The sequence below is a fragment of the Aquarana catesbeiana genome, linkage group LG07 (assembly GCF_042186555.1).
Source record: "Aquarana catesbeiana isolate 2022-GZ linkage group LG07, ASM4218655v1, whole genome shotgun sequence".
Classification (NCBI taxonomy): Eukaryota; Metazoa; Chordata; class Amphibia; order Anura; family Ranidae; genus Aquarana; species Aquarana catesbeiana.
Window position 1 is genome coordinate 10,178,464 of NC_133330.1, and position 72,089 is coordinate 10,250,552.

The 72,089-nt window shown below is 45.0% G+C and overlaps 2 protein-coding genes across 2 annotated transcripts; both read left to right on the forward strand.

The window, feature by feature from the left end:
- The first annotated feature begins 5,887 nt into the window (after window positions 1–5,887).
- On the forward strand, window positions 5,888–10,351 carry LOC141102503 (galectin-1-like). The gene is made up of 4 exons (XM_073591439.1): window positions 5,888–5,899; window positions 6,926–7,005; window positions 7,934–8,105; window positions 10,157–10,351. Exons 1-4 carry the CDS (start codon window positions 5,888–5,890, stop codon window positions 10,298–10,300), a joined length of 408 nt encoding a protein of 135 aa, XP_073447540.1. The 3' UTR covers window positions 10,301–10,351.
- Window positions 10,352–36,292: 25,941 nt separating this feature from the next.
- Window positions 36,293–45,101, forward strand: LOC141102504 (galectin-1-like). Its single transcript, XM_073591440.1, has 4 exons — window positions 36,293–36,373; window positions 41,228–41,307; window positions 42,363–42,534; window positions 44,958–45,101. Exons 1-4 carry the CDS (start codon window positions 36,293–36,295, stop codon window positions 45,099–45,101), a joined length of 477 nt encoding a protein of 158 aa, XP_073447541.1.
- The last annotated feature ends 26,988 nt before the right edge of the window (window positions 45,102–72,089 follow it).

The following is a 72,089-nucleotide window of genomic DNA, read 5'->3' on the forward strand; positions in this document are numbered from 1 at the left end:
GCTTTGGGGTAGCCCCCCAAAACACCTTGTCCCCATGTTGATGAGGACAAGGGCCTCATCCTCACAACCGTGGCCGGTGGTTGTGGGGGTCTGCGGGCGGGGGGCTTATCGGAATCTGGAAGCCCCCTTTAACAAGCCCCCTTTAACAAGACGGGACTTCCCTGTGACGTCACCGGGAATGCCACAGGGAAGTCCCGTCATGTCACCGTGCGTCAGAGGGGGGCGGGGTCACCGGGTGGCCCCGCCCCCCGTTATTTAAGAACCGTCAGACGAAGAGACGCCGTCACACAGCGGGAGCCTCCCTCCATGCCACAGCATGGCTGCGGAGCGGCCCGGAGAAGACATGAAGAAGAGAAGAAGAAGAAGAAGATGAAGAAGAAGATGAAGAAGAAGATGAAGAAGAGAAGAAGATGAAGAGAAGAGCGGGAGCCTCCCCTCATGCCATGGGTGCGGAGCGGCCTGAGGAGAAGAAGATAGAAGACGCCGCGGAGAAGATGCTGGACGAGAACGCCGGAGGAAGAACCAGAAGAGCCAGAAGAACCAGAAGAAGAAGAAGATGAAGGAAGAAAGAAGAAGCATTTAAATAAAGGAATTGTCAAAAACTGTCTCTTGTCATTTTTAACATTTTTGACAGTTTTTTAGTGAAATGGTAGGGGTAAGTACCCCCTTACCATTTCACACAGGGGGGGGGGCCGGGATCTGGGGGTCCCCTTGTTAAAGGGGGCTTCCAGATTCCGATAAGCCCCCCGCCCGCAGACCCCCACAACCACCGGCCACGGTTGTGAGGATGAGGCCCTTGTCCTCATCAACATGGGGACAAGGTGTTTTGGGGGGCTACCCCAAAGCACCCTCCCAATGTTGAGGGCATGTGGCCTGGTACGGTTCAGGAGGGGGGGGGGCCGCACTCTCGTCCCCCCCTCTTTTCCTGCGGCCTGCCAGGTTGCGTGCTCGGATAAGGGTCTGGTATGGATTTTTAGGGGGACCCCACGCCGTTTTTTTTTTTTTTTTTGGCGCGGGGTTCCCCTTAAAATCCATACCAGACCTGAAGGGTCTGGTATGGAATTTAGGGGGAACCCCACGTCAATTTTTTTTTTAAATTTTGGCTGGGGTTCCCCTTAATATCCATACCAGACCTGAAGGGCCTTGTATGGAATTTAGGGGGACCCCCACATCATTTTTTTTTTTTTTATTTTGGTTCGGGGTTCCCCTGTGGGGAATTCCCATGCCGTTTTTATCAATGAACTTCTATGTGTATTGTCGGCAATGCAATAGCCGCGGGTAGTTTTAAATGAGTTTTTTCCTTCCAAATGTCATTTTGCTGTCAGACTGTTCTAAACACGGGAAACATGCGCCCCTTTACAGGCATACTATAGACACCCCCCAGGTACGAAATTTAAAGGGATATTACACTTTTATTGTTTGACTTTAAGCATTAATAAAATCACTGCTCCTGAAAAAACGTCCGTTTTTAAAACTTTTTTTTGCATTGATCCATGTCCCCTGGGGCAGGACCCAGGTCCCCAAACACTTTTTATGACAATAACTTGCATATAAGCCTTTAAAATTAGCACTTTTGATTTCTCCCATAGACTTTTAAAGGGTGTTCCGCGGCATTCGAATTTGCCGCGAACACCCCAAATTGTTCGCTGTTCGGTGAACTTGCGAACAGCCAATGTTCGAGTAGAACATGAGTTCGACTCGAACTCGAAGCTCATCCCTAATGGTGACACCTTATGGAAGTGATGGGAACAAAATGTCCAGTGCCAAAATCAGAAGAATTATTAACATCTGTACACCTGGCTATGAGAGGTGTGGGACAAATTATTCTCTTTGCCTGTCAGTGGTCAGAATGTTATGGCTGATTGGTGTGTATATAGATAACTATATAACTGACCTCCCTCTATGTACCATGACTACCCATGTACTTCTATGTACAATTTCCAGCCTCCATCTACTGTATTTATAAGGGGGACTATGATTGGTCAAGTGTTGGCGCCAAACTGTGCAAGTCCCCACCCTGCTTCTTCTTGGATAGGACAGCCACCGACCACCAGAATAGAAAATAAAAGAATAGAATAGAACAAAATAGAATAGAAAAGAATAGAATAGAATAAGATAGAAAAAATATAACCATCTTCTGATATAACCATCTTCTAAAATTAGAATTTTGCATAGTATACATTTGAATTTGAATAGAATGGATTAGAATAAAATAGAAAAGGAAAGAATGGAATATATGAGGATAAAAAAAGAATAGAATGTAAACAAAACAGTAAAATAGAATAAAATAGAAAGAATGATTTGTCAGGTGTTGGCGCCAAAAGTCCCCACCCTGCTTCTTCTTGGATAGGACAGCCTGTAGTTGGATTACCACCATCAGAATAGAAAATAAATAGACCAAAAGAAAGCTCCATTTGTGGAAAAAAAGGGCATCAATTTTTTTTGGGTACAGCGTCGCACGACCGCGCAATTGTCAGCTAAAGCGATGCAGTGCCGTATCGCAAAAAATGCTCTGGTCAGGAAGGGGGGTAAATCCTTTCCGGAGCTGAAGTGGTTAAGATGCACATCCAAGAGTCTTTTAAAAAAATATCCATCCTCCCCGCAGCCACCACCAATTGTGGAAGAGAGCTCCACATCCTTATTGCCCTGACAGTGAAGAACCCCCTGCGCAGTTCAAGGTTAAACCGCTTCTCCTCCAATCTCATTGTGTGTCCTCATACACTCCCTGGGACTAAATCGTTTTTTCCTATGCCGGAATCCCCATTGAGATATTTGTAGATCCCTATCATATCTCCTCTCAAGCGTCCCTTCTCCAGAAAGAATACATTTAGTGCTTGTAGTCCAGTGGCGGCTGGTGGTTTTTTATGGGGGGGCAGCAAACAATTCCCCCCGTTGGTCAGTCGGTCAGAGGCACCCCCCCTACCCTGGCACTTATCCTGTTGGTTGCAGGCGGGCGGGCCCCTTTGGGTGGCAGGCAGCGTCTGGGTTGCGGGCTCCTACGTGCGGCGGAGATTGGGCTTATCTATTCCGTCCTCTATATCATTTATGAATAAATTGAATAGAATTGTTTCCAAGACAGAACCCTGGAGGACCCCACTCACCACTCCAGACCAGTCTGAGTCCACGTTGTTCATCACCACCCTTTGGACACATCCCAGTAACCAGTTTTTTTACCCAAACCCAGACCTTCTGGTCCACGCCTGCGGATCTCAGTTTGGAACATTTGCCTTTAGGCTGGGTTCACACTAGCCCCCCCGGCACCCGCATCATTGGATTTGATTGACAGCAGCGGGAGCTAATGGCTGCGCTGCTATCAATCTATCCAATCAAGAGCCGATAACCCCGGGCAGAGATACAGCGCATCCCTGCCGGGTCACGTTCCAGGGCTCAGGTAAGTAAAATGGGAGGGGGGGTCACTGCCAGGTGTTTTTTCACTTTAATGCATAGGATGCATTAAGGTGAAAAAACACAAAGGTTTACAACCCCTTTAAGTTGATATGTCTAAAAAAAGAGCATAATAATAGTGAACTTAAAGTTACATAAATCAAACATCAGCATATGTAAGAACCTTGTGCCCAGTGGCGACTGGTGTTTATTTGGGGGGAACAATCAACCCCCCCATGAGTGGCACCCACCCCCTGCTGTTTGCCGGTCGGTCCGGCACTTACCCCATTGGCGGTGGCGGGTGGCAGGCAGCGTGGTTCAGCGGCTCCATGTCCTCTCCTCCATGGCAGCTTCCAGCTCCTCCCCTCCTCCTCCTAGGCATCCAATAAGATCGCCTGTCCTTTCGGCCAATCGGGTGACCGATTTCAAAACCGGCTTCCTGATTGGCGGGGAGGAGAACCAGTGTTACAACAGCGAATATTCATTCGCTGTTGTAACACACCTGGGTTAGACCCAAAACAGCATTGTGTATAGTGATAGCATCCTAGGGGGACGGCATCATACCATGGATTATATGGAGCGGCCAGTTCTGATGGCGGGACGGAGTTCAGGGAGTGTGTAAGACTACACTAACTAGCACTAAACAGGAGGGGAGAACACAGGGAGATAGCAAATCACATAGGTAAGTATGTTGTAGTGGCCCTAAACTACCACTAGATGTCAGCATACAACAGAACAGTAACCTGATACAGTTTAGTACAAGAGAAAAAATACATAGAGGTGAGACAGAAGAAAAAACACAACACTACATGATATCAGCAAATATCATTTATTTCAATCGGCCCACATAATGCATGTAAATGTGCAAAAATCCAGCATGTCCCGTGTTCTACGCTGCAGCACATAAACATGAAGAAGTCACATGGGGATGAAGGGGGATTCATGTTCATGTAGTGGAATGTATCTTCCTGCAGGACGAGTGTGACCGGCCATGAGGAGAGTTCTGGTGGTGAAGGAGTTAAGGGATAAAACATATCAGGAGAGACTGCAGGGACTTCATATGTACAGTCTGGAGGAAAGAAGGGAAAGGATGGACATGACCAGAACCTTTAGGCCGGGTTCACACTAGTGAGAATTGGATGAGGGATCCCCCCTCCAACTCGTTCCGCATCCAACTCGCAATAGCAGGAGATTTCTCTCTATGGAGAAGTTTCACATATCTCCGCAGCGGATCTGGTGCGTTTTGCAGAAAAATTATGTGCGTCTTTTGGTCAGTTTCATCCCAAAATTCAGGCTGAAATCGGTGAACGGGGACACACCGGACCACCCATGAGCCTCAAATACATCAAGAGGGTGAATAAGGATCTGGAGGGCGGGTTTTTCAATATGAAGCCAAGATGAAGAACACGGGACATGACCTCCAACTAACTGGAGGAAAGTTCCAAACTCATCTTAGAAAGGAATATTTTACTGAAATTTAAAAAATGGAGCACTTGGTCTTTATTCTGCTGTCACTTATTTTTGTTTTTATGTTTCTTTTGTGTCTCATGTGATGTCATGTGTCTCATGTGATGTCATGCGTATCATGTGATGTCATGTGTCTCATATGATGTCATGCGTATCATGTGATGTCATGTGTCTCATATGATGTCATGTGTCTCATATGATGTCATGTGTCTCATATGATGTCATGTGTCTCATGTGAGGTCATGAGTCTCATGTGATGTCATGTGTCTCATGTGATGTCATGTGTCTCATATGATGTCATGTGTCTCATATGATGTCATGTGTCTCCTATGATATCATGTGTCTCATATGATGTCATGCGTCTCATGTGATGTCATGCGTCTCATGTGATGTCATGAGTATCATATGATGTCATGTGTCTCATGTGATGTCATGTGTCTCATGTCATGAGTATCATATGATGTCATGTGTCTCATGTGATGTCATGTGTATCAGTATAGTGTTGCTGGTGGGGATGTAGTGGTTGGTATCGGGGTGTGAGGTGGGGGGCAGGGAATGGAAATTGTTACTTTGGGGTCGGATTACTAATACTGGAGAGTAGAGAATGTGGTGCAGCTCTGCATAGAAACCAATCAGCTTCCAGGATTTTTTTTGGCAAAGCTTAATTGAAGAAGCTGAAGTGAGAAGCTGATTGGCTCCCATGCACAGCTGCACCAGATTTTGCACTCTCCAGTTTTAGTAAATCTCCCCCTTTGTGTTGTAGAAATGACTTTGAGGATAGTCATCTTTTGCCCCCTTGCTGTTTGTGGTGAGTGGTGACATCCCAGCAGAGTGACGATGGACGCCCCATGCTCAGTCACACCGGATCCACATTTCATTCATTCTCTGTAATGAGCGCTTCTGGAACAATTCTCAGTCCAGGGAGCACTGGGCGGGGTGACTCCTCCCTCCTGACTGGCTCCGCCCTCAGCAGACCTCCTATATATGAAGAGGTAGAAGTGCAGCTGATCACAAGTTTGTCTGATAAGGAAGCAGAATGGCAGATAATGTGAGTATGAGCACCGATGGAAGCTGCAAATGGGTTGTGTGGGCTGGAGACAGTGGTGGGTGTAGTGCTGCATGGTGTGGGAAGGTTGGGTTGCAAAGTATATATAGTGGTGGGTGTAGGGTTGATGGGTAAGGACATGGGTTGATGTGGGGTTGTTGGGTGTGGTGCTGTTGGTTGATGCATTTGGGCTGTCATGTAAATAGTGCTGTTGGGGATGGTAGGTGGAAGGAATAGTGTTTGAGTGTGATGTGAGTATGAGCACCGATGGAAGCTGCAAAAACCTGAGAAAATGGGTTATGTGGGAAGTGGTGGATGTAAGATTCCTGGTGGTGGTGTGGTCATAGGTTGATGGGTGTAGGTCAGGATTTTAGTTCTTTTCCTTCCACTTATTTGCATTATTTAGGGTGTGATGAATGTATTTTGATATACTGGGATGGCTCAGACACTCCTGTGACTAATTATTTCCATGGCCCCCCCCATCTTTTTATATGTGATTATATTAAACATTTGCTGTGTGGGGTTTTTTTTATTTTTTATTTTTTTATTTAAATCTAATGGTCCTAGTCTGAGATGTGACATGTCCAGTCCCTCTGGGTTACTCCATTGTGGCAGATCATTACCTCTCTCCATGCAGGATGGAAGGTGGGGGTGGGGAAGGGGGGATACTCCAGACTAACATGCTGACCAGAATTCAATTCATACTGTACACACCAAGTACGTAATGATTACTAAACATGAATGCTGGGCAGGCCTTGTGCTGGTCAGTAATTGGCACCGTCTGGCTGTCTGTAGATAGGACTATAACTTGTATAAAGGTCTCACCAGCCGGCATACATGACATGAACATTATAAGAGAAAATGTATATATTGTCAGTCATTGATCTGTCATTAGAAGACATTTGTTATCTGCTGTCGTCTCAGCTCCCTCCCCCACACAAAGGGTCTGACTGTGACCCACAAATCCCAAATTGATCCTAAGTACAGTAACTGTAAAATGTATAATTATCCCCCTTGTCTATTATACAGGGTGTTGTCTTGTGTAACTTCAGCCTCAAACCCGGTCACTCCATAGAGGTGAAGGGCTTCATTCCGGAGGACTGTAAACAGTAAGTCCCGGGTGTTTCCTTGGATACTTATTGTATTATACAGAGAGCAGATGTATTGTATAATATTTTGCCAAAAGTAGAAGTGTGCTCTGTATACAATACATCCTACTGACCCCTCACTGGTAATTTGTGGTCCCTCAAATGCTGTACCTGACATCAGATTGTTTTGCTCAGCGCAATTTTCAGCTTTTTTTTTTTTTTTTTTTTTTTTTTGTCTTTTTTTCCTTCTACATTGTGACAAAATGTCATCTTGGATAAAATTTTTGTTTGACTTATTAGCTGTCTTCTGAATTCTGACAAACATTCTGTCTTTCTCTCCTCTTGGACACAAACCTGTATAGCTGCAGGCACTGTGGAGAAATGAAGCCTCAAATTTATGGTAGAAATCACTACATCACTATCACATACCTAGTTAGAGGTCAAAATGGCAGCAGGGAGTGAAAGGGCACAAAGTAGTAGTGACTTCTCAGCTCCTCCATCTCCCAGCAGTGACTGACCAGCTCAACCCGGCTTTAACTTTTAGTTCAGCTCCCCCTCCTAGTAGTGACTCCTTAGCCAGGATTAGTTTTTCCACAGTGGCTGCAACTACAAATCTCCATTGAAGGATTGTATTAAGCTTTATCTTACCACTTGTTTAGAATATGTAAATAACTGTCCATATGGCTACAGGTTCACTTTGGGTATCTTTTTTAGTATGGAGACATGGTTTTTCCAGGACCCCGTTTTTGTTTAGAAGTGTTTTTTCAAGCAACCTGTTAGTGTTAAGTCTCATAATTAGCTAATCCAATTTATATTTAACTTGCTATTCTGAATTGTCATTAAAAGTTGCAGACGTGCCTCTGTAACCCATGGGAGGACCACTGGTGAAGGACTCGGTACTATATCCAACAAGGTCAGCTGAGCAGAACAATGTGTTTGTCTTTTCTAGGTTTGCCATAAACTTGGGAACAGGTGATAAGAATTATGTGCTACACTTTAACCCTCGCTTTGATGCCCCTGATGTTAAGAAGACCATAATCTTGAACTCGATGGTGGACAATGTCTGGGGAGCCGAGGAGAAGGAAAGCTTCTTCCCCTTCCAGGAGGGGTCAGACACCACGGTAAGTCTATGCTGGGAGGGGCAGGACAAATGTTGGATGGGGCAATGTGGTATCGCTGTTCATATTGGACACAGAATATCCATCTCAGACTAATGCAGTAGGCGACCAATGATGGCTTGGGTCAGGGGTATTTACACTTTGCTATGATTGTCCATTTAACCACTGGGCACTTAAACCCCCTTCCTAACCAGACCAGTTTTCAGCTTTCAGTGCTCTCTCACATTTTGAATGACAATTACTCATAAAACACTGTACCCATATGAACTTTTTTTTTTCACAAAGTTGTCCCTCTTATACAAGATTTCTAACACATAACATGTACATACCAAAAATGACACCCCAAAATAGATTCTCCTACTCCTGAGTACGACAATACCACATGTGTAAGACTTCAACAGCCTGGCCACATACAGAGGCCAAGCATGGCCGGATATTGCGGGGTATGGATGTGACTGCAATTGTCACAGAGCAGTGCTGTGGGCACTACAGATCCAGCCCACAGTGCTGCTGCCATCCAATCCCTCTCCTCTCACACTGTACTGATCGGTAGAGGGGAACCGACGACATGACGCCGGTTTGTTTACATGTGATCGCTCTGTCATTTGACAGAGATCACATGGTCAGCGGCCATTTACCGTGATGCGCTGGGGGTCACAGATGTTATCAGTTGCGCGTCCCAGGGGGCGAGAGCAGAATTCTGGGAGGACGTCACTGTACGCCCTCCTAGAGTTATCCAACCGCCCTGCAGCCGTCATTCGGCCAGTTGGTAACTGGTTAAGCTCATCTTCTGAAGGATAAGAGCCTCCCACATAGAGGGGTGTGTGTGTGTGTGTGTGTGTGTGTCCTCCTAGCAAATGGTTGCTGTTGGTCAGATCACTTCTTCTCAGAAGTCTCGGTGTGTTGGGTATGTTTGGGATAATTATAGGAAGAAGAGGGAATGGGGATCAGGAAATGGAGCATGGCACTATAAAGTCCCCTGTTAAGGCTCCATCTTGGGAGTATTAGAAAGCTGGCTGGCAACTGAAGCTCATCAGCATCATGCTACAACTGTTATGAAGGGACCAATGTGTGTGCTGGAGAGGAATACAGGGGAATACATGGGGTGGGGGGGGTAAAGGCAATGGATATTACTGATGGTGATTACTCTCATCTCTGGTGCAGAATTCTTTAGAAGTAACCAGGCTTGATTCTATATGTGGTCGCATCTGAAATGACTGACCCAGAATCTTTTTTTTTTTTTTTTTTTTTTTACCCCAAGTCATTCATAGTAGATGGGACACCTGTCAAGGACTCGTATAAATTGGAGCTGTGGCAGATGAGGCTCTTATCAGGACAGACATCTACTGGGGGGGGCCCTGGAAGGGGGAGATGGGTTTAAGTGTAGAAGAATGATATGCTTTGCAGAGATGGTTAGTTCATGGTGGTCTGCAGATAATTTAAACTCCTGAGAATAACAACCGAGAAGCATAATATTCCCATTATTATGCACACATCAAATTCTAAGCTCAGCCCCCCTTAACATTAAGCCCTGCCCCCTAGGATTCACTGAAATGCCAGCATCTCAGTGCTCAGCTGTGGCACTGTTCTCTCCTTCAGCATGTTTAGCTGGCATGGCATCCAGTAGCCTTTCTCAACCTTTTTGCTACAGAGAAACCCTTTACATCTTCAGGTAAAACCATTCATGTGTTGGGGGGGCGGGTATAAGCAGGCACTGTCAAATAGTGAGGGTAACCGGCCACAACTCAATGAAACCCTGGGTGATGATGGCTGGCATACCTGGACTCCAGCTATTGACCTCTTGAGGGCCCCAGTCATTATTCTGACAGATACACCGTCCTCTGAGACCCTGTCACTAGTACATTGAAGTGGTTTTTTGTTTCCTTCTGCCACACAAATGCTTAAGATGAGCTATGTGCATTTATTGTCTTGTGGAAAGATATTTGTTGAAATGAACAGTATGGTGGTAAAGTCCTTGTGTCTCTGGCCATCACTCATTGACCTTTTATAGTCCAGCAAGCTGACCCTGTGCCATCTCCTCCCTTTTCTTACAGATTTGCTTCCAGTTTGAGGAAGACAAGATCATCATACAATTACCTACCGGAAATCCTCTCTCCTTTCCAGTCCGCTTTCCCATAGAGGAGATCTCATACATGGCCATGAAAGACTTCCAGCTCAAGTCCATCATTCTAAAATGAAGAATCTCTCATGTCCATATCCAGGATCTGTGAAATGGTCATAGTGAACAATGAAGTGAATTATTTAATTCTTGTAGATCTACATTGTGCTTTGCTTACAGTGGTTCATGTATTAGAAATTTCATCCACATTTCAAATAAAATTCAATGAGCTCTATTGTGTCTAAATTTTTAGCACAAAAAAAAAAAAAAAAAAAAAAAACTGACTTTGGATTGGTTTATGTATTTGATAGCGAGTCACTGCTGGGTGAATAGCACACATCCTTAACCCTAAGGGGGGGAAAAGAAAGGCGGGGGGTGGAAATGCATCAAAAATATGCAGGCTGGAAAGTCTGAACTGGCCCTGAATTCTTGGATTTTTAGTAAAGTGGTAAACTTTCTGCTCTTCAACCTTTTTTTTTTTTTTTTTTTTTTTTTTTTTTTTTTTTTTTTTTTTTCCCCTCCAGATTGTATGGTGTATGCAGCTTTAATCCTAAACTTTTCAACAGTAACCATTACATGCTGGAAAAAATACAATTTAACAAGGGCCAATTGTGTAAATTTGCATACAAAAAAAGAGCAGCTGCAGTGGTAGGTAGGGATGAGCTTCGAGTTCGACTTGAACATCAGCTGTTCGCAAGTTTGCCGAACAGCGAACAATTTGGGGTGTTCGTGGCAAATTCGAATGCCGCGGAACACCCTTTAAAAGTCTATGGGAGAAATCAAAAGTGCTCATTTTAAAGGCTTACATGCATGGTATTGTCATACAAAGTGTTTGGGGACCTGGGTCCTGCCCCAGGGGACAAGGATCAATGCAAAAAAAAGTTTTAAAAATGGCCGTTTTTTTTCAGGAGCAATGATTTTAATAATGCTTAAAGTGAAACAATAGTGTAATATCCCTTTAAATTTCATAGCTGGGGGTGTCTATAGAATGCCTGTAAAGGGGCGCATGTTTCCTGTGTTTAGAACAGTCTGACAGCAAAATGACATTTCAAAGGGAAAAAAGTTATTTAAAACTACTTGCGGCTATTGCATTGCCGGTCCGACAATACACATAAGTTCATTGATAAAAATGGCATGGGAATTCCCCACAGGGGAACCCCGAACCAAAATTAAAAAAAAAAAAAAAAAGACGTGGGGTCCCCCTAAATTCCATACCAGGCCCTTCAGGTCTGGATTTTAAGGGGAACCCCATGCCAAAAAAAACAAAGGCGTGGGGTCCCCTCAAAAATCCATACCAGACCCTTATCTGAGCACGCAACCTGGCAGGCCGCAGGAAAAGAGGGGGGGACGAGAGAGCACCCCCCCCCCTCCTGAACCGTACCAGGCCACATGCCCTCAACATTGGGAGGGTGCTTTGGGGTAGCCCCCCAAAACACCTTGTCCCCATGTTGATGAGGACAAGGGCCTCATCCCCGCAACCCTGGCCGGTGATTGTGGGGGTCTGCGGGGGGCTTATCGGAATCTGGAAGCTCCCTTTAACAAGGGGATCCCGGCCCCCCATGTGAAATGGTAAGGGTTTTGTACCCCTACTATGTCACTAAAAAACTGTTAAAAATGACAGACAGTTTTTGACAATTACTTAAATGCTGCTTTCTTCTGGTTCTTCCTCCGGTGTCCTCGTCCAGCATCTCTTCTCCTCGGGCCGCTCTGCATCCATGATGGCATGGAGGGAGGCTCTGTCTTCTTCGTCCCCCCCCCCGTTATTTAAGAACCCTCAGAAGATGAGACGCGTCACACAGCGGGAGCCTCTCACCATGGATGCAGAGTGGCCTGGAGAAGAAGATGCTGGACGAGAACACCGGTGGAAGAAGATAGAAGAAGCATTTAAATAAAGGAATTGTCAAAAACTGTCTCTTGTCATTTTTAAAATTTTTGACAGTTTTTTAGTGAAATGGTAGGGGTACCCCCTTACCATTTCACACAGGGGGGGCGGGATCTGGGGGTCCCCTTGTTAAAGGGGGCTTCCAGATTCCGATAAGCCCCCCGCCCGCAGACCCCCACAACCACCGGCCAGGGTTGTGGGGATGAGGCCCTTGTTCTCATCAACATGGGGGACAAGGTGTTTTGGGGGGCTACCCCAAAGCACCCTCCCAATGTTGAGGGCATGTGGCCTGGTATGGTTCAGGAGGGGGGGGCGCTCTCTCTCGTGTCCCCCCTCTTTTCCTGCGGCCTGCCAGGTTGCATGCTCAGATAAGGGTCTGGTATGGAATTTAGGGGGACCCCCACGTTTTTTTTTTTTTTTTTAATTTTGGTTCGGGGTTCCCCTGTGGGGAATTCCCATGCCATTTTTATCAATGAACTTTTATGTGTATTGTCGGACCGGCAATGCATTAATAGCGGCGAGTAGTTTTAAATGACTTTTTTTCCTTTGAAATGTCATTTTGCTGTCAGACTGTTCTAAACACGGGAAACATGCGCCCCCTTTTACAGGCATACTATAGACACCCCCCAGCTACGAAATTTAAAGGGATATTACACTTTTATTGTTTCACTTTAAGCATTATTAAAATCACTGCTCCTGAAAAAACGGCCGTTTTTAAAACTTTTTTTGCATTGATCCATGTCCCCTGGGGCAGGACCCAGGTCCCCAAACACTTTTTATGACAATAACTTGCATATAAGCCTTTAAAATTAGCACTTTTGATTATTCATGTTCGTGTCCCGTAGATTTAACGGTGTTCACACAAACTTTTTTCCTGTTCGCATGTTCTGGTGCGAACCGAACAGGGGGTGTTCGACTCATCCCTAGTGGTAGGGTATGGGCAGTGAATTGTACCCCAGCAGGGGCAGTGCAAGGGGTGGAAGCACCCTGGAGTTTAGGCAGGGTTGCTCCTCAAAAATGTACTTGCCAGGAGTAGTTATCCTGGTTGATAAAGATCTGATTTCTCCCTAAGTTTGGCCTTGTTGCACTTTTCTCTTCTACCACTAGGTGGCCAGATACTGGATAAGTGAAGGGCAACACAAGGTCAGGTTAGGGGTATATTGGGTATCCCAGCCAATGGGCAGGGGTTTTCTTGAATTCCTTGGCCTGCTGGGAGGGTATGTTAGTTAGGCGTGGGTGAAGCTTAAGAGGTATCGAGTGCCAAGCTAGGGACCCAGCAGAGAAGCGGGGGTTACACTTGAAGATACCACCGTGAAGATTGAAGGAGCTCAAGGGATTCAGTGATAGTAAGTCAGTGGGTCTAGTGAGAGACCAGGAGCAAAGTGGGCTGAAGAATTCTTCTGGCCTGCTCTAGAAGATCTTGTAATCCTGGGTACCAGTTTAAGAAATGCTGTGCCACCAAATTGAGGACATGTGCCAGGTATGGCACATATGTCAACTTTCCCTGTCAAAGGGCGGACAATAGGTTAGTGCCATTTTCTCACACCGCCATTCCTGGCTCAAGCTTCCATGTCATGAACCACCACTGGGCCTGCGCCTGCAGAGCTGAAAGAATCTCTTCTCTGGTGGGGCTCTTGTCCCCTAGACAAACCAGCTGAAGCACTGCATGGCCTCTTTTAGCCTGACTCATTGAATGGCCCCTTGAACGCTTAGGGGGTACTGGTGGTTCATGGGACAATCCAGCAGAGGAGGTGGAGCTGACATATCTTGCATAATCACCACCAGCTGTATGGAGACGTGGTGGCAAAGCAAGCTCCAGCACTGAGCCCTGTCCTGCATCCTTTCTAGTTGCAAGCGGAATTACCCAGTATGCTGCAAATGAAATGCATCATCCCTAACTATGCTTGCTGGACCACATGTGAGCAGTGAGATGGACCTTGTGGCTAACTGCCTTGCCCAATAATGCCAAAACATTGCCTTCCACCTGATGGTATAGAGCTGGAATGGCCTTACGTGAAAAAAAAATTGTGACTGGGAATCTGCCATTGTGGTACAGCACCTTCTGCAAATTTACAGAAGAGGGCAGAATCCACTAGACAAAGGCAGGAGTTATAAAGCTGGATTTTTGAAACTGGGCATGTGGGTGGCAGAGGTGCATTTTTTTTTTTTCACTGCAGCAGCTGGAGCACAGAAATTTGCCTGCTATTCTCTACAGCTGGTGCTGTGCTGAGTAATGGGAGGTTGAATGCCTTATGCATGTGGTACCCAAATGGCTGGTGTTTTTGCCACGCTTGATCTGCTTGTACCAGAGATTGCAACAGTGCAATCGGCTGCACATGTGCTAAAAAAGCTGAGCTATGGGAAGTGGGCCGAGAGATAACAATCTGATGGAATACAGTGGCTGCACTCTACACTTTCATGAATCCTGCCTCTGGAGGACATCCTGTCTCGTTGGGGTTGTGCCTTCATCTCACTTTCCTCCTCTGCTCTATCTGGTACCCAAGTTGCATCAGTGAGCTCATCATGATCCCCTCCATCCTCATCACTGGAGCCAACTTGGCAATATGCTGTGGCTGGGGGGAACACGATTGCCAATTTGGGGACTTACTGAAGCACTGTCAGCTTGAGATCCACTCAGAGCGGCGGCTCTCCTCGCTCCTCTTCCTAAGCGCCAGGCATCCAATAGGGTGGCCTGGCGCTTTGGCCAATCAGGAAGCAGGTCTGATGTCCTGCCTCCTGATTGGCAGGAAGGAAGGTTAGTGTGAAAATAGCGAATATTAATTTGCTATGGTCACACAATTGGGTGGGATCAGGGCGCACTCTCTACGCCCCGAGCCCATCCTATTTTGAAGCCTATTTGAGCCTCTGAATCTAATTAGGTGCTTCAAAAAAATACCACCCCCTCCCACCCCCGCCATAGGAATCCATGCGTCTGGCGTCCTGAAAGGGGCCAGGCGCATGGATGGGGGGCGGTGCCCGTGCGCCCACAGTGCACGGGCCGCCACCAGTGGCAGATAAGGTTCAGTATTGAGAAATATTGAAAAAAATATTAAGAAGTTGTGCAAAGAATACTCATTAGGAGAATCAGTGATAGAAAAGGATGTGAGGGTGCTTGCAAATCGCAGACTTAGAAATAGCATGCAATGTCAAGCTGCAACTAACAAAGGTAGCAAATTACTGTAATGCTTTAAGAAAGGGCCCACATTCCAGAGATAAATCGATCGCTCTACCTCTTTACAAAGCATTGGTTCATCCTCATGTTGAATATGCAGTTCAGTTTAAGTCACCAATCCTCAGTTAGGATGTTGAATTGTTAAGAGTTCAGCAAAGGGCAATTGAAGTAATAAAGGGGGATGGAGGACTTCAGCTATGAAGATTGAGGGGCTCAGCTTAGCTATAAGGATCAATGGCATCGATCGGTTATTCACTCTGGACAAGAAGGGCTCAAGAGGAACACAGATCTCTGTCTTCCACTAGTACAAGCGCCTCCCACACAGGGAGAAAGCACTCCCTAGGAACACATTTAACCCTTTCATCACCCCTGACGTTAACCCCTTCCCTGCCAGTGTCAGTACAGTGACAGTGCATGTATTTTTTTAGCACTGATCACTGTATTAGTGTCAGTGAGTGTCTGATTTGTCTGCTGCAATGTCGCAGCCCCGCTTTAAATCCCTGATTGCCGCCATTACTAGTAAAAAAATAAAATAAATAAAAATATCCCATAGTTTGTAGACGCAATAACTTTTCCGCAAACCAATCAATATACGCTTATTGGGATTTTTATTTTATTACCAAAAACATGCAGCAGAATACATATTGGCCTAAATTGATGAAGAAATTAGATTTTTGTATTTCTTCTTATTGGATACGCTTTATAGCCGAAAGTAAAAAAATATTGTTATTTTTTTTCCAAAATTATCGCTCTTTTTTAGTTATAGAGTAAACCGCAAATACCACCAAAAGAAAGCTCTATTTGTGGGCTATTTGGGTACAGCATCGCACGCCCGCGCAATTGTCAGTTAAAGTAAAGCCGTATCCGTAGCCTTATCGCAAACAATGGCCTGGTCATGCAGGGGGTAAATCTTCCGGAGCCAAAGTGATTAAAGGAATTGAATATTTTTATTGTTTCACTTTACCGCTTGACCTCCGAAAGATTTACCCCCCCCCCCCTCATCACCTGGCCATTTTTCTGCTTTAATTTAACTGACAATTGCACATAGCCCACAAATAGAGCTTTCTTTTGGTGGTATTTGATCTGCGGTTTTTATTTTTTGCGCTATAAACAAAAAAAGAGAGACAATTTTGAAAAAAAAAAAAAAAAATTTTTTTTTACTTTCTGCTATAAAGCATATCCAATAAAAAAAAAAATCTAATTTCAATTTCTTCATCAATTTAGGCCAAATATGTATTTTGCTACATGTTTTTTGGTAAAAAAAAAAACAAAAAAACCCCCCAAAAAAAACAATAAGTGTATATTTGTATATGATTGGTTTGCGCAAAAGTTATAGCATCTACAAACTATGAGACATTTTTATTTATTAGAATTAATGTTAATGGCAGCGATCAGCGACTTTAGCGGTACTGCGTTCGAACACTGACACTTTTTTGGGGGACCAGTGACACTAATACAGCGATCAGTGCTAAAAAATATGCACTGTCACTGTACTGGCAGGGAAGGGGTTAACATCAGGGGCGATCACAGGTCACGGCGATTTCAGGTTAACTGAAATGCCGGCAACACGATTGACGTTTCTCGCAAATCTTTATTTGGCGCTAACAGCAGTGCTACACCTATCGTGCTAACGCGTTTCGGCCAGAGCCTTTCTCATAGCATGGGTGCCTATGGAGTGCTTTACTACTGTGTGGAAGGAGCTTGTACTAGCGGAAGACGTGGATCCATGTTCCTACTTAGCAGAGACCCAGGATCCATGTCTTCTGTAGTGACAGAACAGCAATCTGCCTTGTTGAAATAGGCAGACCGCCGTTCTGCCCGTGTACAGTATTGGCTGGTGCCGGCGGACATCAAGTCTGCTGTACCCACCAATCAGCTCCCGCTGTGTCTAACCATAGCAGGAGCGGGCTGCCGGCGGTGCGTGCGCATGCCCCAGACCCAGAAGCGCAAGATCATGTACTAGGTATGTGATCCTGCGCAGCAGAGCCACCTTGCCACGGTATATATACAGTATATAGACAGTATTAAGAAAAATCACTTCTGGCCGAATATAATTAAAAATATATATATATTTTGCATTGGTACATGTTCCCCAGGGCAGTGCCCACCTCCTCCTCCCCATGCCATTTTTTTTCATACCCCCTTGCCTATTAGAACAGAAAATGTGAATTCGACCTATTTGGCCTCGACTGATTTTAGCGGGGTTCAGGTTCGGCATCCAAACTTCGAAGTTCCCCAAACCCTGCTCAATCCCAACCAAGGGCGGTTCAGCCGATCACTTAGTAATAGGAATTTTGATTTGAGATCACCTTAAAATGTAACTACAAATTTTAGGCTGCATTCACACCTCAGCGTTTTGAGTCGCGGAGGGCAGATTTGCCGCCACCCTGCCCCGCGTTTTCACAACGCCCAGGTGTGAACGACAAATCGCAGAACGCACATTTGAGATGCCATTCATTTGAAATCCCACCTAGACATGTGCGGTTTGTTTCGTTCCGTATTGAAAATTCAGATGAATTTTCGTTTTTCAGAAATTCGGATGTATCCGAATTCTCCAAATTACAATAGTACCGAATTTAAATGAATCGAATTTAAACGAGTCTAATCCGAATCGATTCAAATACATATAAACAAAATGAATTTAACTAGACTAATTAACCACTTAAGGACCAGCCTCGTTTTGGATTTTAGGTGTTTACATGTTTAAAACAGGTTTTTTTGCTAGAAAATTACTTAGAACCCCCAAACATTATATATTGTTTTTTTTCTAACACTCTAGAGAATAAAATGGCGGTCATTGCAATACTTTTTTTCACACAGTACTTGCGGTCTTACAAGCGTGCTTTTTTTGGAAAAAATTCACTTTTTTTAATAAAAAAATAAAACAACAGTAAAGTTAGCCCAATTTTTTTTTATATTGTGAAAGATAATGTTATGCTGAGTAAATTGATACCCAACATGTCACGCTTCAAAATTGCGTCCGCTCGTGGAATGGCGTCAAACTTTTACCCTCAAAAATCTCCATAGGCGACGTTTAAAAAATTCTACAGGTTGCATGTTTTTGCGTTACAGAGGAGTTCTAGGGCTAGAATTATTGCTCTCGCTCTAACGATTGCAGCGATACCTCACGTGTGGTTTGACCACTGTTTTCATAAGCGGGCGCTACTCACGTATGCGTTCACTTCTGCGCGCGACCTCGATGGGACGGGGGGGTTTTTTAAATTTTTTTTTTAATTTTTATTATTTATTTTACATTATTTTATTTATTTTTACACTGTTTAAAAAAAGTGTCACTTTTATTCCTATTACAAGGAATGTAAACATCCCTTGTAATAGAAAAAAGCATGACAGGTCCTCTTAAATATGAGATCTGGGGGGGCAAAAAGACCTCACATCTCATATTTACACTAAAATGCAATAAAAAAAAAAGTAATTTAAAAAAATGACAGCGAATCCGCCGCAGAGACCACTTTTATCTGAAAGCCGACCGCCGCACGAAAACGGGGATACCGGGGTTATGGCAGCTAGCTGCTGCCATAACAATGATATCCGCCGCCAAAATTTGGACGTACATCGGCGTGCGGCGGTCCAGAAGTGGTTAAACAAATTTATCTAAACAAATTTATGTAAATAACGACACAAAACAATTTTTTTTGTTCTGCACATGTCTAATGCCACCTAAAATATCGGCGCAGTTCTACCATGATTGTCGCGCGACAAAATCACGCTGCAATCGTGGCAAAAACTGCATCGTGCGAAGCTTGTCGGCCAAGAAAAAAAAACTCCAGGAGCTTCTTTTGGCAGACATGCTTCACACGATTGCAGTTTATCTCCTACCACTTGCATCAGCTCATTCCCAAAGGATACAATCATTTTGTACCACCTGCCCCACCCTATTAGATTGTAAGCTCTTCTGAGCAGCGCCCTCTTAATCCTATTGTATTGTATTATAACTGTATTGTCTCACTTATATATTGTAAAGCTCTGTGTAAACTGTTGGTGCTATATAAATCCTGTATAATAATAATAATAATAATATCTCACGACAATCGTGGCAGAACCGCATCGCGATTTTAGGTGCTATTCAAATAAATGGCATCTCAAATGTGCGTTTTTTTTTTTGCGACTTTGTCATTCACGTCTGGGCGTTTTAAAAATCGTGGGCAGAATCGCGGCAAATCTGCCTGCGTTTTGAAACGCAGGGCTGTGAATGCACCCTAAGGGTTAAAAAAAATATTAAAAAAAACAAAAATAAGGTTTAACCAGAATTTTTATTCTGCGATTGGTCACTTTTATAAAATCATGTTTCTGAAAGCGTTTTTTTTTCTTTATATACAATCACAAAAAGAACACAAATGTGATAGGTTGATATAAAGGGTTAAAAATAAAAATCATCAAAACAAAAATATTAAGGGGAGAAAGGAAGAAGTAGTTATAAAAAGTAAAATTTGAATAGGTGCATTCTGCACTCAGCGTGATATAAAATGGACTCACAATATTGCACACGCCGATATCAAAACACATAAAGAGAAAAAAGAAGTGTTGTGCTGTTGTCAAGAAATCGCTTAATCACTTGCCGACCGCTGCGCGCCTATATACGTCGGCGCAATGGCAGCGGTGGGCATATGGGCGTACCTCTACGTGACCTTTAATTGGCGGGGCTAGCGGGCTCCCAGAGACGAGCGCGCCCGCTGCATACAGGGTGACCGTGCCCGCGGGTCTCCCAGCGATCGTGTCATGGAGCCGCAGAATGGGGAGGTGCCTATGTAAACAAGGCATTTCCCGGTTCTTCCTAGTGACATGACAGAGATCACCGCTCCTTGTCATCGGGAACAGTGATCTCTGTCATGTTCTAGTGAGCCCATCCCCCCCACAGTTAGAATCACTCCCTAGGACACACCTAACCCCTCGATCGCACCCTAGTGGTTAACCCCTTCCCTGCCAGTGTCATTTACACAGTAATCAATGCATTTTTATAGCACTGATCGCTGTATAAATGACAATGGTCCCAAAATAGTGTCAGAAGTGTCTGATGTGTCCGCTATAATGTCGCAGTCACAATAAAAATCACAGATCGCCGCCATTACTAGTAAAAAAAAATTAATAAAAAAAAGGCATAAAACTATCCCCTATTTTGTAGATGCTTTAACTTTTGAACAAACCAATCAATATACGCTTATTGCGATTTTTTTATATATTTTTTTGGGATATTTATTGTAGCAAAAAGTAAAAAATCTTGCTTTTTTTTTTCAAAATTGTCACTCTTTTTTTGTTTATAGCACAAAAAATAAAAAATGCAGAGGTGATCAAATACCACCAAAAGAAAGCTCTATTTGTGGGAAAAAAAGGACATAATTTTTGTTTGGGTGTGATGTCGCACGACCACGCAATTGTCAGTTAAAGCGACGCAGTGCCGAATCGCAAAAAGTGCTCTGGTCAGGAAGGGGGTAAAATCTTCCGGGGCTGACAAGTGACGCGCTGTATCTGTAGTGACAGGTGACAGGTGACACTCTGTATCTGTGGTGACAAGTGACGCACTGTATCTGTGGTGACAGGTGACAGGTGACACTCTGTATCTGTGGTGACAAGTGACGCACTGTATCTCTAGTGAATAGGGATGAGCTTTATGTTTGGGTTTATGAGTTAGACTCGAACATTGGCTGTTCGCCCGTTCGTCGAAAACCGAACATTATGGGCCGTTTGTGTGGCGCGTAACGGCCCATAATGCACTGCAGGAGAACAGTGCATTGCTGTATGATGATTGGCCAAAGTATGCACCATGACCTGCAGTGTCATTTTGCCAATCATGGCTCAGGGGGACTAAGTCCACGCCCCACACTATATAAGGCTGCCTGCACGTCGGCCCCGTGTAGTGTGTTGTTGGCATGGACTGAGAGAGAGTGTAATTTAGATTGAGCAGGCAGGCAGGTTATTCAGTTAGCTTCAGTGTATTTAATATATACAGTATATACAGTCAGTACTGTGCACCCATAGTGCAGTTGCTACTACTTTTCTGGTGGTGTACACAATACATACAGTGCACCCATAGTTGTTATTAGACGTCTGGTGGTGTACACAGTACCGTGCACCCCTAGTGCAGTTGCTATTACTTTCCTGGTGGTGTACACAATACATACAGTGCACCCATAGTTGTTATTATGCTTCTGTTGGTGTACACAGTACTGTGCACCCCTAGTGCAGTTGCTACTACTTTTCTGGTGGTGTACACAGTACACAATACATACAGAACACCCATAGTTGTTATTACACTTCTGTTGGTGTACACAGTACCATGCACCCATAGAGCGCTTGCTACTACTTTTCGGTGTACAGTGTGGTTTTGCTAAACAAAATTTACAGCATGTCCGGAAGGCTACCAAGGAGAGGCAGACGCTCATAGGCCACTAAAAGATGGCAAATAGGCTCTGTGTCTACAGTCGACAGTGCTGGTCGTGGACACGGTGCATCCTTAGCAGGTGGCCGTGGGGCATGCTTGTCCTTTTTTTCTGCAGCTGGCCGTGTTATTGAGCCACAACATGCAGAAGAGTTGGTGAAATGGATAACAAAGCTGTCCTCATCCTACTCATCCTCTTTCACCCAGGCTCAGAGTAGTTTGCCTGCAAATGCAGCATCCAAAGCGACCTATTCCATCGGCTCCATGTCAACAGTCACTCATTCCCTAGCCCCACTATCATGCACGGAGGAGTCCCTCGAACTATTCTACCACAGTGTCGGATACATAGCGATTTGAAGGCTCCGATGATGGTACTCAGGTTCAGGAAGGGAATAATGTCAGCCCAGAGAGAGGGGGTGCCCAAGAAGGTCAAGAAACTGGCAGTCATGTTCCCCAAGCTGCAGCATACTGCCAAGTTTGCTCCAGTGACGAGGAGCGAGGGGATGATGAGGTCACTGACTCTACTTGGGTGCCTTATAGAAGAGAGGAGGCACATCACCAACGAGGCAGGATGCCCTCCAGGGGGCAGCTTAAGGGCTGCCACCCTATTGCATCACACCGCAGAGCTAAGCAGGTGCAAGGTGCTGCTGACTCCCCACTTATTTTGAAAAGTTCTTTGGTGTGGGCTTTTTTTGACACGTGTGCAGCAGATCGCACCGTTGCTGTTTGCAACATATGTCTGAAGCATATCAAGCGTGGCCAAAACAGCAGCCGCTTGGGCACCACATGCTTGACCAGACATATGATGACCTCCCATGCAGTCCGTTGGCAACAGCACTTAAAAGACCCACATCAAAGAACAAGGCGGACCTCTCCTTACTCCTCATCAGCTGGGATCTCCAACCCCACTATACCTTCAGTCCTCTCAGAAACCTGCACTGAGAGGAATGAAGGTATAGAAATAGGTATCCCAAATACTTGCGGCCAATCTGCTAGCGGTACACCAACATCCAATGTTAGCAGGGAAATTTCCCTACCCCAGTTGCTAAACCATAGAAAGAAATTTGGTCCCAGCCATCCACATGCTCAGCATCTGAATGCTAGATTGGCCAAATTGCTAGCACTGCAACTGCCCCCTTTCGTGAATTTGTGGAATGTGCGTTACCTCAGTGGCAGGTTCCCAAACGCCATTTCTTTTCACGGAAGGCCATTCCGGCTCTCTACCAGCATGTGGAAGGCAATGTCTTGGCCTCTTTGGACAGGGCGGTCAGCAGTAAAGTGAATATTACTGCTGACTCATGGTCCAGCAGGCATGGACAGGGACGTTACCTTTCTTTCATGATGCACTGGGTAACTCTGCTGGCAGCTGGGAAGGAAGCAGGACAGGGTTCAGTATTGTTGGAGCATGTTCTGCCACCAAAATGCTAGTGGTGATTCTGCCACAGCTCTTGCCTCCACCCCCTCCTTCTCTTCTTTCTCTATTTCCTCTTCCTCTGCAGATTTCTTCTCTGAACCAGCGGTGCTCCATAGGCGTTCTAGGGGCTACGCAAGCACTCGGGCAAAAAGATGCCATGTGGTGCTTGAGTTGGTCTGCTTACGGGACAGGAGCCACACTGGGGCAGAGATTCTGTCAACTCTGCAGGGGCAGGCTCAGAGGTGGTTGACACCAAGCCAGCTTAAACCAGGAATGGTTGTATGCGACAATGGCACCAACCTCTTCTCCGCCCTCCGACAGGGACACTTGACCCATGTGCCCTGTTTGGCTCACATCCTGAATTTGGTGGTGCAGCGGTTCTTGAGCAAGTACCCGGGCTTACAGGATCTCCTGAGGCAGGCCAGGAAAGTCTGTGGTCATATGCCAGTGCTCGGCTGGCTGGCATTCAAAGAGAATGCAACCTGCCCAAGAACCGCCTAATCTGTGACATGCCCACCAGGTGGAACTCAACGTTGGCAATGCTGCAGCGGCTGCACACGCAGCAGAGGGCCATCAATGAGTACCTGTGCGACTATTGCACCAGGACAGGGTCAGGTAGGGTTGCCACCTTTTCTTCAAGTCAAACCCAAACACTTTAGCGGCGCACAGCAATTTTTTTAATGGTATAAACTATACATATATATATATATATATATATATATATATATATTGCAATTAAATGACGTTTCTAAGCATATGAAGTTAATCACAAGAGCCCCACTCTACATCAGAGTACACAGAGTTTCCCTTTTACATCTAAACTTACAGAGTTCCTGTACAGGAGGGTGGGGGAGACTCTGCAGACTCTGATGTAAGGGAGAACTTTGGGGACTCTAACATAAGGGTTGCTCTGGGAACCCTGATGTAAAGGGGAACCCTGATGTGATTTACCTTAGTGTACTCACTCAGAGGCAGGAGATAGAAGGGGGAGACTTCAGTCACAGACAGGGATGGATGGGGAGCTCACTCACCCCTTGGCAGTCAGCACCTCTCATCCAGATGTATCTGAGACTGCTGGACTTCAAATTTCCAACCCCACTTTCCTTTTATAAGGCACAGCGCTGGGGATTGGAGTGTGGGCAGACACAGAGGGGTAGGGGCAGGAAGAGGAACAAAGCAAGCCCTCTCTCCTCTCCTGTCTGTGTGTGTATGGGGGGGAGGGGAATTGTGTTGCTTTGGACAGTGTGAGTGTAACAGACACTCCCACCTTAGACATCTGAAGCCAGCAACCCTGCTGAGAAGCCACAGTCCAGTCTGAATAATGTGTCCGGGTTTCAGGCAGTTTGAAACCCGGACACGATTCCAAACCCGAACTGTCCAGGTGAATCACGGAAAGGTGGCAACCCTAATATACAGGTGTGTGGGGGGGGCGCCGACATATGTGCGTAAAAGGTGAGGTGATCAGTGTTTGGATTTGTTGGGATGGCCTGTGGGCAAACCCTGGGGAATGTTGGTGGTCAGGTTCGGGGGGTGGCAGGCGCAGGCCTAAAGCTGTGTAAGGGGTCCAAAAATACTAGCAGGCAGCTTACACTGACAGCCTGCAGGAGGGCTGTTTGGCATCTGTGATCTGCTTATCATGGGTACAATGCTTTCCAGGCTCCTAGTAAAAGTTACATGAATGCTATTTTTTTTTACCTGCAAAGAGTTGTTTATCCTTAAAGTGACACTAAAAGGTTCAATTTTTATTTATTTATTTTTTTTAAATAACATACTTACCTCCACTGTGCAGCTTGTTTTGCACAGAGTGGCCCCAAATAGCGTTTTCTGGGATCCCCCGGTGGCTCTCCTAGCTCCTCCCCATCTCAGATAAACCCCTGGTTGAGAGAAAGAGAATTTTGCCTCATGTGATACACAGTTCTAAGTCTTGACACAATACAATTTTTTGGTGCTGCTGCAATTCTCTCCTGTAAGGAAGGTGTGACAGAGGTGGGGTTTGGGGACAGAGGGCGAGTTCCTGCACCTTTTATTTGGGGGGTACCCTGTTTCTTACAACTACCCCTAATCTATTGCTCTCTAATCTATTACCCTTACATTGAGACTAAAGCTGCTCCAGTAACTACTACCCCCAGCACTGCCCATACTGGGGTACTACTACATTCACTGCCCATACCCAACCACAGCCTGTACTGGGCAGATCCATGGCAGCTTCCATTTCTGTCATTTACAGACAGTTAAACCTTATAAATTGCAATTTTCAACCTGCAATTGTTCTTGTTGAAACTTTATGGGTAAAGCTTGGGATAACTATCTGGATGCAGCTTTGTCTGGAGCCACAAAAATATAAGATAAAAGGATTTCTATTGTTTTACAAGAAATCAGACTATGCAGGCAGAAAATGTAGCATTAGCACCCTCTGCTGGTGACTAACTTAAAAGTAATGCAACAAACCTCCAGCAGGGGGCGCTATTCAACAGGCAGTGATTTGTCATCAACTACAGCAATCGATCCAATGTCAGTTTAGTGATAAATAAAAAATGATTGATCAGATACAATAGAGCTCATTAGATTTTATTTGAAATGTGGATGAAATTCATTTCTAGTACTGAGCAAAGCACAATGTATGTCTACATGAGCAGCAAAGTATGCAGATTGGGGGAGGGGATTACAAAACATGATTAAAGAACTTCCCCCTTCATCCACTATGGTCATTTCACAGAACCTGGATATGTACACGTGGGACAGGCGGCTCCTCTATTGTGGATTCTTCATTTTAGTCTGATGGAAATTGGCTGGAGGTTTACTATGGCCAAGTAGGAAATCTCCTCTATGGGAAAGCGGACTGGAAATGAGAAAGGTTTGCCAGTAGGTAATTGTACGATGATCTTGTCTTCCTCAAATTGGAAGCAAATCTGTAAGAAAAGAGATGGCACAGTGTCAGCTTGCTGGACAATAAAAAGTCAATGAGTGTTGGCTGTAGAAACAGACTACCACCAAACCCTTCATTTCAACAAAAATCTTTCCACAAGATGATATTTGCACGTAGCTCATCTTATGTATTCTTTATGTGTGGCAGAAAACTGTTAATGGAAAGGAAAAATGGAAGGAGGTGCTTCTGTGATGGAATGTTTTAGTGACAGAGTCTGAGAACTGATCATCTGTCACCTAGAACAATGACTGGAGCCCTCAGGAGATCAATAGCAGATGGCCAGTATTGAGTCCTGGTATGAGAACCAGTCTCACCCAGGGTTCCTTCAGAGGTTTCTAGGGGTTCCTTGAGCTGTGGCTGATTAACCTCCCATTTGATGGTGCCCACTTACTCCAGGGCCCAACTCTTGTCAGGGCCAGCTTCATGACACCAATGCTTTTTTGCTGCCGGTAATGCCCCGTACACACGATCAGACTTTCCAACAACAAAACCGTGGATTTTTTTTCCAAAGGATGTTGGCTCAAACTTGTCTTGCATACACAGTCACACAAATGTTGTTGGAAATTCCAAACGTCAAGAACGCGGTGACATACAATGAGCCGAGAAAAATGAAGTTCAATATCCAGTGCGGCTCTACTTGATTCCGAGCATGCATGGACTTTTGTGCATTGGACTTGTGTACACACGCACGGAATTTCCAACAAGTTTTGTTGTTGGAAAATTTGAGAACCAGCTCTCAAACATTTGTTGGCAGAAAGTCCAACCGTGTGTATGCAGCATAAGAGTGGTATATTGATCACCACTGTAAGAAGGGCATTCTTAACATGGGGGGGTGGGGGAGTTGTGAAAGGCTGCTGTATGCCATGCCAACTATTTAGGGTCTACATTACATGCCAATAGGTGAGAACCATGCAGTGGTCCTGCGACTCATCTGTGCACTGAATCCTAGGGGGCTGGGCTTAACATTTGATGTGTGTATAACAATGGGAATGTTGTGCCTTTTGTTTGTCCTCTGCAAGTCACCATGAACTAACCATGTCTGCAAAGTATGTAATTCTTGCATCTTTCAATATTAAAGATGCAATGGGCTTCAATATTGATAAATAATCTCCCCCTTCTGGGGGCCCCAACAAACATCTGTCCTGATAAGGGTTCCATCTGCCAATGTCCCACCCTTGGCTACCAATTCATATGTGTCCTTGGCAAGGGTTCCCTCTACCATGACTGACTTGGGGTAAATGAGAACACGATTATTTTTATCCTACCCCAAATAGAATTAAGCCTTGTCAATTTTATAGTTTGATTAATTTCCCCAGAGATGAATTTAGATGAACAGAGCATTCACCCGTCCCCAACACACACACACATTGGTCCCTTCATAACAGTTGTAGCATGAGACTGATGAGCTTCAGTTCCCGCCCCCCCCACATTGCACCTTTACAGGAGACTTTAGTGACATTCCATGTCGGAATTTCCTGATCCCCATTACCTCCTCTTCCTACAAACATAACATTTTCAATAACACATACATACAATAGAAATGTTGCACCAGAAAAAATTTTGCAAACTAATTTTATCATAGCACACAATGGCAGTATGATGGTATTCATTGAATCTTCCTATGGATCATTCATGAAATGAGCTGAAGAGGCAACCATAACAGCCTACAAGCCATTGCTGCCTGTTGGATCATTTGGAGATATAATAGATGTCCAATATGAACAGTGATGCCACTTTGCCCCATCAACATTAGTCCTGCCCCTCCCAGCATAGGCATACCATGGTGTCCGACCCGTCCTGGAATGGGAAGACCGATACCGTTTCCCTCTGCTCCTCTCCATAGACACCGTCCTTCATTGAGTTCAAGACTATGAGGCTCTTTTCTCCTTGGAAGTCAAATCGAATGTCAAAGTGGATCACTAAATTCTTTTCATCTGTTCCCAAGTTTATGAAAAACCTACAAAGACAAAAACAGAAATTATTCTGCTCAGCTGACCTTGTTGGACATCATACTGGAGTCATTCACCAGTGGTGCTCCCATCACTTAGGTCATAAATTAATATACACATATTAGATCTAAGATAGTTGGAGACTTAAAACTATAATTGTTAACACATTTATAAACAAATGGGGTCCTGGTAATACACGTCCCCAAACCAAAAAATACCTAAAGTGAACCTGTAGCCTGGACATGGACATAAGAATATGTAAAAACCCATAACAAGCGGTCAGTAAGCTTTCAGACAATCCCTCACTGACATTTGTAGTTGCAGCCTTAGTGCATCAAAACAGTAACCTCCTGCACTCAGGTGTGGTGCTTAAGAATCTATCTATCTTATCCTTGCACAACAGTCTTGCTGCTCTCAGGACTATAAAGAATCTTAGTTTGCTTAAAAATACAAAAGAATGCACACTTAAGAGCACATATAGTTAAGAATTGACCTATGAGCTCCCCATGGGCCATGGTGGAATTATACAGGTGCCCCCCAATGGGCTGCACATGAGGAACCCCTCCACTTCTCTATATGGAGAAAGTCACTGTATGTATATCTTCACACTCCTATCATGTAGTCTTGTTCACAATGGCTTTGTGTATTTACAGAATGCAAAGTATAGACCAATTAATGTGACTATCTTTTGCCATTAAATATTTTCTATCACATGTATATGTATTATCTATCCAAATTTTACTACATTTACAAAAGAACATGACTATACAGACACTATTACCAAAAGTATTAGGACGCCTGCCTTTACAGGCATGAACTTTAATGCCATCCCAGTCTTAGTCCGTAGGGTTCAATATTGAGTTGGCCCACCCTTTGCAGCTATTAAAGCTTCAACTCTTCTGGGAAGGCCGTCCACACAGTTTAGGTGTGTCTATGGGAATGTTTTATCATTCTTCCAGAAGAGCATTTGTGAGGTCAGGCACTGATGTTAGAGCGGAGACTGCGAGCCAGGCCTTCTCGTCCAATTCATTACACCCACCATGCTTTGTAACCCACTCTACATAGAAGGGTGTCAGCTGTCCCTGACTCTGGAGGTTCTCAGACTAAAAAGGGTCTCAGGACTTCACTACATACATTTAACCCTATGCTTGTGCATTGTGTTTGGGGGATTTTTTTTTTTTTTTTTTTTTTAGTGCTCATGTATCCTGTGTTACCCTGCACCAAGGGAGGCCCAATTTGTCAATAACACATTTAAGTATTTAAAATGGTATTCGGTTACACATGTATTTTGCTCTGAGAAGAAAGCTTGAGACTCAAAACCCGTCATCCCTTCCTGTACACTATGAGGTCTTCCCATTCCATCTGGGGGTTATGGTGGATCTGGAGGTGGTCTGATCAGCTTTTTAGATATGCCTATGTATGATGTTTGAGTATTAATTTGCCACTTATTTACTTAATAGATTTATGGTAATGCACTAGGTCGGTGCGCTCGCTTTTGTGATTTGTAGTTGCAGCCACTGTGGAACAATTCTTCCTGAATGTTCACAAGAAACAGTGAAGTCATTCAAGTCTGGTCTCAGCTCTCCCATCATACTAGTGAGAGAGAGAAGGTGATCTGAGCTGCTGAGTCACTGATGAGGGAGCAGAGTGACCCGAGCAACTGGGAAAGGGAGCTTGGAGAGATGGGCTGCTGCTTGGAGAAAGAGCAAAGTGAGCCAAGACTTCCAAAGTCTCTGCTGTAGGAAGGAGAAGGTGTAACTGGGCTAAGGAGACATTACTAGGAGGGGGAGCTGAAGGAAGTTAAGCTGGGAAGGTGAGATGAGCTGCTCAGTCATTGCTGGGAGATGAAGGAGGAGCTGAACTGAGGAGTCACCACCACTTTGTGCCATTTAACTCCCTATTGCCATTTCAGGGATGTTTGGACCTCCAAGTATGCGTTAGTGATGAAGTGATTTCTACTGTAAATTTTGAGGATGAATTTCTCCACAGTGTCTGCAGCTATACAGGTTAGTGGTTGCTCTGAGCAAAACAATCTGATGTCAGGTATTATTTGTGGGACCACACACCCCAAATTCCCAGCAAGGAGGGGTCAGTAGGATGTATTGTACACAGAGCACACTATACTTTTGCAAGTTGTACTTTTGGTAAATTGTATTATACAGAGAGCAGACATTAAATAAGAAGTAGCCAAGTTGAACATCTTCACCTACCTTCTACAGTCCTTTGGAATGAAGCCCTCCACCTCCACACAGTGACCGGGTTTGAGGCTGAAGTTATACAAGGAAAAAATCTGTATGGGAGAAAAGAGAATTATTACAAAAAAAAAAAAAAAAAAAAAAAAAAAAAAAAAAAAAAAAAAAAAAAAAAAAAGTTACTGTTACTTTGGGTTTTTCGTGGGTCGCAGCACTTTGTTGGATCCTTTGTGTGGGGGAGGGGATGGAGCTCAGACATCCCCAGCAGATCACAAATGTCTTCTAATGACAGATCAATTACTTAACATATACATTTTCTTTTATAATGTTAATGTATGCCGGCTGCCCAAACCTTTATACAAGTTATAGTACTATCTACAGACGGTACCAATTACTGACAGGCACAAGGCCTGCTCTAACTCCCGGCTTCCATCCTGTATGGAGAGAGGTAATGATCTGCCACAATGGAGTAACCCAGAGGGACTGGACATGTCACATCTCAGAATAGGACCATTAGATTTATAAAACTGCACAGCAAATGGTTAATATAATTATTCATACATGAATGATAAGGAGGCAAAGACATGGCAATGATGGGTCACTAAGGGCAAGTGTGGAGGAGGAGTGTCTGAGCCATCCCAGTATATACCGTATACTAAGAATACTCAGGAAGGTAGACCCAGCTCTGTGCCAGGATATCAAAATACATTCATCACACCCTAAATATAAATAACTGGAAGGACAAGAACCAAAACCTTGACCTACACCCAACAACCCTCTACCCTCATCCATCTGCCCTATACCAACCACTGCCTACACAACCCATTTGCAGCTTCCATCGGTGCTCATACTCACATTATCTGCCATTCTGCTTCCTTATCAGACAAACTTGTGATCAGCTGCACTTCTACCTCTTCATATATAGGAGGTCTGCTGAGGGCGGAGCCAGTCAGGAGGGAGGAGTCACCCCACCCAGTGCTCCCTGGACTGAGAATTGTTCCAGAAGCGCTCATTACAGAGAATGAATGAAATGTGGATCCGGTGTGACTGAGCATGGGGCGTCCATCGTCACTCTGCTGGGATGTCACCACTCACCACAAACAGCAAGGGGGCAAAAGATGACTATCCTCAAAGTCATTTCTACAACACAAAGGGGGAGATTTACTAAAACTGGAGAGTGCAAAATCTGGTGCAGCTGTGCATGGGAGCCAATCAGCTTCTCACTTCAGCTTCTTCAATTAAGCTTTGCCAAAAAATCCTGGAAGCTGATTGGTTTCTATGCAGAGCTGCACCAGATTCTCTACTCTCCAGTTTTAGTAAACCGACCCCAAAGTAACAATTTCCATTCCCTTCCCCCCACCTCACATCCCGATACCAACCACTACATCCCCACCAGCAACACTATACTGATACACATGACATCACATGAGACACATGACATCACATGAGACACATGACATCACATGACATCACATGAGACGCATGACATCACATGAGACACATGACATCACATGAGACGCATGACATCACATGAGACGCATGACATCACATGAGACACATGACATCACATGACATCACATGAGACGCATGACATCACATGAGACACATGACATCACATGACATCACATGAGACGCATGACATCACATGAGACACATGACATCACATGAGACACATGACATCACATGACATCACATGAGACGCATGACATCACATGAGACACATGACATCACATGAGACGCATGACATCACATGACATCACATGAGACGCATGACATCACATGAGACACATGACATCATATTTTTCTTCTTCTTTTCTTTCTCTTTAGTTTTTGTGGTGGTGGTTTTGGGAAAGTGCGATATCTCTTATATCTTATTTCTATATGTATTTGTGCACCAAAAAACGAATCTCTTCGCCCTGGTTCACATTGATGCTACTTCGAAATCGCGCTACTTCACTTGAAGTAGCCAGATTTCAAAGTAGCAAGGTCAGCATGATTTCAGGTGCTACTTGACAGGCATCCGTGAGGCTTCATACATAGATGTCTATTTAAGTCGCACCTGAAATCGGTAAAAGTAGTGCAGGAACTACTTTAGCAAATTGGTGCGTTGCCACAAAATCGGTGTCGCATCGATTGGAACAGTGCTACTGCTGCCAATAGTCATGTGATTTGATCGCTCAAGTCGCATGACAAATCGCTCCAATGTAAACCTAGGCTTCTGCACACCTGCAAGTAAATGATAAAGGTGGAATCTTTATATATAACAGCTGTGGAGGATTGCAGGTAATGAATTCAGCTGGTGGATAGGCAGTGTTGTATGTGTCAGCTTTAGTTCATATTGGTGCGATTTGACATGTCAAAGTGGTGGCAATTGCACTGTTTTAATTGGTGCGACTTTGGGGTGCAATTTGTATTGATATCGGTGCAGAAACCTGAACAGAAGTCTCTGAAATCCCCCCTGCAGTCAGGACTGACATGCGGGAATGAAATTGTGTGATTTCAGCTGAATGATTTCCTCCCTCTGTCAGTGTGAACCAGGGCTCAGACTGGGCCTTTAGTTTTTGTCTTTCACCTGCTGCTAACCCAGGGACACCATTTCTTATCAAACGCCTTAAAATATCATAAGTAGAAATACAAATTTACATATCTGCAAATAAACAAAAATAATAAAATTCTAATCGTGGCTATATTCAAATAATCGCAGCAGCGATCAAAAGAGCGTGGTTTTGCCTTCTGACCCAGAAATAAGTCATTGTAATCACCCGGAAGTTCCTGTGCTGGTCAGGATCTCCAACTAGGTGGACATGGCGAGGTCCCTCTTTAGCAAAGTAGAGGTGCTGCTCATTTTCCGGGTAATGGTATGATAGGTACTTGTACTTAATCAATGCGGGGGGTGGATGTCATAGTTGGATTTGGTGTGGGTGGGGTTCATTGATTTGTTTGGCCTCCCCACACATTTGCTTCTGGCCCATGTGCACACATCACTTCCTGCATTTGTTCTGCTGATGTAAATACAAGTATAAATTAGAGCTCCTTTCTATTAAAATATATATGACTTGTTTCACAGTTGGGCGACTTTGGACCTCCGAGTTGCTTCACAAGTTGTACACCATGATTTTCAATGATAACTAGGGATGGGCTGAACACCCCCCTGTTCAATTCGCACCAGAACATGCGAACAGGCAAAAAATTTGTTCGAACACCGTTAAAGTCTATGGGACACGAACATGAATAATCAAAAGTGCTCATTTTAAAGGCTTATATGGAAGTTATTGTCCTAAAAAGTGTTTGGGGACCCAGGTCCTGCCCCAGGGGACATGGATCAATGCAGAAAAAGTTATAAAAACTGCCTTTTTTTCAGGAGCAGTGATTTTAATAATGCTTAAAGTGAAACAATAAAAGTGTAATATTCCTTTTAAATTTCGTACCTGAGGGGTGTCTATAGTATGCCTGTAAAGGGGCGCATGTTTCCCATGTTTAGAACAGTCTGACAGCAAAATGACATTTTTAAAGGAAGAAAAAAGTCTCTTAAAAGTGCTAGCGCTAGTGCCGGCTATTAATGAATTGTCGGTCCCGACAATATACATAAAAGTTCATTAATAAAAACAGCCTGGGATTCCCCCACAATCCATTACCGGGCCCTTTGGGTCTGGTATGAATATTAAGGGGAACCCCGAACCAAAATTTTTAAAAAAATGCATGGGGGTCCCCCCAAATTCCATACCAGGCCCTTCAGGTCTGGTATGGATATGAAGGGCAACCCTGTGCCAAAATTTTTAAAAGAAATGGCATGGGGGTCCCCCTCAAAATACATACCAGACCTGAAGGGTCTGGTATGGATTTTAAGGGAAACCCCGCACCAAAATTTAAAAAAAATGGCATGGGGGTCCCCCTAAAGATCCATACCAGACCCTTATCCAAGCACACAACCTGGCAGGCCGCAGGAAAAAAAGGGGGATGAGATAGCGCCCCCCCTCCTGAACCGTACCAGGCTGCATGCCCTTAACATGGGGAGGATGTCCCCATGTTGATGGGGACAGGGGCCTCATCCCCACAACCCTCAAGTGTTGTGGGGGTCTGTGGATGGGGGGCTTATCGGAATCTGGAAGCCCCCTTTAACAAGGAGACCCCCAGATCCCGGCCCCCCCTGTGTGAAATGGTAACGGGCACATTGTACTTCTACCATTTCACAAAAAAAGTGTCAAAAGTTGTAAAAAACACACAGACAGCATGGGACAAGTCCTTTATTAAAAAAGAAAAAAAAACTCCAGCGATGTAATGCTTCCTCATCCTGGGATACGGAGAAAGACGCTGCCAAGACACGATCCGCCTCCATTGGAGGAGCCAGCTGAATGACGCAAGACCTGCCGTGGCAGTTCTTAAATAGCTGAGGGTGGGGCCACCCATGACATGTGCGGGTGACCCCGCCCCCTTCTGATGCAACAGGGGTTTTCGTGGCAATACAAGAAGTATCTAATGAGGATTGATGGACATGAAAGAAGTCTTCAGTATTTATGTGGCACTTGTTTATCTAATATCGGTAACAAAATACAATTTAGCCTTAAGGAAATATCTGAACAATTATAATTGGAATTTATGGCTGCCGCTGTCCGAGGCCAAGAGGCGTTATCTGTCACCAGGGACATTTCTGTACTGATGAGGAGAAAACACGATCCTCCTCCGATCCCCGGAGATTTCCCTGCGAGTCGTCCCGACCCGACTGAGGGTAAAGACAGGTGAGATCCTTCCCTTTCTCAGGAAAAATCTGCCCGTCTATTGCCAGCTTTACTCTCTTCCCACCCGTTATTTACCCCGAGATCTACAAGACACCCATAGCCAGGTACACAGATGTCCCATGATGATCACAGCCATATGCACAGATATTCCAAGACACCCGGAGAACACTGAACCAATCACATCAGTCTCTGTACCAGAGGAGCTTACACTCTAATGTCCCCTCCCCCCACAGTCACACACTATTATTATTATACATGTATATAGCTCTGACATATACCGCAGTGTGTATTACCCCCCTGCTGTGAGGTAGGTTCTTGGCTCCTGAAGTGGCCATGGATTATATGGAGCGGCCGGTTCTGATGGCGGGTCGGAGTTCAGGTTTCCAACACCAGAACATCATCCATATTGCAGCAAGTCCAAACACAACATGACGGCCATGGGCAGCCCCATAGAATTATTTATTTGGCCCCTAAATAATATTGTACTTTTCTCAATGCACAATCCATACAAAGATATATTCTACTATTTGTGAAGCCAATTCAGACTTTGTATCAGCAGTAACAGGAAGTTTTCATGGTGAATCTGTGTTCTGTTTCCAATGCTGCTTTATACATTGCCGTACTTCAATAGTCCGCCCAGTCTGCCCAGACAGTATAATCACCTGCTGACCTGGCACCATCCACAGGCAGCTTTCCTCATCAATAATGGAATGTCATTTTACTTCAGATAAGAACAGTACAGAGGATGTGTGTCCAGTCTTTAAAGTGTAAGAAGACAATGACTTTCCTGCACTGTGTCTCAGAGAAGAACTAACACTGACTGAGGGACTATGGTAGAAACAGGGAGTGTGTAGCTAAGACTACACTAACTAGCACTAAACAGGAGGGGAGAACACAGGGAGATAGCAAATCACATAACTAAAGAAGTTGTAGTTGCCCTAAACTACCACTAGATGTCAGCATACAACAGAACAGTAACCTGATACAGTTTAGTACAACAGAAAAAATACATAGAGGTGAGACAGAAGAACAAACACAACACTACATGATATCAGCAAATATCATTTATTTCATTCGGCCCACATAATGCATGTAAATGTGCAAAAATCCAGCATGTCCCGTGTTCTACGCTGCAGCACATAAACATGAAGAAGTCACATGGGGATGAAGGGGGATTCATGTTCATGTAGTGGAATGTATCTTCCTGCAGGACGAGTGTGACCGGCCATGAGGAGAGTTCTGGTGGTGAAGGAGTTAAGGGATAAAACATATCAGGAGAGACTGCAGGGACTTCATATGTACAGTCTGGAGGAAAGAAGGGAAAGGATGGACATGACCAGAACATTAAAATACATCAAGAGGGTGAATAAGGATCTGGAGGGCGGGATTTCCAATATGAAGCCAAGATGAAGAACACGGGACATGACCTCCAACTAACTGGAGGAAAGTTCCAAACTCATCTTAGAAAGGAATATTTTACTGAAAGGGTAGTTGATGCTCGGAATAGACCTCCAGCAGAGGTAGTGAGTCCGTCAGCAGGAAATGGCTTCAAACATGATTGGGACAAACAGAGATCTAAACTCAGACAAAGAAGTTATAAAAAAACAAAATAAATAAAAAATGGAGCACTTGGTCACTTATCTTTATTTTTATGCTTCTTTTGCGTCTCATGTGATGTCATTTGTCTCATGTGATGTCATGTGTCTCATGTGATGTCATGTGTATCAGTATAGTGTTGCTGGTGGGGATGTAGTGGTTGGTATCGGGGTGTGAGGTGGGGGCAGGGAATGGAAATTGTTACTTTGGGGTCGGTTTACTAAAACTGGAGAGTAGAGAATCTGGTGCAGCTCTGCATAGAAACCAATCAGCTTCCAGGATTTTTTTGGCAAAGCTTAATTGAAGAAGCTGAAGTGAGAAGCTGATTGGCTCCCATGCACAGCTGCACCAGATTTTGCACTCTCCAGTTTTAGTAAATCTCCCCCTTTGTGTTGTAGAAATGACTTTGAGGATAGTCATCTTTTGCCCCCTTACTGTTTGTGGTGAGTGGTGACATCCCAGCAGAGTGACGATGGACGCCCCATGCTCAGTCACACCGGATCCACATTTCATTCATTCTCTGTAATGAGCGCTTCTGGAACAATTCTCAGTCCAGGGAGCACTGGGCGGGGTGACTCCTCCCTCCTGACTGGCTCCGCCCTCAGCAGACCTCCTATATATGAAGAGGTAGAAGTGCAGCTGATCACAAGTTTGTCTGATAAGGAAGCAGAATGGCAGATAATGTGAGTATGAGCACCGATGGAAGCTGCAAATGGGTTGTGTGGGCTGGAGACAGTGGTGGGTGTAGTGCTGTATGGTGTGGGAAGGTTGGGTTGCAAAGTATATATAGTGGTGGGTGTAGGGTTGATGGGTAAGGACATGGGTTGATGTGGGGTTGTTGGGTGTGGTGCTGTTGATGCATTTGGGCTGTCATGCAAATAGTGCCGTTGGGGATGGTAGGTGGAAGGAATGGTGTTTGATTGTGATGTGAGTATGAGCACCGATGGAAGCTGCAAAAGCTGAGAAAATGGGTTGTGGTGGATGTAAGGTTCCTGGTGGTGGTGTGGGGATAGGTTGATGGGTGTAGGTCAGGATTTTAGTTCTTGTCCTTCCACTTATTTGCATTATTTAGGGTGTGATGAATGTATTTTGATACCCTGGCACAGAGCTGGGTACTCTTAGTATACGGTATATACTGGGATGGCTCAGACACACTCCTGTGACTAATTCCATGTCCCCCCCCCCCATCTTTTTATATGTGATTATATTAAGTATTTGCTGTGCATTTTTTTTTTTAAATCTAATGGTCCTATTCTGAGATGTGACATGTCCAGTCCCTCTGGGTTACTCCATTGTGGCAGATCATTACCTCTCTCCATGCAGGGTGGGGGTGGGGAAGGGGGGATACCCCAGACTAACATGCTGACCAGAATTCAATTCATACTGTACACACCAAGTACATAATTATTACTAAACATGAATGCTGGGCAGGCCTTGTGCTGGTCAGTAATTGGCACCGTCTGGAGATAGGACTATAACTTGTATAAAGGTCTCGCCAGCCGGCATACATGACATGAACATTGTAGGAGAAAATGTATATATTGTCAAGTCATTGATCTGTCATTAAAAGACATTTGTGATCTGCTGGGGATGTCTGAGCTCCCTCCCCTCCCCCACACAAAGGATCTGACAAAGTGCTGCGACTCACGAAAATCCCAAATTTATCCTGAGTACAGTAACTGCATCATGAGACGTCTCTTCTGTCTATATACAGGGTGTAATAATCATCCCCCCCTCTCTTTATAGAGCAGTGGTTCTCAACCTTCCTGTTGTGGGGACCCCTAACAGTAAAATTTATATTTGTTGCAAGACAAGTAATTTGCACCCCTAACCCACGGACATTTAGCGCTCCCCGAGTCCCTTCCACTTGTACAGTATTGAAACCCCTTATGGTACATTTTAGGATGCAACACTTTCTCTTTGTTCTCATTTCTTTCCCTTTTCTCTCTATTTTAACTTGTTTTTTCTCCCCAACCCCCTCTATAGCCGTCTTTCATGTTTTTTCTTATTCTTTCTCTCCTTTTTATCTTTGTTCCTCTTTTCTTCTCGCTTCCATGTATTCTCTATTTTTATTCCTTCTCTTACTCTGTGGGGGGGGATCAGTGTCAATGCTGGGGGGGAGTTCTGATCAGCCAACTTGGGTGCTCTTGATCAGGGTAATCTGCTGATCTGAGAACTGTAGTGGGGACTTTTAACTATAATCACAGGTGGTGTTACTCACGGTGTTTCTGACTTTGTGGTATCTTGTAGCAGTGACACCTATGCCGAAATCAGGAGATGGGGTCTCCTCCAGCCACTTCACATTCCTCACCAGTCAGCTGACCTCTAGTCTCTGCCCCCCAGCCATGCCGTGAACTGAATGGGCGGCTGCGAAGAGGCTGAGTGGGCGGCCCTGAGCTCCAGGAACAGCCCTGCTGGGCGGACGTAAAAAGGCTGGGAGAGCGGCGTGGGCTTTAGGAACAGCCCAGGATTTGGTGACCCCCTGGCAAATCATCATTAGACCCCCATGGGGGTCCCGACCCCAGGTTGAGAACCACTGTTATAGAGGGTGTAAAGATCACCCCCCCTCTCTATACAGGGTGTAAAGATCACCCCCCCTCTCTATACAAGGTGTAAAGATCACCCCCCCTCTCTATACAGGGTGTAAAGATCACCCCCCCCTCTCTATACAGGGTGTAAAGATCACCCCCCCTCTATACAGGGTGTAAAGATCACCCCCCCCTCTATACAGGGTGTAAAGATCACCCCCCCCTCTATACAGGGTGTAAAGATCACCCCCCCCTCTATACAGGGTGTAAAGATCACCCCCCCCTCTATACAGGGTGTAAAGATCACCCCCCCCTCTATACAGGGTGTAAAGATCACCCCCCCCCCTCTCTATACAGGGTGTAAAGATCACCCCCCCCCCCTCTCTATACAGGGTGTAAAGATCACCCCCCCCCCTCTCTATACAGGGTGTAAAGATCACCCCCCCCCCTCTCTATACAGGGTGTAATGATCACCCCCCCCTCTCTATACAGGGTGTAATGATCACCCCCCCCCTCTCTATACAGGGTGTAATGATCACCCCCCCCCTCTCTATACAGGGTGTAATGATCACCCCCCCCCTCTCTATACAGGGTGTAATGATCACCCCCCCCCCTCTCTATACAGGGTGTAATGATCACCCCCCCCCCCCCCTCTCTATACAGGGTGTAATGATCACCCCCCCCCCTCTCTATACAGGGTGTAATGATCACCCCCCCCTCTCTATACAGGGTGTAATGATCACCCCCCCCCTCTCTATACAGGGTGTAATGATCACCCCCCCCTCTCTATACAGGGTGTAATGATCACCCCCCCCCCCTCTCTATACAGGGTGTAATGATCACCCCCCCCTCTCTATACAGGGTGTAATGATCACCCCCCCCCCCCCTCTCTATACAGGGTGTAATGATCACCCCCCCCCTCTCTATACAGGGTGTAATGATCACCCCCCCCTCTCTATACAGGGTGTAATGATCACCCCCCCCTCTCTATACAGGGTGTAATGATCACCCCCCCCCTCTCTATACAGGGTGTAATGATCACCCCCCCCCCTCTCTATACAGGGTGTAATGATCACCCCCCCCCCTCTCTATACAGGGTGTAATGATCACCCCCCCCTCTCTATACAGGGTGTAATGATCACCCCCCCTCTCTATACAGGGTGTAATGATCACCCCCCCCTCTCTATACAGGGTGTAATGATCACCCCCCCCTCTCTATACAGGGTGTAATGATCACCCCCCCCTCTCTATACAGGGTGTAATGATCACCCCCCCCTCTCTATACAGGGTGTAATGATCACCCCCCCTCTCTATACAGGGTGTAATGATCACCCCCCCTCTCTATACAGGGTGTAATGATCACCCCCCCCTCTCTATACAGGGTGTAATGATCACCCCCCCCTCTCTATACAGGGTGTAATGATCACCCCCCCCCTCTCTATACAGGGTGTAATGATCACCCCCCCCCCTCTCTATACAGGGTGTAATGATCACCCCCCCCCTCTCTATACAGGGTGTAATGATCACCCCCCCCCCTCTCTATACAGGGTGTAATGATCACCCCCCCCCCTCTCTATACAGGGTGTAATGATCACCCCCCCCCCTCTCTATACAGGGTGTAATGATCACCCCCCCCTCTCTATACAGGGTGTAATGATCACCCCCCCCCCCCTCTCTATACAGGGTGTAATGATCACCCCCCCCCCTCTATACAGGGTGTAATGATCACCCCCCCCCCTCTCTATACAGGGTGTAATGATCACCCCCCCCCCTCTCTATACAGGGTGTAATGATCACCCCCCCCCCTCTCTATACAGGGTGTAATGATCACCCCCCCCCCTCTCTATACAGGGTGTAATGATCACCCCCCCCCTCTCTATACAGGGTGTAATGATCACCCCCCCCCTCTCTATACAGGGTGTAATGATCACCCCCCCCCCTCTCTATACAGGGTGTAATGATCACCCCCCCCCCTCTCTATACAGGGTGTAATGATCACCCCCCCCCTCTCTATACAGGGTGTAATGATCACCCCCCCCCCTCTCTATACAGGGTGTAATGATCACCCCCCCTCTTTTATACAGGGTGTATAGATCTCCCCCCCCCCCTCTTTTATACAGGGTGTATAGATCTCCCCCCCCCCTCTTTTATACAGGGTGTATAGATCTCCCCCCCCTCTTTTATACAGGGTGTAATTCTCTCCTTTCTCCCATACAGACTTTTTCCTTGAATAACTTCGTCTTCAAACCCGGTCACAGTGTGGAGGTGGTGGGATTTATTCCGAAGGACTGTAAAAGGTAGGTGAAGATTCTATCCTAGTTTTTTCATTATACAATATACATCTGCTCTCTGTATGATACAATATTTTGACAAAAGTAGAAAAGTGTTCTCTGTGTACAATGCATCCTACTGACCCCTCACTGGGAATTTGGGGTGTGTGGTCCCTCAAATACCTGACATCAGATTGTTTTTTGCTCAGAGCAAATTTAGCTCAAATATTTGTTCTTCTACATTGTGACAAAATGTCATACTGGATAAAACTTGTCGGACTTATCAGCCATCATCTGATATGACAACTGACATACATTGTTGTCTTTCTCTCCTCATGGACCCCACTAAAGATGTTGCCAAAATGTACAATAGAAAGCACTTTGTCACAATCCCCTACCTAGTTAGAGCTCCAACACCCTTGGAATGGCAACGGAGTGAAAGGGCACAAATTAGTGACTTCTCATCTCCTCCATCTCCCAGCAGTGACTCAACGACTCGGCTCCCCTTCCCAGCTTTACCTTGTTAGTTCAGCTCCCCTTCTCCCTCCCACAGATGGGACTTGGCATTCTCAGCAGTAGCTCAGCTCCCCCTGTTCCCTTTCCTAGAAGTTTTTCAGGTCACTCTGCTCCCTCAACACTGATCACCCTTCTCTCTCAGTAGTAGGATAGAAGAGCTGAGACCAGACATGAATTACTTCATTGTGACACTTCAGGATGAATTGTTCCACAGTGGCTACAACTAGAAATGTCAGTGAGGGATTGTCTGAAAGCTTACTTACTGCTTGTTAAGAATGTTAATGCTCGTATGTCCATATCCAGGCTACAGGATCACTTTAGGTATTTTTTGGTATGGGGACATGTATTACCAGGACCCCATTTGTGTAGAAGTTTATTTATTTTTTTAAAGCAAACCCTTTGTCTCCAAAAACTTTAGCTGAAATTTATATAAAGCTTGCTATTATGAAGGATTAAATGTGACAGAAGTTCCTCTGATACCCATGGGAGTACCACTGGTGAATGACTCCAGTACTATATCCAACAAGGTCAGCTGAGCAAAATAATTGCGGTTTCTGTCTTTTTAGGTTTGTCATAAACTTTGGAAAAGATGAAAATAATTTAGTTTTACTCTTTGAACCTCGATTTGACTTCTCTGTGGACAAGCACAAGATAGTCCTGAACTCGATGGTGGACGGTGTCTGGGGAGAGGAGCAAAGGGAAAGCTTCTTCCCCTTCCAGGAGGGGTCAGACACCACGGTAAGTCTATGCTGGGAGGGGCTGACTAATGTTGGATGGGGCAATGTGTCATCACTGTTCATATTGGACACAGAATATCTATATCTGAATGATGCAGTAGGCAGCCAGTGATGGCTTCAGTGAAGGTTATATAGACTTTGCTATGAGAACCTCCCCCATGGGAAGATCCGAGGAATTTCATCATGCTGCCATTGTGTGCTATGATATACTGCCTAGCGAATTGTTGCTGTTAGATCACTGTCAGAATTATCGGCTTACAAAATTTCCACGTTTCATATCTGTTTTGTGCATGTATGTGTTCTTGAAAATGTTATATTGTGACATGATTAAAAGAAGAACGGGGATCAGGAAATCCCAGACATGGAATGTCACTATAGTCTCCTGTAAAGGCTCAATCTGGGGAGTAGTGGGGGACTGGTTGGGAGCTGAAGCTCATTGGCATGTTGAGTAGGTGGTTTTGTTGTGGTCGTTGCATCCCCAAAGCTTAACTCCTAGTTGAGCACCAAGCAAGGGTCACATGAGAGGCCTACCACAGGGTGGGTTCTTTTGGACTACTTTAGGCACCTACAACAGGATCCCTTTAGTACACATGGGTACTTTTTGCTCTTGTGCCCTGGAACAAGTCTGAGCCCGCCTTTGGGGAATATTCAACCTTGAGGTGGGCCTCATCTTTTAGAGATGACTGTAAACTTGCACCTTACCTGATCTCCACTTATCTCTTAGGTCCCCCATGACAATGTACACCACCTCCTGTAATCTGCATTTAGGAGTGACATACAGAGCTCTGTCCACATCCACCCATCAAGTGTTTCACAGCTACCTCACTCCCAGTAATGATATGGACTCCAAGCATGCACTTCAATACCTGGATACAGTCTGGGGACCACTGCAGTTCAAGCTTGTTCATGTTGCTATGGGAGATGGACCACTCACGAAGAGTGCTGACAACTCTCTCCTGCAAGAGGCTATCCACCCTATCTCCAGCTCACACTACAGACTGCTTATAATTTCCTTACCCTAAGTAACCCTTGCATCTTCACACCATCTTGTAATGAAGTTTTCATACCTTAGTGACCTGAATCATGGGATGGTGCTGTTTATTTGCATTACACCCTTTTAGGAAACATCAGACCAGGTGGAAACAAGGTTCCAAAACTTTACTTGAGAGTTCAACTGCTTACAAAATCCAAATGCAAGAACCATTTCTTCCTACAGACCTAGCTATGTGCTGCCCTTGCATACCTGCAAAGGTAGAGTCCATCAGTGGCACTCCAGCAGCTGGTGTCTTTGGGGAGGACCCCAAGTTTGTGATGAGCTTTACATCCCAGTAGTAGGAAGTATCCTTCTTCTGCTCCTCACGGGTGCTGTCCTCCATCACTCTCTCTTATGGGCACTGAGCCTCTTTTGGGGAAACTCTCAGCTCTACCCACACAGTCCTTCCTAAACTTTCTCTCAGGCCTATTAATTAATTCACAAATTCTCATTTACCTCAAGTTACCATAGATGGGACCCCTGTCAAGTATACATATGAATCGGGGCCCTTATCAGGACAAACTTGTATTTGGGTCCCTGGAAAGGAGATATATTAGTATAGACACAAGAATTATATACTGTATTTTGTTGACATAGTTTGTTCAGTGATCTGCAGAAGATACAGTATTAAAAATAACCATGGAATAGCATGTCCATTGTTTTACATTAAATATCAAGCCCTGCCCCCTAGGACTCGCTGTGAAAATGCCAGCTGTGTCATGGTACTTCTGCACAGTTATCTCATTTTTTGTGTAGATGCTTTGTAGCTGACATGGCATACAACAGCCTTTCAACCTTTTTGCCCAAGAGGAACCCTCGAAAAAAATGTTATGGTCTTGAACCCCTGCTAAAACCAATTCATTGGTGGTCAGTAGGGGGAAAATGCCCCTTACATGGTGGCTAGTGCTAAGAATACCACTCTTACAGGCAGCAAAAAAATCTTTATCATGAAGCTGGGCCCCACCAAGTGGTTTTGGGCCCTGAAGTATTTGGACACCATCAAATGGGAGGTTAATCAGCCACAGCTAAAGGAATTGAAGAAACCTCTGATGGAACCCTGGGTGAGACTGGCTGGCATACAGGGACTCCAAACTGGCCAACAACTATTAATCTCCTGAGGGCTTCAGTTATTATTCTAGGTGACAGATACACCATCCTCAAAGACCCGGTCACTAAAACATTGCAGCACAGAAGCACATCCTCCATTAACCATTTTCTGCAATACATAAGATGAGCTACATGCACATTATCTTGTGGAAAGGTTTTTGTTGAAATGAATGGTGTGGTGGTCTTTGTCTTTATTGCCAACACTCTTTTGTGTTTTTTGTTTTTTATATATATATATATATATATATTCCAGCAAGCTGACACTATGCTATCTTTTCTTACAGGCTTGCTTCCAGTTTGAGGAAGACAAGATCATCATAGAATTAAATCATCTAAAGCCTCTCACATTTTCAGCCCGCTTTCCCATAGAGGAGATCTCATACTTGTCTGTGAAAGAACTCGAGGCCAAGTCCATCACCCTAAAATAAAGAATCCTGCAGTAGAGGAGCCGCCTGTCCCACGTGTCCATACCCAGACTCGGTGAAATGGCCATAGTGGTTGATGAAGAAAATATTCTTTAAGCCTGTCTTGTAAACCCCCTCCAATCTCCATCCTTGCTGCTCATGTAGCCATACATTGTGCTTTGCTCAGTTCATGTACTAGAAATGAATTTCATCCACATTTCAAATAAAATTCAAGGAATTCTATCTGATCAAACAAATCATTTTATTTGTTGCTAAACTCATTTTGGATTGATTGCTGTAGTTGTAAATTGCTGCCTAGTGCATAGCGCCCCCCTGCTGGAGGTTTGTTGCATTACTTCTAGATGACACACAGTAACCAACAGAGGGTGCTAATGCTACATTTTCTGTTATTTATTTTTCCCTAGCTTCAGACAAAGCTGTATACAGAGTTATTCCAAGCTTTAACCATTACATGCTAAAATTTCACAAAGTCCAAACTCTTTAAATACAGAGAGCAGCTGCAGTGGATTTGCACAGTACAGGCCGTGGTTGGGTATGGGCAGTGAATGTAGTAGTACCCCCCCAGTATGGGCAGTGTTGGGGGTAGTAGTTACTGAAGCAGCTTTAGTCTCAGTGTAAGGGTAATAGATTAGAAGGCAATAGATTAGGGGTAGTACTAAAAACATAGTAAGAGTAATGGTAGCAGCACTGTAGTTTTATATACCCTCACCGGTTACTTCATTAGATACACCTGTTCATTTGCTTTGTAACAAAATTGCTAATCAACTAATCGCATGGCAGCAAGTCAATGCGTCTAGATGTGGTGAAGACAACTTGCTGAAGTTTAAACTGATCATTAGAAAGGGGATGTAAGTGACTTTGAACGTGGCCATGATTGTTGGTCCAGTAAACTTTTTGATCTCCTATATATTTTAATCTTTTCAGGCTCCAGACTGAAAGCTGTATACAGTTATTCCAAGCTTTAACCATTACTGAAAAAATGTTTCACAAGGTCCAAGCTGGTTAAATACAGAAAGGGCAGTGGGTTTGCCCAGTACAGGCAGTGGTAGAGTATGGGCAGTAGTTGTGGCAGTGAATGTAGTAGTACCCCAGTATGGGCAGTGTTGGGTGTAGGTTGTAGGAGCTACTGGAGCAGCTTTAGTCTCAGTGTAAGGGTAGTAGATTGGAAGGCAATAGATAAGGGGGTGCAGTAAAAACCTGCTAAGAGTAATGGTAGTGATAGCAGCTGTGTGTGTCCGATGCTTGAGCTAGGGGGCACAGCCGCTGACTTCCCCCCCATTAGCCTGGCCGGGGGAACTCGAGGGGCCCTACACAGGGCTGGGGCGCTGACTGACTCTGCAGAGAAAGAAGTAGCTGTGGAGGACCTCCATTATTGCTGCTGCAGAGGAGTTCAGCAGCAGCTTATCCTGTGAAGAGGGAGTCCAGTGAAGCAGGCGGGCACCATGCCTCTGAACCTGGTTTGTGAGTCCGCTCTCTGATCCTGTCACCGGCGGCCCTAGGCAAGACTAAAACCCGGCCGCAAACACTCCCCCTCCCGCCCTGGGGGGTGTTAGTCTCGCCTAGTGCATAAAATAGTTAAGCACTATGTATGTACCCATGAGGGCTGCTTAACCAGTTGACATCCGCGCTATAGCCGAATGACGGCTACAGCGTGGACCTGAATTCCTGGGAGGCCGTCATATGACTGCCTCCCCTGTGCACGCGCCCTATGGAGCGTGCTGTGATCACCGAGTCACTGAGACTCAGGCAATCGCCGGTCCCGGCCCCTTACCATGTGATCAGCTGTCAGCCAATGACAGCTGATCAAAACAAAAGCTCTGTGATCTATTTTTTTTTTTTTTTTTTTTCCCTCGTGCTAACAGCGTGAGGAGAGGGGAAAAAAAGATCACCGGCTCATCAGCAAGGGACATCGGTCCCGAAGAGGAGGAGGCAATAATGCCTCATATGTGCCACCAGTACCCCCTGCCATTGCCACCTGACAGTGCCCACCAGTTCCATCTAGCAGTGCTGCCTGTGCCCATCACTGCCACTCATCAGCGTACATCAATGAAAGAGAAAAATTACCTTTTTTAAAATATTACAACAAAATACTTTTTTTTTTTTTTCTACAAAAAATAAATACCACAAAGGTGATCAAATGCCACCAAAAGAAAGCTCTATTTGTAGGAAAAAAATGATGATAAACTTATTTTGGGTACAGTGTTATAAGTCCGCGCAATTGTCATTCAAAGTGCGTCAATGCTGAAAATTGGTCTGGATAGGAGGGGGGTTTAAGTGCCCAGTAAGCAAGTGGTTAAAGATACTGTACCCCAATGGTTGCCCTGACCTTGCAAGTCCCCTGACACTCTGGGTTCAGACATTTCAGTCAAATACAGTATGAATGCAGACACAGAATAGTTCAAGCAAACCACATAAGTTTAAGTTTTTGCAGTAAATGGATTCAGTGAGGATGAACCAGGCAAAAGAAATCTGGTTAGTATTGTACTCTTCAAATGAACAATCGATCCACGTACTCCCTGAGAATCAATAAAACATCATGGCTGCTAAGCCCTGACAACGTGGTCAGTTTACGTTCCTCCATCATCCGCTCTCTCCTCTGTCCTTTCTCCCCCCCACCTGTCTGCTCCTGTGTCAGTAAAAGTAATAACATCAAATATAACACACCAGCTCCCCATTCACACCTGAGACCTTGTCACATTAACGAATCACATGACACCGGGGAGGGAAAATGGCCAATTGGGCCCAATTTGGACATTTTCCACTTAGGGGTGTACTCACTTTTGTTGCCAGCGGTTTAGACATTAATGGCTGTGTGTTGAGTTATTTTGAGGGGACAGCAAATTTACACTGTTATACAAGCTGTACACTCACTACTTTACATTGTAGCAAAGTGTCACTTCTTCAGTGTTATCACATGAAAAGATAGAAGTAAAGATTTACAAAAATGTGACAGAGGTGTACTTACTTTTGTGAGATACTGTATTTACCATATATGCTTGCGCCAACATCATCCGCGCATGCGCACTGAAGAAAGGGCACGATCGTGGCATGACCATCAGCTCACGCGTGGGAGTGATGTCACGTGACTCCGGCCAGTCACAGAGTCTGGAAGGAAGAGAGGTGAAGATGGACGGGGACATCGCGGGCTTTGTTTGCAGGTAAGTGGCACATAATGGGCTAGTATGTGATGCCCATTATGCTTTTACTTTGCAGGGAACAAAAGAGGAAGTAAAACCCATCAGGGTAATAAAGACTATCAGAGGAATCCGCGCTTAGGATGTTTATAACTGCTGCCTCCCTATAAAAATGTACCACCTAGGTGACACCCAAACAAAGTATAAAAACAAAAAATAGGGAATGGCGCTGTTCTATGAGAGAAAAATGATTGTATGTGTATAAACCATGAAGGGGTATGTATATATGTACATATACACATATATATATAGTGAAGAAAACGTGTATATCCAACAAGAGCAAATCCTTCCTCTCATATAAAGATATAAAGTGACAAGTGCTAAAAATTAATATGTGCAAAAATATATATATATACATCAATATTCAAGTAAGAACGCAACCAATGAATGTACTTCTCCACTGGTGTTACTAGTACTCATCAATCATCATTAACAAGCTGTGCAGTGCATATATAAACATGTATAACAATAAAAAAATGATTAATAAAACTGCTGTTGGTAATATCTGATAATAAAAATCAGAAATAAGTGTCCATAAAAAGTGACATAGTGCTCCATCCAATTAGTGAAAATCTTAAAATATAGACATGAAAAAAACGTGCTGGCAATGGTGACTGTGTTCCCCTTATGTGTTTTCACTCACCAGCAGAGCACCTCCCCCCTGCAGGGGTACAAGCGTGAAGTATTAATCCCGTTCACGGACTTACCATATCCCTCTAGTTCCCAGCTTCAGGGCAAAGGACCGCCCACGGGCAGAAAAGGAAGGAGACTCCGCTGTCTCCTCTCTGCAACGTAGTTCTCAACCAGATATCCACATGTATATGTTATAAAAAAGAAGAAACGATCCGCATAGCGTGACTCCGTATAACTTCTTTTATTAAAAATTTAAATGCAGACGAATCCAAGTAATTAAATTAGTTAAAAGGGAGAGGGAGCTCGCAGGCTCACACACTCTCCAAACATCGCGGGGAAGCAACGCTTTCCTGGAACAGAGCTTGCGTTCCACCGATCGTGTATCACAAACCACAGCTCCCGGATATGACGTAATGTGTATCAGGTTAGTCCCGCTCTGCGCATATGAGATCGCCATCACACACTGGTGTGATTTTATCTGACTGGAATTCCAACTTTTTACTTGACCGTTGGAGTGACCTGTTTGTGGGTCATTTCATTTTTATTCAGCAGTGCATTCCCCCTCAAAACACTCTTTGCAGCATTTTTGTGCTATTGAAGTTTTTTCCTTTCATATTCACTTGCACTTTTGACCGTGGATTGGAGTGGAGTATCGCCCAGTATCATCTGGAGGTGAGAGCTCAGCACATCGGATGATCGTTCCAGGCTTCAATCGTGTCTCCAAATGGATCACAGATCCAACAAGACTTATATGACCCCCTGAATAAGAGTGGTCACTGGCTTTCTGGTAAGAATCCTGTTCTACCTGTGGTGGTCTCACGTGGTCAAGTGTTCTTACTTCACTATTTATGAATAATTCACCTTACAACGCACCAAGATTTCTTATGAACTGATGTCACTTATTTAAATATATCATTATATGATTATTTTGTGCATTATTGATATACTGGACTTTTGTTTTCAATTAATTATTGTCATTGATTTGTACGGTTCACTATTTTGGATTTTTGCACTAATGCACTTTAATATGTCCGCTATATTACTTATCACTTTTTATTATCATTAGTTTATTTCAATAGCGCTGCACTTTTTTTGTTATATATTTGCTTGTTGCCTACTATCTGGGTTATAGTGCATGGCTGCTGTATGTTATTGTGGTTTGTTTTTAGCGCAGATATTTCTTTTCTTTTTTTATTATACAGTTATTCCAAGCTTTAACCATAGACTTTCAACATTGACAATTACATTCTGAAAAAATGCAAATTCACAAAGTCTAACTATGTAAATTACATCCTGGAAAATGGTAGCTGTATGGGGCAGTAGTAGTGACAGTGATTTATACCCCAGTAGGGGCAGTTCTAGGGGTTGGAGTTACTGGAGCAGCTTTCATCTCGGTGTATGTGTGTAGTAGATTACAGGGCAATAAATTACAGATGGTGGTGGTAGTAAAAGCAATGGTATGGAAGTTGCAGCAGCATCTTAACCACATGCCGACCAGCCGCGGCAGTTGTACTGAGGCAGAATGGCACGGCTGGGCGAAATGCCGTTATGTAATGTTGCTTCACCCTGTGGCCACTAGGGGGCACGTGCTCACCCCCCCTGAGCCAATGCGAGTGCCCGGCGGTCTCGATCATCAATGAGATACGGAGAACCGGGAACTGTTTGTGTGTAAACACAGTTTCCAGTTCTCTGAGGGGAGAACAGACAGATCGTCTGATCATACAGAGTATCTTCCCTGCATAGTCCCCTCCCCCCTTCAGTTAGAACACACACTAGGACACACTTAACCCCTTCACTGAACCCTAGTGTTAACCTCTTCACTTCCAGTGACATTTTTACAGTAATCAATGCATTTTTAATTGCACTGATCACTGTATAAATGTCAATGGTCCCAAAAATGTGTCAAAATTGTCCGGGGCCCGCCATAATGTCGCAGTCACAATAAAAAAATCGCAGATCGCCGCCATTACTAGTTAAAATAAAAGTAAATAATAAAAATCCTATAAAACTATCCCCTATTTTGTAGATGCTATAATTTTTGTGCAAACCCTTCAATATACGCTTATTGCAATTTTTTTTCCAAAAATATGTAGAAGAATACATATCGCCCTAAACTGAAGACAATTTTTTTTTTGTATAATTTTTGGGGGATATTTATTATAGCAAAAAGTAAAAAATAATGCATTTTTTAAAAATTGTTTCTCTTTTTTTTGTTTATAGCGCAAAACCGCAGAGGTGATCAAATACCACCAAAAGAAAGTTTTATTTGTGGGGAAAAAAGGCCTCAATTTTGTTTGGGTGCAACGTTGCACGACCGCGCAATTGTCAGTTAAAGCAACGCAGTGCCGAATCGCAAAAAGTGCTCTGGTCAGGAAGGGGGTAAAATCTTCCGGGGCTGAAGTGGTTAATGCGGCCTTATTCAACCAGGGTGCCTTGAGGTTTCTTCAGGGGGGCCTCAGCAAAATGTCTACAAATTGTATACAATCCGGCGGATGGATGAAGCCTGCCTGTTAGTTACACAAAGACACACATTTTCATTGTGCACCATTACAACCTTCTATCTGCCAACCTGCTAATGACCAATGACATCAATTGATAAGGAGGATGTCAGTCGCCTGCATAGAATACTTATTTGACCCTCTCCTGCCGCTCTCCATCAGTTTTGGGGTCACATTAGCTGAGTGATGGAGAAAAACTGAGGAGGAAGAAGAGAAAAATTGGAATACCAGTCAGTATTGTACCTCTAACGTTGTGTGTCTTATATGTGGATGTTGCTGCAATATATAAAATTATTAGAATAGTTTTTATATTTTAGGATGACTGTCCATAATTGTAGAGCGTGCCTCCAGACTGTCCATAATTAGGGAGGTGCCTCTAAATTTTCATGATTTCAAAGGGTGCCTTGACTGAAAAAAGGTTGAGAAGCCCACTGTCTTAAAGAGTAGTGGCAAATTAGTATTTGTAGCCGTAGCATAGTAAGGGGGAATGTTGGAAGTGTAGTTGTAGCAATGAGTGATTGTTACAGTAGCAGCATAGCAAGGGTTGTGATAGAAGTAGTGACTATACAGTAGGTGTGATAGTAGCACAGTCAGGGCCGTCATCGGGGGGTACAGCCATCACAACTGTAAGGGGCCCCGGGGCCCAGGCCGGAAGAAGGCAGGACGGGTGGAGGGGATCTGTGATGTGCATTACAGAAACGATCTCACAGCTTCTGCTGTTCTGTGTCATTGAGCTCAGACATCGAGCTCTTTACTGCCACCTCTGGCTACTATGTGAATGTGCGCCCCTCGTGTGATCTGTACTCTCAGCATAGCTCCCAACTGTCCCTGATTTGGAACAATGTCCCTCTTTCCTCCTCATTTGTCCCTTGTTTTGGTCTGATCTATATAGTTGTATATAAAATGCACTATTTATTTTTCAAAAAGTGTTTCCCAGAGCTAAGCCTTTCATCCAATTTCTAAATGGTTGCATTTGTAAATACCAAAAGCCCATATAAAGGAATAGTAGTGGTAAAAAGCACTTGTGGTTTAACCAATCATTTTTAATCTATTCTCCTTTAAGGGGGCGTGGCAAGGGGTGTGTCCTATGCTTACATACTTTTGCTTATAGGCGCCCCTCATTCCCATTTCAGAAAGTTGGGAGGTGTGCTCTCAGCAACATGTCAGCTTTGTGAAAATGAGCCGGGACCAGGTAGGAAGAAATTATTTACAAGGGGGGCTGTGAGGGAAAGGGAGGGACCAGAGCCTTGTGTGTTTACAGGGGTGTGTGGGGGGGCTGACATATATACAGGATTGAGAGGGGGGCTGAGTGTGTACAGGTGAGGTGGCCAGTATTTGGATTTGGTGGGATGGCCCGTGGGCATACCCTGGGGAATGTTGGTGGTCAGGCTCGGGGGGGGGGGGGCTAAAGCTGTGTAAGGGGTCCAAAAATACTATTAGACAGCTTACACTGACAGCCTGCAGGACGGCTGCATGACATCTGTGATCTGCTTATCGTGGGTGTGATGCTTTCCAGGCTCCTAGCAGAAAAAGTTACATAAATGCTATTTTTTTGGCTACAAAGAGATGCTTATCCTTAAGGCTCCATTTCCACTTGTGCAACTTGTCCTGTGACTTGGGACTGCAAAGTTGCATGACAAGTTGTACCCCATGATTTCCAATGAGTACTGCTCATATCTGTGCGACTTCAAAGTAGTTGCTGCACTACTTTGATGTTCATAGACCTCAAGATCACACAGGCATTGCTTCAAGTTGCAAAAAAAAAAAAAAAAAAAAAAGTGGTGGCAGAATTGCATGACTTTGCGGTCCCAATAGTGGAAACCTAGGCTTAATCTGCTACAACTTCTATTATCTACTACCACCTCACCCAAACCATCCTATCACAGTGCTGTTACTGCTACAACTACTCTAAGTATTTACTCAGGGCTTTTTTTCAGCCGGAACCTTTGGCAGTCCTCTCCTCTCCAGCCTGTCATTTAATACTGAAGCCAGTAGAGGACGTTTTCTGCACAGCTCACTTCCTGGCTTCTCTGTGTTAGCGCTGCAAATTCAGGACTGCTGCCCTCAATCACCAGCAAGATCCCAACCTTCAGCTGCTGCAGTGATTGGTGAGGACGCTTCCATCCCTGCCGCCGGTAATCAGTCTTTGTAGCACGGAGCCGAGGAGCCCTGAAACATCTCCTCAGCTCTGTACTATAGGAGGGGGGAACTCTCCGCTCCACTGCACTGTGCAGAAATAAAACCTTTTCTCTGAAAGAAAAAAAAAAAAGTTTACAACTACCCCTAATCTATTGCTCTCTAATCTTTTACCCTTACACTGAGACTAAAGCTGCTCCAGTAACTACTACCCCCAGCACTGCCCATACTGGGGGGTACTATTACATTCACTGCCCATACCCAACCGCGGCCTGTACTGGGCAGATCTATGGCAGCTTCCATTTCTGTCATTTACAGACAGTTAAACCTTGTGAAATTGCAATTTTCAGCCTGCAATTATTCTTGTTGGAAGTTTATGGGTAAAGCTTGGGATAACTATCTGGATGCAGCTTTGTCTGGAGCCACAAAATTATAAAATAAAAGGATTTCTATTGTTTCACTAGAAATCCAAGAAATCAGACTATGCAGGCAGAAAATGTAGCATTAGCACCCTCTGCTGGTGACTAACTTTTAAAAGTAATGCAACAAACCTCCAGTAGGGGGCGCTATTCAACAGGCAGTGATTTGCCATCAACTACAGCAATTGATCCAAAGTCAGATTAGTGATAAATAGAAAAGGATTGATCAGACACAATAGAGCTCATTGGATTTTATTTGAAATGTGGATGAAATGCATTTCTAGTACTGAGCAAAGCACAATGTATGTCTACATGAGCAGCAAAGTATGCAGATTGGGGGAGGGGGGGGTTACAAAACACGATTAAAGAACTTCCCCCTTCATCCACTATGGTCATTTCACAGAACCTGGATATGGACACGTGGGACAGGCGGCTCCTCTATTGTGGATTCTTCATTTTAGTCTGATGGAAATTGGCTGGAGGTTTACTATGGCCAAGTAGGAGATCTCCCCTATGGGAAAGCGGACTGGAAATGAGAAAGGTTTGCCAGTAGGTAATTGTACGATGATCTTGTCTTCCTCAAATTGGAAGCAAACCTGTAAGAAAAGAGATGGCACAATGTCAGCTTGCTGGACAATAAAAAGTCAATGAGTGTTGGCTGTAGAAACAGACCACCACCAAACCCTTAATTTCAACAAAAATCTTTCCACAAGATGATATCTGCATGTAGCTTATGTATTATGTGTGGCAGAAAACTGTTAATGGAAAAGGAAAAATGGAAGGAGGTGCTTCTGTGATGGAATGTTTTAGAGACAGAGTCTGAGAACTGATCATCTGTCACCTAGAACAATGACTGGAGCCCTCAGGAGATCAATAGCAGATGGCCAGTTTTGAGTCCTGGTATGAGAACCAGTCTCACCCAGGGTTCCTTCAGAGGTTTCTAGGGGTTCCTTGAGTGATAACCGATTAACCTCCCATTTGATGGTGCCCACTTACTTCAGGGCCCAACACTTGTCATGCCCCGTACACACAATCGGACTTTCCGACAAGGAAAGTCCGGGGGGGGGGGGGGGGGGGGGGGTGTGTAGTGAAAGGCTGCTGTATGCCATGCCAACTATATAGTGTCTACATTACATGCCAAAAGGTATGAACCATGCAGTAGTCCTGTGACTCGTCTGTGCACTAACGCTGACATTTGGACAGTGAATCCTAGGGGGCTGGGCTTAACATTTGATGTGTGTATAACAATGGGAATGTTGTGCTTTTGTTTGTCCTCTGCAAGTCACCATGAACTAACCATGTCTGCAAAGTATGTAATTCTTACATCTTTCAATACTGATAAATAATATCCCCCCTTTGGGGGGCCCCCCCAAAAAACATCTGTCCTGATAAGGGTTCCATCTGCCAATGTCCCACCCTTGGCTACCAATTCATATGTGTCCTTAGCAAGGGTCCCATCCACCATGACTGACTTGGGGTAAATGATAGGGTTGTCCAAATACTGGTATCGGCACTGATACCAAGCATTTGCCCAAGTATTTGTACTCGGCCTAATGCTCCCGATACCTGGACAGTCAGCGGTGATCGGTGAGTGGGGGAGTTACAAGCTTCTTCCCCCCCCACCTTTCAGCTGCTTTAGTGAAATCTCTACAATGGTGATCAGTGCTTGTAACTCTCCCACACACGATCACGCTGACTGTCACCTCCTTCAGTCCCTTCGTTCTGCTGTCCCCCTCCATGTCATCCTCCTTCCTTTGATGTATGAACAGAGTCAGTGATCACCGACTGTCCCATTCACATAACTGAAACACTGTAATCTGATTATGAGGTCTCAGTTTATGAATGGAGAGGAGCCGCTGTCTTCTCTCCATTCATTTCAGTGCAGCTGAGGCTGCAGAGAAAGGAACTGGGGAATCTCTATCCTTGGTCTCTGTCTCAAGGGGGAGATCTCACAAGCCCCCCCCCCCCCCCAACAGGGCTGATTAAAAAATTAAAATAAAAAAAAGGACTTGGTCTTAAAGTGATATCGGGACAGCCCTAGTAAATTAGAACATGATTATTCTGGGTAGATTATTTTTTATCCTACCCCAAATAGAATTAAGCCTTGTCACCTTTATAGTTTGATTAATTATTTCCCCAGAGATGAATTTAGATGAGCAGAGCATTCACCCGTCCCCAACACACACACACACATTGGTCCCTTCATAACAGTTTGTAGCATGAGACTGATGAGCTTCAGTTCCCTTCCCGCCCCCCCACTACCCCCCAGATTAAGCTTTTCCAGGGGACTTTATAGTGACATTCCATGTCAGGGATTTCCTGATCCCCATTCCTTCCTCTTCCTATAATAATCATCTCACAAACATAACATTTTCAATAACACATGCATACACCAAAAAAAACATTTGCAAGCTAATTTTATCATAGCACACAATGGCAGTATGATGGTATCCATTGGATCTTCCTATGGATCATTCATGAAAAGGGCTGAAGGGGCAACCACCATAACAGCCTACATGCCATTGCTGCCTACTGCATCATTTGGAGATATAATAGGGGTCCAATATGAACAGTGATGCCACTTTGCCCCATCAATATTAGTCCTGCCCCTCCCAGCATAGACATACCATGGTGTCTGTCCCATCCTGGAAGGGAAAGACCGATACCGTTTCCCTCTGCTCCTCTCCATAGACACCGTCCTTCATCGAGTTCAAGACTATGAGGCTCTTTTCTCCTTGGAAGTCAAATCGAATGTCAAAGTGGATCACTAAATTCTTTTCATCTGTTCCCAAGTTTATGAAAAACCTAGAAAGACAGAAACAGCAATTATTCTTCTCAGCTGACCTTGTTGGACATCATACTGGAGTCATTCACCAGTGGTCCTCCCATGGGTATCAGAGGTACTTCTACCACTTAAGTCATAATAGCAAAAATCTAAGATTGTTGGAGACTTAAAAACTATAATGGTTAACACATTTATAAACAAATGGGGTCCTGGTAATACACGTCACCAAACAATAACTAAAGTGAACCTGTAGCCTGGACATGGACATTCGGGTATCTACATATTCTTAACAAGCGCTAAGTAAGCTTTCAGACAATCCCTCACTGACATTTGTAGTTGCACACTATTACCAAAAGTATTGGGACACCTGCCTTTACAGTCATGAACTTTAATGCCATCCCAGTCTTAGTCCATAGGGTTCGATATTGAGTTGGCCCACCCTTTGCAGCTATAACAGCTTCAACTCTTCTAGGAAGGCTGTCCGCAAGCTTTAGGAGTGTCTATGGGAATTTTTCACCATTCTAACCGAAGCAAATTTGTGAGGTCAGGCACTGATGTTGGACGAGAAGGCCTGGCTTGCAGTCTCCACTCTAATTCATTACACCCACCATGCCTTGTAACCCACTCTACATAGAAGGGTGTCAGCTGTCCCTGACTCTGGAGGTTCTCATTAGACTAAAAGGGGCTCAGGACTTCACTACATACATTTAACCCTATGCTTGTGCATTGTGTTTGGGGATTTTTAAAAAAAATTTTTTAAAGTGCTCATGTAACCTGTGTTACCGCTGTAGGAATGAGAAGGTGTAACTGAGCTAAGGAGACACTACTAGGAGGGGGGAGCTGAAGGAAGTTAAGCTGGGAAGGTGAGATGAGCTGCTCAGTCATTGCTGGGAGATGAAGGAGCTGAACTGAGGAGTCACCACCACTTTGTGCCATTTAACTCCCTGTTACCATTTCAGGGATGTTTGGACCTCCAAGTATGTGTTAGTGATGAAGTGCTTTCTACTTTAAATTTTGAGGATGAATTTCTCCACAGTGCCTGCAGCTATACAGGTTAGTGGGGTCCAGGATTAAAGAAAGACAGAATGTATGTCAGTTGTCATATTTCAGATGATGGCTGATAAGTCAGACAAGTTTTATCCAGGATGACATTTTGTCACAATGTAGACAAATGTTTGAGCTAAACTTGCTCTGAGCAAAATAATCTGATGTCAGGTATTATTTGAGGGACCACACACACCAAATTCCCAGTAAGGAGGGGTCAGTAGGATGTATTGTACACAGAGCACACTTTTCTACTCTTGGTAAATTGTCTGCTCTCTGTATAATACATTGTATAAGTAGCCAAGGTTAGCATCTTCACCTACCTTCTACAGTCCTTCGGAATGAAGCCCTCCACCTCCACACAGTGACTGGGTTTGAGGCTGAAGTTATACAAGGAAAAAATCTGTATGGGAGAAAAGAGAATTACTACACCTTGTATAATAGAGAGGGGAGATGATTATTACACCCTGGGAAAAAAAAAAAAAAAAAAATTACTGTTACTCAGGATAAATTTTAATTTTCATGAGTCGCAGCACTTTGTTGGATCCTTTGTGTGGGGGAGGGGAGGGAGCTCAGACATCCCCAGCAGATCAGAAATGTCTTCTAATGACAGATCAACGACTTGACAATATATACATTTCCTGTCGTATCTTCATGGCAGCATACACTTTGGGTTGTGACTCCGCCCCCACAACCTGATAGGACTACATAGCTATAAGTTGTAGAGATGGCCCCTGCCCAGTATTCTCTTATTTTTCCTCACCTGAAGGACTGAACATATCAGAAGCACCCCCTTACCGAATTCGCCCCAGCCAGGTTCTAGCCTCTCCTGGGTGGAAGTCCTTACCTGTACAGCCTCTAAACGAGCTAGATGGAAGGAGCCCCGCTCTGGTGATCTCGGGGGTATGTTGCGGTCTGGTATAAGCCTTAAACAGGCTTAGTTGTTGTGCAGCGGTCGCCATGCCTCTTTTTCTCACTTTTTGTCTTTTTCCCTCTATGCTGGGCTCTGTGGTCCCTCTGTGCCTCCCTACAGGCTTCCCGAGCGTCTCGGCACTTCCGCGCATGCGCAGTGCGCGCCGTCAGGGCGTCCTTTCGATTTTGCCAGTTTCCAAGATGGCGCCGGGCGCATCGCGCCGCTACTGCGCATGTGCGAGCGGGTCGTGACCTCGGCGGCCATGGCGGCAGATTTAAAAGCCCTGTTTTTCATTTCTGAACTCTCCTTGCTCCCTGGAAGACTTCTGACTGCTGCTGTTTTGAACTTCTGCATTCCTAAAGCTACCCTCTCCCTCTGGGTAAGTGTCTAATACTTATGCACTGTTTTTTGGGACCTGGCTGCATGCTCTTACCTTCCTATACCTTTCTCAGGTATTCACCTTCCTCTCCTATGGAGGCCGCTGCCCCAGCAGATCACCACCAGCCTAATAGGTAAGGGGGGGGGGGGGGGGGGAATTCCAGTGGTAAGTAGAGAAGATTGAAAAAGAGAGCAGGACCGTACTAATGCTACCTAATTGGTCAGCCCTGTCAGGTCCGCAAGATCATCTAAATCAGGACGAAGAGAATCTTCGCACAGGAGAAGCCGCTCCGGCCATAGACGCAGCCGCTCACGCGGAAGAAGCCGCTCAGGCCGCAAGGGGAGTCGCAGACGGAGTCGATCCCACTCAAGGCATAGCCGTTCCCACCGCAGAAGATCCCCTGCACGAGGACACCAATCCTCTACGCACCCTTCCCGTCCAGCCGGGAACGCTTGCTGGGTATGTGGGGCCACGGCCCTCCCAGACAAACTAGCCTGCCGCAAGTGCATGGATGAAGCCACCAGGGAGAAAGAGCCGGATTCCATAGAACCCACTGGAGTCTCTACTCCCCAGGTCTCAACTCCTGATGTGGAGTTTACGGCCTATAGCACCTCACCCACCATTTCCAGTGCATCAAGAGAGCAAGACCTACCGTCGGATGATGAGGAGCCGGAAGCTTCAGCTGGCTTTGATTTCGCGCTCATAGAACCGTTCATCAGATCGGTTAAGGAAGCGATTAACTGGGAGGAGCTTGAGGAGACACAGCCTAAACAGAGAAAATATTTCCCAAACCTCAAGAAGGTTCCGGAGGCTTTCCCATTCATCGACGAGTTAGAAGAGCTCATTAAGGAGGAGTGGCAGAATCCGGAAAAGAAGTTCAGTCTGTCCAACAGACTCACCAAACTGTACCCTCTCAAGGAACCCAAAGTATCTCCTTTACTTTCTCCTCCAGTAGTGGATGCATCTTTGATGCGTCTAGCCAGGCACGTGACGCTCCCCATTGAAGATGCAGTAACGTTCAGAGACGTGCTTGACAGGAAGGTGGATACAGACCTTAAGAGAGCTTACCTGTTCGCAGGAGGCGCCTGCAGGCCAGCGGTGGCATTAGCGGCGGTTGGGAAAGCTATCTCCAGCTGGTCCTCAGCTACAGCGAGGCTCGTCACTGAGGGCGCAGATCAAGAACAGATCACTAAGGCCTTACAAGAACTTAGCCTTGCGGGAGATTTCGTGGCGGAGGCTTCCGTAGATACCATCAGATCCACATCAAGGTCCATGTTAGCCTTGGTCGGCTGACCCCGCCTCAAAGTCAAACTGGTGCAGGATTCCATATGATGGGGTGAACCTCTTTGGAGCAAAGCTGGATACCGCAATCTCTAAAGTAACAGGCGGGAAGTCGGGTCTCATACCATCGGACAGAAGGCCGAAGCAACAAAGGCCACCTCCCTTTAAACGTAACCTTCCGGAAAGATATAGGGATGCGAAATCCTATAGACCCGGGAAGGAATACAGAAGGAGCTGGAAGAACCCCCAGACGTCCTTCCTTAAGTTCCAGAAACCCAAGACCCCTGCCTCCAATGACCAGAAGTCCTTTTGAAGGTTCGCCCGCCCAACCAGCGGTAGTGGGGGCCAGACTCACAAAGTTCAAGTTGGTCTGGGCGGGAATGATAAAAGACCCATGGACGGTGTCCACCATTCATTTCGGACACAGGTGGGCATTCAGAGGTCGTCCAAGAGACCAATTCTGCTCAACCAGACTTCCTCCCTCTCAAGAGAAAAGACTATCCCTAGTCCAGTATATCCAAGAGTTGCTCCAGAAACAAGCAATAGTGGAGGTACCGCCATCCCAAAGAGGCAAAGGTTTCTACTCCCCACTTTTCTTAGTGAAAAAGAAATCAGGGGACCTTCGTCCAGTCTTGGACCTAAAAAACCTCAACCGGTCGATACGATTGGAAACATTCAAGATGGAAAGCCTTCAATCAATCCTCCAAGCAATAAACTTGGGAGATTGGATGCTGTCAATCGACCTCCAGGACGCGTATTTGCATATCCCTATCCATTCCGAGTTCCAAAAATTCCTCCGGTTTACCCTAAATCATCGGCACTTCCAATTCCGAAGCCTTCCGTTCGGGATCTCTACCGCACCCAGGACGTTTACAAAAGTCCTATTACCTGTAATAGCCCACCTGAGAGAAAACGGGCTGAGGGTCCACCATTACCTGGACGACATCCTACTTCTCTCAGACAGCCAGGACTCTCTTGTCCTTCACAGGGAAATCCTGGTCTCCACATTACAGTCCCTAGGGTGGCTGATAAATTGGAAAAAGAGCAACATCCATCCCACACAGAGAATGGTCTTTCTGGGGGCCGAATTGGACACGAGGGAGAACACAGTGGAACTTCCGGGGGAAAAAATCCCTCCTCTAATTCAAAAGGTGAAAAGGGCAATCTCCGCTACAATGCTCCCGGCCAGGACCTGTCTCAGTATCCTGGGCTCCCTAGCTTCCACCATTCCAATGGTCCAATGGGCGCAATGGAATTCGAGGCCTCTCCAGATCTCCTTCCTACGTCAGTGGAAGGGCACATCAATGTCCCAACCAATCCTCATCTCTCAGGAGGTAAAGCAATCGTTGATGTGGTGGGTACGTCCTCACAACTTGGGAAGATGCAGGCAGATAGTCACTCCCTATCAAGAAACCGTGACCTCAGATGCCAGTCTACAGGGATGGGGAGCCCACTATCAGGACCTTGCGGCTCAGGGTCGTTGGCCTTTCAGGGCACAGGATACAGTGTCGAACGTTCTGGAGATGAGAGCAGCGTTCCAGGCTCTCCTGGCCTTCAGTTCTCACTTGAGGAGGAAGCACGTCCTCCTAAGGATGGACAACAAGGTGGCCGTTGCCTACATCAACAGGCAGGGGGGCACCAGAAGCAGGTCCATGTTACAGGAGGTCCGTCCTGTTCTGGAATGGGCGCAGCTGAATCTACTGGACCTAAGGGCGGTTTATGTCCCGGGAGTCCAGAACACCTTAGCCGACTCACTAAGCAGAAATTTCCACTCCAACAACGAATGGTCTCTGAGTCCACAAGCCTATGCTCTCATATCCCGAACCTGGGGTCCTCCAGAGATAGACCTAGCAGCAACTCCGGAGAACACAAAGTGTCAGAGATTCCTATCAAGGACACCGTTTCCTTCGGCAGAGGGGACGGACTGCCTCCAACACCCCTGGAACTTTCACCTGGGGTACATTTTCCCCCCGACGCCTCTCATAGCGAGATTCCTCCTGAGGCTCAAGAAGTCAACAGCATTGGTGATAGCAGTGATCCCTTTCTGGCCGAGGAGGCCATGGTTTACTACCCTCATGCAGCTGAACACGGCAGAGCCTCTGCCTCTCCCATTGACGACAGACCTACTCTCCCAGGGACATCTTCTTCACCCGAACCCGGGGAAGCTACACTTGATGGCCTGGAGACTGAAAGGGCTAGGTACCTAGAGCAGGGCTGTTCCCAGAAGGTGGTGGATACCTTACTCCAGGCCAGAAAGCCTACTACCAACATCACGTACAGAAGAGTTTGGGAAAAATTTGTCTCCTTCTCCCACCAGCAAGGTTGGGACTCGTCCTCCCCGTCGGTGTCTCACATCTTGGAGTTCCTTCAATCAGGCCTAGAGAAAGGCCTTAGGTCAAGCACCCTGAAGGTCCAGGTATCGGCCCTGTCTGCCTTGACAGGAGTTAAATGGGCGCAAGAGCCTCTGGTGGTTCAGTTTCAGAGGGCCTGTCTAAAGCTGAGGCCCCCCAGAAAACCGTCATTCCCGGTCTGGGATCTCTCAATTGTTCTAGAGTCATTATCCAAGGAACCCTTTTTTCCAATGCAGAGCATATCCCTCTGGGATCTGACGCTGAAGGTTTCATTTTTAATAGCCATAACATCGGCAAAGCGAGTGTCAGAGATGCAAGCTCTAATGGTTAACGAACCATACTTGGTTGTTCTTCCAGACAGGCTAGTCCTAAGGCCTTCGGATCGATTCATCCCCAAGGTGTCCTCATCCTTCCATTTTAATCAGGAGATTAATCTTCCAGCACTCAGCACGGATCAGGGAGACCCTCATCCACTAGATGTTAAGGGTACCGTGATAGAATACCTCTCAGCAACAAAATCCATCAGAAAGTCGGAAAACCTCCTAATTATCCCACATGGTTTCAGGAGAGGTCAAGCGGCATCCTCACGCACCATTGCTTCATGGCTAGTAAAGACCATCAAGAGATCTTACTCACTGAGTAACCATCAAGTACCTGAGGGCTTAAGGGCACACTCCACCAGGGCAGTGGCAACCTCCTGGGCGGCATATTGTAGAGTCTCGGCGGAGACGATTTGCAGAGCGGCTACCTGGTCCTCCAGGAACACCTTCATGTCTCATTACAAGGTGGATTCCGCCTGCTTATCCACGGTGGATTTCGGAAGATCCGTTATCCAGGCCAATTCCTCTATTATTTGATTAATAAACTTAGTTTGAATTCCCACCCAGTCTTTGCGAGTTACTCCCCAAAGTGTATGCTGCCATGATGCGACAGGAAAACGGAAAATTGTATACTCACCTTTCCGTAATTTTCCTTTCCTGTCGTATCTTCATGGCAGCATACAATCTCCCACCCGTCTAAGGTGAGATATATATATACGGAGAATACTGGGCAGGGGCCATCTCTACAACTTATAGCTATGTAGTCCTATCAGGTTGTGGGGGCGGAGTCACAACCCAAAGTGTATGCTGCCATGAAGATACGACAGGAAAGGAAAATTACGGAAAGGTGAGTATACAATTTTCCGTTTTTCTCCTACAATGTTCATGTCATGTATGCCGGCTGCCCAGACCTTTATATAAGTTATAGTCCTATCTACAGGCAGCCAGATGGTGCCAATTACTGACGGGCACAATGCCTGCTCTAACTCCCACCTTCCATCCTTTATGGAGAGAGGTAATGATCTGCCACAATGGAGTAACCCAGAGGGACTGGACATGTCACATCTCAGAATTGGAACATTAGATTTATAAAACTGCACAGCAAATAGTTAATATAATTATTCATACAATATTAAGGAGGCAAAGACATGGCAATGATGGGTCACTAAGAGCAAATGGAGGAGAGTCTGAGCCATACCAGTATATACCGTATACTAAGAATACCCAGGAAGGTAAATCCATCTCTGTGCAAGGATATCAAAATACATTCATCACACCCTAAATATAAATAACTGGAAGGACAAGAACCAAAACCTTGACCTACACCCAACAACCTTATACCCTCACCAGCACCACTACCCACATCCATCTGCCCCATACCAACCACTGCCCTTACCCAACAGCATTATACCAACCACTTCCCACATAACCCATTTGCAGCTTCCATCGGTGCTCATACTCACTTTATCTGCCATGCTGTTTCCTTATCAGACAAACTTGTGATCAGCTGCACTTCTACCTCTTCATATATAGGAGGTCTGCTGAGGGCGGAGCCAGTCAGGAGGGAGGAGTCACCCCGCCCAGTGCTCCCTGGACTGAGAATTGTTACAGAAGCGCTCATTACAGAGAATGAATGAAATGTGGATCCGGTGTGACTGAGCATGGGGCGTCCATCGTCACTCTGCTGGGATGTCACCACTCACCACAAACAGCAAGGGGGCAAAAGATGACTATCCTCAAAGTCATTTCTACAACACAAAGGGGGAGATTTACTAAAACTGGAGAGTGCAAAATCTGGTGCAGCTGTACATGGGAGCCAATCAGCTTCTCACTTCAGCTTCTTCAATTAAGCTTTGCCAAAAAAAATCCTGGAAGCTGATTGGTTTCTATGCAGAGCTGCACCAGATTCTCTACTCTCCAGTTTTAGTAAACCGACCCCAAAGTAACAATTTCCATTCCCCGCCCCCCACCTCGCAGGCTATGGGCAGTATGTGATGTCTGTGTACATGGCTATGAGTGGTGTGGGACATCTCTGCACCTGGGAATGGGCAGGTGTGACAATTGTACACTTGAGTACGGGGGGCTTGCAATGTCTGTGCACCTGGCTATGAGAGGTGTGTGACAAATTATTCTTTACCTGTCAGCAGTCAGAATGTTATGGCTGATTGGTGTATATATATATATATATATATATATATATATATATATATATATATGTAACTGACCTCCCTCTATGTACCATGACTACCCATGTACCTCTATGTACAATTTCCAACCTCCATCTACTGTATGTATAAGAGGGACTATGATTGGTCAGGTGGCACCAAACTGTGCAAGTCCCCACCCTGCTTCTTCTTGGATAGGACAGCCACCCACCACCAGAATAGAAAATAAAAGAATAGAATAGAACAAAATAGGATATATAAAAAAATAGAATAGAATAGAATAGAAAAAACATAACCATCTTCTGACATTAGAATTTTGAATAGAATAAATTTGAATTTGAATAGAATGGAGTAGAACAGAATAGAAAAGAATAGAATGGAAAATGTGACAGTAGAAAAGGATAGAATGTAAAAAAAACAGTAAAATAGAATAAAATAGAATATAACCATCTCACAAAAATTCAAATTTTGAGTAGAATAAATTCAAATTCAAATAAAATAGAATCCTATTAGAATAGAATAGGAAAGGATAAAACAGAAAAGAATAGAATAGAAAATAAGAGAATAGAATAGATTATAAAAAAATAGAATAGATTAGAAAGAATATAACCGTCTTCCGAAATTCACATTTCGTAGGATTTTTTTTATTTGAATAGAATAGAAAAGAAAATAAGAGAATTGAATAGAAATGAAAAGAATAGAAAAAAATAATAGAATACATTAAAAAGAATATAACCGTCTTCTGAAATTCGATTTTCGTACAGAATTTTATTTTTAATAGATTAGAAAAGGAAAGAATAGGATAGAAAAGAAGAGAATAGAACAAAATAGAAAAGAATGAAAAAAAAATAGAATAGAATTTAATAAATTAGAAAGAATGTAACTCTCTTCTGAAATTCGAATAGAATAATTTTGAATGACAATTTGATTTTGATTCAAATTTTTCAAATTTGATCGAATTGAATTAAATTTAATTCGGAAAATTCTAATGGAATTACAAAACTATTATGGGGGCCATTTACTATAGCGCCGCGGCACTAATTAGCGCTAATTGCCGCAAATTAGCACTAATTGCCGCAAATTAGCGCTAATTTGTGGCAATTTAGCGCTAAAACGGTATTCACTATAGCTCTGGTGAGAAAATACTCCCAAAATCGAATTTACTATAGTTCCCTGAAACGAAAAAGGGCTCAAACCCTTTCTCTGCTAAAACCTGGAGTAGTGCGCATGGAAATAATGTTTAGAGCATGATATAATTCCCTAAATGGTACTGAAATATGCACTATATTATTTAAAGATAATCTGCTTTTAAACTGTGTGAAAAAGTGATTTCTACACTGAAATATCTTTAAAAGTCTGAGAAGTGAAAAATTCCCCGTTTATGTACAACTAGGTGCCAACACAACTGAGCATGCTCAGACCTGCAAATAGGTCTCATTTTAGCTCCAGTGTCTTTTTTACCCGGCGCTATAGTAAATACCAAAATGAGAGCTAATTAGAGAGCATTTTTTGGAAGTGAAAATCTGCTCTATTCTAGTCCAATGCAAGTTTTAGCCATTCATTCTAATGGAACATTTGTAACTTTCACAAAAAACCTTTTAATGTTGAGATGAAATGTATCTTTCTCTGAAATACATTTTCCTTTGCAACATTGTTGCTTCTACTTCAAATATTTTGTTTTTAAGAATACTAGAATGTGGAATGTTTTGATGTTTTGATAAAATATATTTTTCTCTGTCACTTTCACTTGTTACTCTTCATCTCACAACAATCTTTACCCCAAACTCACACAGATGTCTTTACAATCCACAAACAATACCATTGCTGATGCAAATTTAAAATGAGTCACAATTTTTTGTGCTTTTTATTATTTCCAAATATTCATAATTTGAGCTAAAAAAATGTGATATATGTACCAACATCACAAATCAAAATGTAATTCCCAAAAATTTGAGGGTAATATTCTACTCTCACCCACAAAAAAAATCAAATATCACAGAATAAATCAAGAAGAATAACTCTTGAGTAATGTAATTCCATCACCTGTATGTCCAAAGAAATGCAGTATTTATGTGTATTTATGTGTACTTATTAGGGGTGCTGAAATTAATCGTTGCATCGATGCATCGCGATTCGGGTGTCCCCGATGCGGCGTCGATGCATAAGGACCAGAAAATCGATTGCGGGTGACGTCATGGCGTCATTCCCTCCCGGGAATGCACTCGGAGCGTATTTTTAAAATGACTTTCTTTTAATAAATTCTGTGTTACAATGGATGATGTGCCCCGCTGGCTGTACTGTGTATGTGCTTTTTAAAAAACTATGTCACTTCATACCGAATTTCACTGTTGTACGAAATATCCCGCTCATGTGACTCCCGGCCCGTCCCGCCCCTCTCCGCTGTCCTCTCCGCTCTCCTGAGTTCTGACATCAGCGGGGAATTCTCAGTCCCGCCCACCTCTCTTCTGATATGATAGCTATAGTCAGCGGGCGGGGCTGAGAATTCCTCGCTGACGTCAGGACTCAGGAGACGTTAGACGTGAGAGGAGAGTGGCCGGAGAGAGGAAAGGGGCGGGACGGGAGTCACATGAGCGGGATATTTCGTACTACAATGAAATTCGGTATAAAGTGACAGTTTTTTTAAAAAGCACATACACAGTACAGCGGGGCACATCATCCATTGTAACACAGAATTTATTAAAAGAAAGTCATTTTAACAACGGTAACATTACACCTCTCGCTCCATGCTGACAGCTCCCTGGCTATCCTGTGCACATTCCACTGTTAACCCCTAGTGTGCTGGAAGGTGGAAACAGGAATGCCAATGAACTGTCAGCACCAGTGGTGGCCTGTGCATTGTGGGGGGGTTAGTGATGGCTGCATTTAATGGGCACAAGTGGCTGCATTTGATGGGCATAGGTGGCTGCGTTTGACGGGAACAGGTGGCTGCGTTTGACGGGCACAATTGGCTGCGTTTGACGGGCACAAGTGGCTACGTTTGATGGGAACAGGTGGCTGCGTTTGATGGGCACAGGTGGCTGCGTTTGACGGGCACAGGTGGCTGCGTTTGATGGGCACAGGTGGCTGCATTTGACGGGCACAGGTGGCTGCGTTTGACGGGCACAGGTGGCTGCGTTTGATGGGAACAGATGGCTGTGTTTGACGGGCACAAGTGGCTATGTTTGACAGGCACAGGTGGCTGCGTTTGACGGGCACAGGTGGCTGCGTTTCACGGGCACAAGTGGCTGCGTTTGACGGGCACAGGTGGCTGCGTTTGATGGGAACAGGTGGCTATGTTTGACGGGCACAAGTGGCTATGTTTGACAGGCACAGGTGGCTGCGTTTGACGGGCACAGGTGGCTGCGTTTGACGGGCACAAGTGGCTGCGTTTGACGGGCACAGGTGGCTGCGTTTGATGGGAACAGGTGGCTATGTTTGACGGGCACAAGTGGCTGCGTTTGATGGGGGAGGTTCAGTAGTTTTCAGTTTGTTTGCGCCCCCCCAAAAAATTTTGAGCACCAGCTGCCACTGGTCAGCACAGAGACAGTACAGGGAACTGTGCGCATGTCTCACTGCGCTCTCCTGCATAGCCAGGCAATCTTTTGGGAACTGGGATGTGTCCCAGAAGATTGCAGGGAGGAAGGACCGCCTAGGCTGCCCAAGTGGAAGTGGGAGCTCGTCGGTAATCGTGATGCATCACGGAATCAAATCGAATCGAATCGTTGACCAGATAATTGTAATCGAATTGTGAGACCAGTGAAGATGCGCACCCCTAGTATTTATGTGTAGTTATGTGTAGGAAGTTCTCACACGTGGCAGTTCGGTGGCTTAGAGGTTAGAACTTCTGCTTAGTATCCCTGGGTTCAAATCCCAAACATTCTGCTTGATGTAGAGAAGTTGTCTCATCTCCCAGGTCTTATAACTATGTCTAAATGTAGTAGTTATGTGTAGGAGGGTTCCACCACCATTGTAAATCTTTTCCAGATACACTATTTAGCCCAAAGTATTGGGACGCCTGCCTTTACACACACATGAACTTTAATGGCAGCTCAGTCTTAGTCCGTAGGGTTAAAATTTGATTTGTCCCACCCTTTGCAGCTATAACAGCTTCTGGGAAGGCTGTCCACAAGGCTTAGTGTGTCTATGGGAATGTTTGATCATTCTTCCAGAAGTGCATTTGTGAGGCCAGGATGAGAAGGCCTGGCTTGCAGTCTCTGCTCTAATTCAGCCAAAGGGTGTTCTATCGGGTTGAGGTCAGGACTCTGTGCAGGCCAGTCAAGTTTCTCCACCCCAAACTTGCTCATCCATGTCTTTATGGACCTTGCTTTGTGCGCTGGTGGGCAGTCATGTTGGAACAGGAAGGGGCTTTCCCTAAACTGTTACCACAAGGTTGGGAGCATGGAATTGTCCAAAATGTCTTGGTATGCTGATGCCTTAAGAGTTCCTTTTACTGGAACTAAGAGGCCAAGCCCAACCCCTCAAAAACAATCCCCACACCATAATCCCCCCTCCACCAAATCATTTGGACCAGTGCACAAAGCAAGGTCCATAAAGACATGGATGAGTGATTTTGGGGTAGTGGAACTTGACTGGCCTGGACAGAGTCCTGACCTCAACACAACAGAACACCTTGGGGATGAATTAGAGTGGAGACTGTAGGTCAGGCCTTCTTCTCCAACATCAGTGCCTGACCTCACAAATACTCTTCTGGAAGAATGGTCAAACATTCCCATAGACACACTCCTAAACCTTGTGGACGGCCTTCCCAGAAGAGTTGAAGCTGTTATAGCTGCAAAGGGCGGGCCAACTCAATATTGAAACCTAGTTCACAGTCGTGCAATTTAACATGTCAAATTGGTGGCAATTGCACCGTTTTAATTGGTGCGACTTTGGGGTGCAATTTGTATTGATATCAGTGCAGAAACCTGCACAGATGTCTGAAATTCCCGCTGCAGTCAGGACTGACATGCGGGAATGAAATTGTGTGATTTCAGCTGAACGATTTCCTCCCTCTGTCAGAGCTTACACTCTAATGTCCCCTCCCCCCACAGTCACTCAAACTGGGCCTTTTGTTTTCGTCATTCACCTGCTGCTAACCCAGGGACACCATTTCTTATCGAATGCCTTTAAATATCATAAGTAGAAATACAAATTTGCATATCTGCAAATAAACAATAATAATAAAATTCTAATCGTGGTTGCGATCAAAAGAGCGTGGTTTCACCTTCTGACCAAGAAATAAGTCATTGTAATCACCCAGAAGTTCCTGTGCTGGTCAGGATCTCCATCTAGGTCAGGGATATGCAATTAGCGGACCTCCAGCTGTTGCAGAACTACAAGTCCCATGAGGCATAGCAAGACTCTGACAGCCACAAGCATGACACCCAGAGGCAGATGCATGATGGGACTTGTGGTTTTGCAACAGCTGGAGGTCCGCTAATTGCATATCCCCGATCTAGGTGGACATGGCGAGGTCTCTCTTTAGCAAAGAGGAGGTGCTGCTGATTTTCCAGGTAAGTGTATGTACCCCATGATTATCAATGATAACTAGGGATGGGCCGAACTCCCCCTGTGTTCGGTTCACAGCAGAACAAAAAATTTGTTCGAACACTGTTAAAGTCTATGGGACTCGAACATGAATAATCAAAAGTGCTAATTTTAAAGGCTAATATGCAAGTTATTGTTCTAAAAAGTGTTTGGGGACCCGGGTCCTGCCTCAGGGGACATGGATCAATGGAAAAAAGTTTTAAAAACGGCCGTTTTTTCAGGAGCAGTGATTTTAATAATGCTTAAAGTGAAACAATAAAAGTGAAATATTCCTTTCAATTTTGTACCTGGAAGGTGTCTATAGTATGCCTGTAAAGGGGTGCATGTTTCCTGTGTTTAGAACAGTCTGACAGCAAAATGACATTTCTAAAGGAAGAAAAAAGTCATTTAAAAGTGCTAGCGCTAGTGCCGGCTCTTAATGAATTGTCGGTCCCGACAATATACATAAAAGTTCATTGGTAAAAACAGCCTGGGATTCCCCCACAGTCCATTGCCAGGCCCTTTGGGTCTGGTATGAATATTAAGGGGAACCCCGAACCAAAATTTAAAAAAAATGCGTGGGGGTCCCCCCAAATTCCATACCAGGCCCTTCAGGTCTGGTATGGATATTAAGGGGAACCTCGCGCCAACATTTTTTTAAAAAATGGCGTGGGGGTCCCCCTCAAAATCCATACCAGACAGATCTGGTATGAATTTTAAGGGGAACCCCGCACCAAAATAAAAAAAAATGGCATGGGGTCTCCCTAAAAATCCATACCAGACCCTTATCCAAGCAGACAACCTGGCAGGCTGCAGGAAAAGAGGGGGGCATGAGAAAGCCCCCCCTCCTGAACTGTACCAGCCCACATGCCCTTAACATGGGGAGGATGTCCCCATGTTGATGAGGACACGGGCCTCATCCCCACAACCCTTGCCCGGTGGTTGTGGGGGTCTGCGGGTGGAGGGCTTATCGGAATCTCGAAGCCCCCTTTAACAAGGGGACCCCCAGATCCCGGCCCCCCTGTGTGAAATGGTAACGGGTATATTGTACTCCTACCATTTCACAAAAAAAGTGTCAAAAGTTGTAAAAACTGCGAGTCGTCCCGACCCGACTGAGGATAAAGACAGGTGAGGTCCATCCCTTTCTCAGGAAAAATCTGCCGGTCTATTGCCAGCTTTACTCTCTTCCCACCCGTTATTTACCTCGAGATCTACAAGCCACCCATAGCCAGGTACACAGATGTCCTATGATGATCACAGCCATATGCACAGATATTCCAAGACACCCGGAGAACACTGAACCAATCACATCAGTCTCTGTACCAGAGGAGCTTACACTCTAATGTC

Coding starts and splice junctions, on each gene's coding strand:
- LOC141102503 (XM_073591439.1), top strand. Junction 7,006..7,933: donor ATTCCGGAGGACTGTAAACA/GTAAGTCCCGGG, acceptor TGTCTTTTCTAG/GTTTGCCATAAACTTGGGAA. Junction 8,106..10,156: donor AGGAGGGGTCAGACACCACG/GTAAGTCTATGC, acceptor CTTTTCTTACAG/ATTTGCTTCCAGTTTGAGGA.
- LOC141102504 (XM_073591440.1), top strand. CDS start 36,293: ATGAAGAACACGGGACATGACCTCCAACTAACTGGAGGAAAGTTCCAA. Junction 36,374..41,227: donor AGGAATATTTTACTGAAAGG/GTAGTTGATGCT, acceptor TCTCCCATACAG/ACTTTTTCCTTGAATAACTT. Junction 42,535..44,957: donor AGGAGGGGTCAGACACCACG/GTAAGTCTATGC, acceptor CTTTTCTTACAG/GCTTGCTTCCAGTTTGAGGA.